General features: G+C 43.2%; 2 protein-coding genes across 2 annotated transcripts; both read left to right on the forward strand.

Annotated features, from left to right (window-relative positions):
• The first annotated feature begins 10,300 nt into the window (after positions 1-10,300).
• On the forward strand, positions 10,301-26,075 carry LOC133125765 (guanine nucleotide-binding protein subunit alpha-11-like). Its single transcript, XM_061237338.1, has 7 exons — positions 10,301-11,132; positions 12,626-12,810; positions 13,908-14,062; positions 15,565-15,693; positions 17,400-17,529; positions 18,209-18,362; positions 21,845-26,075. Exons 1-7 carry the CDS (start codon positions 10,997-10,999, stop codon positions 22,036-22,038), a joined length of 1,083 nt encoding a protein of 360 aa, XP_061093322.1. The 5' UTR covers positions 10,301-10,996; the 3' UTR covers positions 22,039-26,075.
• Positions 26,076-31,110: 5,035 nt separating this feature from the next.
• On the forward strand, positions 31,111-43,432 carry LOC133126165 (guanine nucleotide-binding protein G(q) subunit alpha-like). Its single transcript, XM_061238076.1, has 8 exons — positions 31,111-31,257; positions 32,913-33,032; positions 35,622-35,647; positions 37,121-37,249; positions 38,983-39,112; positions 40,110-40,263; positions 42,117-42,121; positions 43,247-43,432. Exons 1-8 carry the CDS (start codon positions 31,111-31,113, stop codon positions 43,430-43,432), a joined length of 897 nt encoding a protein of 298 aa, XP_061094060.1.
• Positions 43,433-72,089: the final 28,657 nt, after the last annotated feature.

A 72,089-nucleotide genomic window follows, 5' to 3' on the forward strand; every position in this document is an offset into this window, starting at 1 on the left:
AGTGGGGAAACACCATATGGTTCTAATGCAATTGACAACTTGTGATCCTCAATCAGGGAATATGAACAATTTTCTCTCATATTAACAAATAAAATATACATCTGACAGAGCATAAGCATATTCCGCTTCCGATTAAATTTTCTTGATTCCCATATGTATACCCATGTGGTTAGGACTGTGATGATTACATTATTACATGACATGTTATTTGGCTGACACTTTTATCCCAAGTGACTTACAGTTGATTAGACTAAGTAGGAGACAATCTCCCCTGGAGCAATGTGGGGATAGGCGTGTTGCTCAGGGGCCCAACGGCTGTGCGGATCGAGCCACCGACCTTGCAGATCTATACTGTACAGTGCCATGACAAATTATTTGCCCCCTTCCTGATTTCCTCTATTATTGCATCTTTGTCACACTGAATGGTTTCACAGATTTTAGACAAAATGTAATATTAGAAGAGAACACAACACGCATTTTTTAAAATTACCATTCCATTTATTTTATGAAAAAGGTTAACACTCATATCAACTCTGTGACAAAATAATTGCGCCCTTAATCTTAACTGGTTGCAGTACCTTCAGCAGCGATCGCTGCAATCAATTACTTTCTATAATTTTATATAAATGTTTCACATCGCTGTGGAGGAATTTTACCCCACTTTTGTTTTCATTCAGACAAATTCATAGGTTTGGTATGCCATGATCAAAGGAAATTCTAGAACAAGTTGTTGAAATATATCAGTCTGGAAAGGGTTACAAAGCCATTTCTAAAGCTCTGGCACGCCACCAAACCACAGTGGAAGCCATTATCTCCAAATGGGTAACACTTGGAATAGTGGTGAATCTTCCCAGGAGTGGCTGGCCTGCCAAAATTCCTCCAAGGGCGCAGTGATAACTCACAAATGATCACAGAAGAACATCCAAAGACCTGCAGGCCTCTCTGGGTTCAGCTAATATCATTGTTCATGACTATACAACAAGAGAGAGACTGGGCAAAGATTCCTGAGAGAAACCACTGCTAACCAAGAGAAACAAGAGAAATCAATGCTCATCTCACAGTTGCAAAATAAAAGCACCTGGATGATCCCCAAGCCTTTTGGGACGATGTTCTATGAAGAGAGTCAAAGGTGGATTTTAAAAAATGATACAGGTCCCATTATATCTGCTGTAAAGCAAATGCAGCTCATTGCCGTAAGAACATCATAACAAAAGTCAAACATGGTGATGGTGTGGGGGTGCCTGCCTGGACAATTGCTCTGTACCAGAAAATTAATAAGGAGAATATCTTGTTCTCTGTTCATGAGCTGAAGCTCAAGCATAATTGGGCTACGTACCAAGACAATGATTCAAAACACAAAGGCATGTCCACATCTAACTGACTGAAAATAATCAAAATTAGTGTTGGAGAGGTCTAGTCAAAGTGGCACGGATGGTGCAGTGGGTAGCACTGCCGCCTCACAGCAAGGAGGTCCTGGGTTCGAATCCCCATTGGCCGGGGCCTCTCTGTGTGGAATTTGTATGTTCTCCCCATGTCTGCGTGGGTTTCCTCCGGGTACTCCGGTTTCCTCCCACAGTCCAAAGACATGCAGGTTAGGCTGATTGGAGAGTCTAAATTGCCTGTAGGTATGAGTGTGTGAGTGAATGGTGTGTGTACCCTGCGATGGACTGGCGACCTGTCCAGGGTGTATTCCTGCGTTTTGCCTAATGTATGCTGGGATAGGCTCCAGCCCCCCTGCGACCCTGTTCAGGATAAGCGAGTTAGGATAATGAATGAATGAATGAGGTCTTGTCAAAGTCCTGACTTGAATCCAACCGAGATGCTGTGGCAGGACCTGAAAAGAGCAGTTCATGCTCCAAAACCTACCAACCTAGCAGTCACATGAAAAACTGATATGAAATTATAGAGAGTATAGTTGCAATTATTCCTGCTAAAGGTAGTGCAATCAGTTATTATGTTTAATGGGGCAACAGGGGAGACAATGGGTGTTTGATAACTTTTTATAAATAAATTAAACAATAATTTAAAAAAATGTGTTTTGTGTTTACCCAGGTTCCCCTTATCTAAAGATCTGAAACCATTCAGTGTGCAATTCAAATATGCAATAATAGAGGAAATCAGGAAGGGGGCAAATCTACTTTTCCAAGGCACTGTACATAGAAATTACATTATAGCAGCTCTGTTAATGGTCTCTTATAAATTCATATGAACCTATAGCCTGACTACATAATCCAGGATTGCCTGACTCCTGTGAAGAAGGTCTGCAGGTTTTTGTGAATTCATTCAATCAGCATCCAACTTAGACATAAAACCTTCAGGCAAAATAAAACTACATATTAATTCTACTGTTACTGTATAAGAAATCACATACTGTTACGCACAAGCCTGAAAATGGATTAAAAACTAATTCCTTATAAGGCTAGTATTCATGTACAAGATTATATTTTTGGCATTTTGGTTGTCTGTTCAAAGACCATCAAAGGCAATCTGACCAGCAATCATTCTTCTTATCAGTGCATTCGCACTTGGTGCCTTATTAAATCGCTGTTTATTTTTGCTATTTCAACCATTCTGAATATTTTAACTTCTGTATTTTAAGTGCAAGTTCTTTAATTGCTTCTTGTAATATGTTCACTTTAAGCTTACTAAATGCTCAGTCTCATAAAAAGGTCTCATAAAAACTGACAGTTTAGAAATGAATTATTTATAAAGAGCGCAATTATAAATAATTCATTTTTTGACTGTTATGAGACCATTTTTACCTTTAGATATTGAGGTGCAGACTGTGCTTACACCCCGAAAATGTTATTTTTATTTTATTTTTTAAAAAGTAGGAGCAGACAGTCCATCTTATGTATTATTTATTAAAGTGACTAAATCCATGAATGACTTCAAACTACATTGTATGGCATTATTATGGTATGCATTAAGCATTAGCAACAGCTGAGAAATCAATCGCATTGTAATATGGACTTACACTCACCGGGCACTTTAGGTAGACCTGCACATCAGCCAATCATGTGGCAGCAACTAAACACATTAAAAGCATGCAGACATGGTCGAGAGGTTCGGCTGTTTTTCAGACCAAATGTCAGAATGGGAAAGAAATAGTGATTTTGACCATGGAATGATTGTTGGTGCCAGACAGGATGGCTTGAATATTTAAGAAATTGCTGCATCTAGTGAGCAGCAGTTCTCCGGGCAGAAATGCCTTCTTAATGAGAGAGGTCAGTGGAGAAGGGGCAGACTGTTCAAAGCTGACAGGAAGGTGACAGTAACGCAAATAACCACACATTGCAACAGTGGATTGCAATTGAGCATCTCTGAACACACACCTCGCCAAACCTCTTAAGTTGATAGGCTTCAGCAGCAAAAGACCAATAAGTCTAAACAAAGTCTAACAAAGACCTAATAAAGTGCTCACTGAGTGTATATGAGTCTAAACATTGCCATCTATTCCTATGTGGGTACTAAATGGATTGGGTTCAATTCATTACCAGACTCTGATCTATAGGGTCAGGGTCCTTCATGATATCAAGAATTCCAATGTTTTTGTCTGATTGCGTATCTCCTCCCATAGTTTCTTCAGATTTGTAACGAGAGCTATGTGGTTGCACAGGGAATAACAACATTGCCTCACAATAAAAGGTTCTTTGGTTTGAATCCCGCCTGGGGCCTTTCTGTGGGGAGTCCGCGTGTTGATATTTTTCCAGTACAATTTACTCGTAGGCAGTACAGTTTGGGAGGAGTTGATTGAGAGGGCGGGTTGGCAAAGCAGTCCTGACCACACCCGTACAATCCTGACATTGTTTTCGATATAGGTTTTATGCCTGACTTGAAATGTGTGTTAGTTATTGCAGTTATTGTCATTACTTTGAATACAGTACATGTTTGGTGGAAGTGTAGTTGATACATCATTCTGTGATTGTTTATGGTTATTTAACATATTTCCGGCCCCTTTACAGTCACTTTAAGAGGGGGTTACTGGTAGAGTCACAGGACAGTGTCACGGCTGCCATTTTGGCTGAAAGGCAGCCATCAAACAGGCTACACCACCTGGGCTCCCTAAAAAGGTATTTTTCACAGCCCACAGGTGATTATTTCTGAAGTCTTTGAAGTAATTTCACTGATTTGACTAAATTGTCCTCTACTGTGGAAAGAAGACGGAGAAACTTCAGTTAAGAGAAGGCTTGCGATTACCTGCCAATAGAGTTGACTGAAGGAGCAGTGTGATTGGTGTACAAATATCTTTTGTCCCCCTTTCTCAAGACCACCCTACCCCCACCAAAAACCCCCCACAAAAAAAGGCTCATGATATCCCACTGTAGTCCATTCCAATGCCTATGTAAAGAAAACTGCCCCTGCTCAATATTATGGTGACATAGTATGGCTATTATGTCTGATTACACCATATATTTCAACGTTAAACTCCTCACATATGGTTCCAAGCAGTTAACAATTATTCATTATACTTCCCATAACACTACCCCTCAATTTTTATCCTAACCTGTAATTCTCATTCGGACCACTATGTTTGATATAAACATAAATAATGACGAGCTGTATGAATGTACAAAAACCCATTACCACATAACAGAATGCAATCTTAATTCTAGGCTGAATGCTAAGACATTGTCCTTTCACTAAATGTCCTACAAATTTAATTTTGGAGGTGAGGGTGAATAAATTGTCTACACTTTCATTATATATTTTCAAGAAATAGGTCATTTCTTTCATTAAAATATAAAGGCTTGCATTAGTACTCCCCAGACCTTATCTACGGCAGGGTAAATGACCATATCATTTAGGGTTTATTTTAAATTAATAACCACATTTTTCACATTATTTTACAGATGTCACTCAGGGCCCCTCATCCACCTAAAGAGACTGCCATTTTCAATCAATCACAAGAACAGCAACACTGTCCCCAAAGCCAGGCTAGAATTGCTTTCAATTTGAACACTTATTACACCCCTACGCTCTCCTGGGATCCCAGATTTGGACAGGCATGTTGTAATTACCAACTTAGTGACATCTAGTGGACATTTAGTGTACTTGCACGATACCTTTGACACTATTCAAGTGAGGCATTGAATAACGCCATCCTAATGTACGGTCACAAAGCACTTTATTAGGAACATTTTTACTTTATAACACCTATTTATTCTTGCGATTATCTAATCAGATAATTACGTGGTATCAATGCAATGCATACAATCATGTACAGTACTGTGCAAAAGTTGTAGGCAGGTGTGAAAAAATGCTGTAAAGTAAGAACGCTTTCAAAAATGGAAATGTTAATAGTTTATTTTTTATCATTTTGTAGGCATATACTCAGGTGTGTGATTAACCAATTATATCAAACAGGAGCCAATGATCATCAATTTAATATGTAGGTTTAATGTCAGAAGTCATACACCATGACAAGACTGAGCACAGCAACAAGACACAAGGCTCTGCCAGGCAGAAATTTCAAGGCAGAGAGGGGTTTCCAGATGTGCTTTCCAAGCTCTGTTGAATAAGCACAAAGAAACGGGCAACGTTGAGGACCATAGATGCAGTGGTTGGCCAAAGAAACTTAGCGCAGCAGATGAAAGACACATCATGCTTACTTCCCTTGCCAATCAGAAGATGTCTAGCAGTGCCATCAGCTCAGAATTGGCAGAAACCAATGGGACCCAGGTACACCCATCTACTGTGTGGAGAAGTCTGGTCAGAAGTGATCTTCATGGAAGAATTGCAGCCAAAAAGCCATACCTCCAACGTGGAAACAAGGCCAACGATTCAACTATGCATGAAAACACAGGAACTGGTGTGAAAATGGCAGCAGGTTCTCTGGACTGATGAGTCAAAATGTTAAATATTTGGCTGCAGCAGAAGGCAGTTTGTTCGCCGAAGGGCTGTAGAGTGGTACAAGAATGAGTGTCTGCAGGCAACAGTGAAGCATGGTGGAGGTTCCTTACAAGTTTGGGGCTCCATATCTGCAAATGGAGTTGGGGATTTGGTCAGAATTAATGGTCTCCTCAGTGCTGAGAAGTACAGGCAGATACTTATCCATCATGCAATACCATCAGGGAGGCAGAGATTGGCCCAAATTTATTCTGCAGCAGGACAACGACCCCAAACATACAGCTAATGTCATTAAGAACTTTTTTCAGCATGAATAAGAACAAGGAGTCCTGGAAGTGATGGTATGGCCCCCACAGAGCCCTCATCTCAACATCATCGAATCTGTCTGGGATTACATGAAGAGACAGAAGCATTTGAGGCTGCCTAAATCTGTGGCTAGTTTTCTAAGATGCTTGGAACAACCTACCTGCTGAGTTCCTTCAAAAACTGTGTGCAAGTATACCTAGAAGAATCAATGCTGTTTTGAAGGCAACGGGTGGTCACACCAAATATTGATTTGATTTATATTTCTTTTCTGTTCATTCACTTCTTCTGTTCATGCATTTTGTTAATTGATACAAATAAACTATTACCATTTCTATTTTTGAAAGCATTCTTATTTTACAGCATTTTTTCACAACTGCCTAAAACATTTGCACAGTACTGTAGATACGGGTCAGGAGCTTCAGTTAATGTTCACATCAACTATCAGAATGGGGAAAAGATTTGTCCCAAGTGACTTTGACCGTGGAATGATTGTTAGTGCCAGACAGGGTGGTTTGAGTACCTCAGAAACTGCTGAACCTGGGACACACACACACAAATCCAGTGAGCAGCAGTTTTGCAGACAGAAACGCCATGTTAATGAGAGACATCAGAGGAGAATGGCCAGGCTAGTCAAAGCTGACAGGAAGGTGACAGTAATGCAAATAACCACTAATTACAACAGTGGTATGGAGAAGAGCATCTGTGAACACACAACGCATCATAACTCTAAGTGGATAGGCTACAGAACTAGACGTCTAAAAAATAAGTCAAATAAATACCTAATAAAGTGCTCACTGAGTGTACATGAATTACAGTTACAGAAAAGGAATTGTGTTTAAAAGTTGACTGAATGGACCTTTCATTGTGACATGCTGCTACTTGTTTTATGCAGCTAGTCTCTGCAATCTCCACCAACAGAAAAATAAGCGTTGTGTAAACATTGGTGTCGTACCAGAGCTACACCCCCTACACTTGGTCAACTTAAAGTATTGTTCAATATACAATTTGATTAATTAATCATATTCCTTCTGTTGTTGCCTTTTGTGGACTAATTAATAAGCGGACTATGCATTTGTATGACACATTAAACTTACTGCATTGCATGCAGGTGGATAAACTGCCTGACAGGAGTTCCTAGCTGTTTATTTCTGTAAGCCATAGACAGTAGTTGTCTGGCTGGTCTTGCATACCAGCTTGTTGACTCCTCTTGAGATGTCATGTTTAACTTTGACCTCAATCTCAGACCCTTTGTCAATTTTGTGTCCCAGAAACTGAAAAGTCATGTAGAAAGGTATTGTGGCTAGCTGCTGTAGTTTTGTTTTGTTTGTCTATTCAAAGAACGAAAATGTAAGAAATATGAACACGCCTATGGGTGTTGGTTTGTAACCTCTGGCTGCTGCATAAAAATGCCTCCATCAAAGACAAAAGGTGTGATCAACTAATATGTCCCCAGGATGATTTGGCTCCTTCACTCTTCGCATGACAGAGAAAATTCTCCTTTTAAACATTTCTCTGAACTTGTACATTTCTGGTAAACATTTGGAACCGTGTTGATACTGCAGTTGTTGCAGCCATGTTTCACAAAGCAGGATTACTGAGTAAGTGGATGACCTGCACAGAGTAAAACCCACAGAGCAGGATTACTGAGTTAGTCGGATGACTGCACAGAGTAAAACCCGGAAAAGCTTGTAGCGAGGGAGCGCGGTTTGCGGGAAGGAAGCAGGGCAATCTGCGAACCGCCCCTACTGGTTGAATCAGCACACACCCGGGCTACTGGGCTGTGCTCCTTTCCGCAGTAGGTGGCCGAGACCGGGAAGAGCCAGATAGCTGAAAAGTCAGCCGGCTGAAAGAGCCGCACGCGAGTCGGGTTGTTTACTTTGACTTTATTATTTTAGTTGATTAATTTTGGTCCAGATCCTGTGAGGGTGAATGCGGAAAACCTTTTGTTTGTTTTCCCCCAGTCCATGTTCCAGCCTTGGTGGGTCCGGGTTTTACCTGGTGCAGTTGTGCGACACTGTGTGTGTGTGTGTGTGTGTGTGAATGAGCGACATTAATTGTAAAGTGCTTTGGATAAAAGCGCTATATTCAAAAGGATGCAAACATTCGGGCACCCCTGGTTTAAATGTCTGTTACAATGAATCTGAATGTGAGTTAAACATGAGACCTTTTGGCAAATTTTAAAGCAAGATTAATTTTTATTATAATTTATTCCTATTTTTTTATTTTTTTATTTAAAAGGGCCATGTGCAAAAGTTTGGGAATCTTTTTGGATTATTCTTTGTTACTTTTTTGAATGATGATTAGTAAGGCACAGACCCGAGTTAGGGTTTCACTGAGGTGAGTATAATTCCAGGGCTGAAGTTTTTATTCTAAAGTAAGTCCATGCCTTCTAAAGTATCCAACTGCAGTGGTTATTCTGTCTCATGCTAACAACCATAGGTTCCTCTAAGCAGTTGTCCAAGGATTTCAGAATGAAGGTGGTTAATTTCCACCAAGAAGAGTGTTTTGTGTTTCTTCATTATTGTAACTTAGATGAAGATAAGACCATATTTGTATGTATATTTTTTAATTTATACATAAATGCAGGTGATCCTAAAGGGATCATTTACATTGTCTTGCTACTATATAGCATCCTCAATAATGTTTGTAGGTTTAATTCCACATGGGACACTGGCATTTTAGCCTTGAGAGACAGTATTGAACTTGAACTGCCTTGGTAAATATTTGGCTGTGTAAATGGGTTCTCTGTAGAGAATAAGACCATCTGATGAAATTCAAAGGTTATCAGATTAGGCATCAGCAGATTTGCCATTACTTAGAATAGGAGAAGGGACTCCCCTCTTTTCTGAATGGTGCACTTTGAATGAGGCACTCTTTACAACTAGCTAGTTCACATAAGGGCAGCTCATAATCAGTCTTTTGAGGAAACCAGTTGTTGGTGTGGTATCTCTCTCTCTCTCCCTCCCTCTCTCTCTCTCTCTCTCTCTCTATCTTTCTCTCTCATATATATGGAGTGATGGAGAGAGAGAGAGAGAGAGAGAGAATCTCAACCTGTTGACAAATCCATGAAAGCCCTGCCTAACCTGTTCCACTTGTAGACAAAGAAGATATAGAGAGAGAAAGAGAGTGAGAGAGAATGAAAGATAGCATGCTGTACCTTCAAAATTATTCAATGAAAGAAAATCCACAAAGGTTGCAGTATAGAATAAACAATGTGGGTCATGAGACATATTATCTGCTCAAAAAAGGGTGTATATTATTATATTCATATAATCATAGAGGAATATAATCACATATTTTCCCAAAAATATAGGTCATAGATCTATTCTTACCTCAGAAAATGTTAGTGCGTTAACAAAACCCTAAATACTTCTTTATTATTCTTTAATTGGGACATTAAGTGAGGTAACACATGCAAAATCTTCCAGAAGAAAGCACACACATTTGTCAATCTTCACAGGCCAGGAGATGATTACAAATGAATAAATAAAAAGCTAAACACAACACTAATATGTCAATTTATTAAGTTGGAACAGTGGTAAGGGAGAAGGCTTGGGCTACCGTTGGTGTTAAACAAAAAGTGATTGATTCTTGGGGACAAAAAGCCATAGGTAATAGTGACAATGAAAACCCGTATTGGTAAATGTACAATTGGAAAAAAATAATTTCACAAAACCAAAGCATCCTTGGGTTGCTTGAAGAACCTTCTTAAATGAAGGTGTTATTTCTGGGATGACTCCATTTCTGGGATGTATTTAAGACATTGAATTAATTGTCATGGACAATTAGTCTCTTATTTGTTTTATGTTACATTTAGCAATGTTATTGTTGTTGTTGTTGTTGTTGTTGTTGTTGTTGTTGTTGTTGTTGTTGTTGTTGTTACCCTGAAAATGTGTTTCCAAAAGGTTCCTCAGAGAACCTGAAAAAAGGGTTCCTGGGGGGCACCTCTAGACACACTGGGCTGTTTGTGCCCCCCGTCCTTAGGAACTTTTTTAGGAGTGTCTGAATGTGACAGAAATGTAGGGATGAACCGCCAACCAGTTTAATATGCAAAATAATGCGGAACACTCACCTGCGGCGCATTCCATGTCTGACTCAGGAAACGGGGCGTTCTTTCACAATAAAATAACTTTTGTGTGGGCATTATTTTATTCGTACACTTGGTGATTACCTGTCACAAACAGAATCTCATAAGGACGCATATGAAACAAACTTTATCTGTATTTGGATATGCTTTTCAGGTCGTACCCTGTGGAAGTGGGTCGTTTTTCTCTTTTGAAAGGCGTTTGACACTCAAAATCACTATTCACAACAGGTGCGCAGGTCACACCATGTATATTTTTAAAGTTTCTGATAGGCATACGTATTTTATTTAGCTTATAGATACTTTGTTTTATATTTTTATGTTTGGATACAACCGTTGACAGTTCGTTATTTTGTGATCGGGAAAGTCCAGGTTTTTGAGTTAACTAAAACTTTCAAAAAACTCTCCTGAAGAATACCTTTTCGTACTGTCCCATGGACATACGCCTTGAAGTCACTTAACGATATCGAAGTTTGTTTAGATTCGAAATGACAAGGTGTTTAAACAATGTTTAACATCTGAAAGCTCACTGGATTGTGTTTTACATTTGTGAGCCAGCGAAATATTCCAGACAGCTCGGTTGGCGCAACTTCTCAGCCAAGTTGCACCGAAACCGACTTTTAAACTTTTAATGGATCACAATTGTAAAGGAACCCACGTCTGGGGAACATATGGATTATAACGATGTCCTGGGCGTAGTGTGTGGAGAGACTAGTTTTATGCAGCAAGTTTACTTTTAGAATTTGTTTTTCGGATATGGCGTGCTATCGGGCATGTGCGTGTTGCCTGACTGAGGAAGAGCAGAAGGCAATCTCTGTGGACAGGGAAATTAAAAAACTCATCCGAAAGCAGAAAGACAAGGAACGCAAAGAAATCAAAATCCTTCTACTTGGTGAGTTCTTCATCTTATCCACTTGGAAAGTAGGTTAACCCTTTTGGAGTTATGCAAAATATGCTTTGCCTATTTTCTGTACTGGTTCGAGTTCATTTCAATAATAAAAACACATCCGCATTAGGTCACAGGTCGAACACAGATTGAGCTTTTGCGCGTCGTGGTCACGCCATGACCAGAAACAAATCAACGTAGCCTAATGGGAAGAACAGAGTAAAAACGTTACATGAAATTTAATTACAACACATGGAAACGTGGCAATAGCACTACATGTGTCAGTGAACGCACTTGCTTACTGTACGCACGCGAACTGGTTAATAGGGCTCCGTGCCTGGGGTCGGATTCCAGGTCGCGATCAGCGCTCTGAGGAAGTGTTTGGAATGTCGTGTACAGGAGGTGTTTCTCTGCGTTTACATTTGAAACGAAGCAACGCGTAAATCACGCCGCGAATTCGCGTAATCACAACCGCGAGTGTGAAGTGATATAAACCAGGATCGTCTGAGGTTTAGTTTTCCTCCTCTGCTATAAGTGGTCAGCACACACCCTGGGACCTTGATGTGCACACATTAAAATAATGCGTGAATTTTATCCATTCGTCCTTATTATAAGTAAACTACTCGCCAACAAGGGGTAGCTACATCCGCGGTGACCCAATAAGCTTCTAGTGAAGTTTACCGACAAAGCGTCCACACTTATTAGAACGACAAAATACCACATGGCATTGCATGGTCATTAACAAAAACGTATTTGTTACATGATATTTGTACATTATACACATACCATAGGATTGACTTATAATTAGTTAACCATTAACACATATATTAACTGACGTATTCATTCCACTACGAATTGGCAATAACCAATGTAGTTGTTAACAAGAATTAATGATGTGCGAATACATTAACAGAGCCGTACAGATTAACGTCTCAGTAGCAGTTGGTTAACAATTACATTCGTTTATGACAATTCATGGAACATTATTGTAAAGTGTTACCGTTTATCTTTCTGAATTGGATACAATGAGGCGTTGATGCTAGCGGGATGGCTATGTTATGTTTGCAGTTTAGTGAACAGTAGTCGCGGTGTGTGTGCACCCAGAGCAGAGAGGAGGGAGACGCCAGACAGGAGCTCCCTGCTGGTTTCAGAACACCTCAGGTGGCACCAGATTCGGGGGGATACAAGGTTATACCATCCCTCCTGGTGTTTTTTTTTTTGGGAGTGTGATGAAGACCCATCCTTTTTGTGAAACATCCCCTTTGAGTTAATGGGTTAAGATGGTGCTCTGTAATATGACAGTGCCCACCAGCACCCTTGATTTATTTATTTATTTATTTATTTATTCTTTTTTTTTTTTTTTTACAAATCAACCACTGTAAAAAGCTACTTGTTGTGCTCATACCAGACAGACAAACCTTAGCTCGGAATAAGATCATAGGGTGCAAGATACCTCTCTCTCTCTCTCTAACTTTCATCTCCTCTGCCTTGATGTTCAGGCACTGGGGAGAGTGGGAAGACCACGTTCATCAAACAGATGAGGATCATTCACGGAGAGGGATACAACGATGAGCAGCGCCTGGCCTTCGCCAAGCTGGTGTACCAGAACATCTTCACTGCGGTCAAATCCATGACCACGGCCATGACAACCCTCAAGATCCCTTATGCCATCAAAGAGAACCAGGTGACAGCATTGTGGCCATTTTGTTCAGTGTGGTCAAATGGTACAAAACGCCATTTTGGATCAGATAGTTTCAAGCACACACGTAGAGCACTTTATTAGGTATTTATTAGACTTATGTTTTAGACTTCTACTGCTGTAGCCTAACCACTTAGAGTTATGATGCGTTGTGTGTTCAGAGATGGGCTTCTGCTTACCACTGTTGTAATGTGTGGTTATTTGCGATACTGTCGGGTCATTCTCCTCTGACATCTCTCATTAACAAGGCATTTCTGTCTGCAGAACATTTGCTCACTCTTTTTTGTGGGGTTTTTTTGTTTGCACCATTCTTTGCCAACTCTAGAGACTAGTTTGCGTGAAAATCCCAGGAGATCAGCAGTTTCTGAGATACTCAAACCACCCTGTCTGCCACCAACAATCATTCCACGGTCAAAGTCACTTAGATTAAATTTTTTCCCCATTCTGATGGTTGATGTGAACATTAACTGACACTCCTGACCTGTAACTACATGATTGTATGCATTGCATTGCTGCCACGCAATTGGCTGATAAGATAATCACATGAATAAGTACGTGTAATAAAGTTAAAATGTTCCTAATAAAGTGTATCTGCCCTTTTATGTAGCATTAATTTAATTTTATTCACTTTTGTTTGTGTGGTACTTGTTTATAGAGACAGTGTGGGAAAGTTCACATTCTGGAATGTTTCAAGTATTAGTTCAGGTTTAATGTATGTTTTTGCATGTATGTGTCCGTAAGTATTTGGACAGTAGTCCAAATTCTCCTCTTTTGGCTCTGTACTGCAGCGCAGTTGATTATAAATGAAACTATGAATATGAGGTTAACATGCAGACTGTCTCCTTTAATTTGAGGGTATTTACATCCACATTGGGTGATTCCCTCTAGGGGATCTCGTCCTTATCTTTGTTGTACAGGTAGCAGTTGAAATTGTACTTCCCTCTAGGGTCTTTCAGCGCACTTATCCCTGGTTATGAGTATGCACTTTGTTGTACGTCGCTCTGGATAAGAGCGTCTGCCAAATGCCAATAATGTAATGTAATGTAATGAATCAGCCTAGATGTCCACGTTCTCTCCCGCAGACGTACGCACAGTTCGTGCAGCAGGTGGACGCGTGGCATGTCACCCAGCTGGACCGGGGCTCGGTGGACGCAATCAAGCGCCTCTGGGCCGACCCCGGACTCAAGGCCTGCTACACCCGCCGTCGGGAGTACCAGCTGCTGGACTCCACGCAGTAGTGAGTATGGGTGGGGCTTGTCACGCAACCTGAATCTGTGTGCTTTCATGTTCTGACTCTTACTCTGTAACTCTGTAACTCTGTAACTCTGTAACTCTGTAACTCTGTAACATCAGGAGTGGTCAGAGGTGGGTGTCTCGGTGGCGCAGCCTGTAGAGCACTGACCGCATGCTCATTGCGAGCCGGGACGTCGGCGGTTCGAATCCGACCGTCCGACATTTGTTGCATGTCTTCCCCTCTCTCTCGCTCCCATTCTTCCTGTCTCTCTATACTATATACTGTCCAATGAAGCTGAAAAAGGCCTAAAGTTCATTTTGGGGCCTGTCTTTTGAATGTTCTGCAGTATTTAGCTTGGCCAGTAGAGGGGACTAGATCCTCAAAAATGTTTGTCCTCAGACAAGCGAAGTGAAGGCAGGTGGAATGTTCTAGTTTCGCTTCGATAGTTCCTTTGCAGTGCCCGCGCTAGGCACTACCTAACGTGACAAACTAATTTTATCACAACTTTTGTGATAAAAAAACTTTTTTTTTTTTCATCTGTTCATGCATTTTTCTTTTGCCTTTAGTTTTCTCACGTGACTGACGTAATCGATCTTTAATGACTTGTCAGTTCTTTTCCCAGGCTACATTAATCTGTTACAGAAGCGGACTTGCAGTTGCGTGTCTGATAAGGGTGTTTTAATTCCTGAGATGTGTTTGCTTTGTAATTAATGTGTATTTTGTAGGCAGGATGTAGTAAGTTAATACACTGAATGGGCACTTTATTGGACTTATTTTTTAGACTTATTGGTCTTCTGTGGCTGTTGCCAATCCACTTAGAGGTTTGATAAGTTGTGTGTTCAGAGATGCTCTTCTGCATACCATAGTTGTTGTTGTCGTTGTTGTGGTAATTTCGTTACTGTCACCTTCCTGTCAGCTTCGATCAGTCTGGCCCTTCTCCTCTGACCACTCTCATTAACAATGCGTTTTTGCCTGCAGAACTTCTGCTCACTGGATGTTTTTGGTTTTTCGCACAATTCTCTGCAAACTCTAGAGACTGTTGTGTGGGATAATCACAGGAGATGAACAGTTTCTGAGATACTCAAAACACCCTCTCTGGCATCAACAATCTTTCCACGGTCAAAGTCACTTAGATTACATTTCTTCCCCATTCTGACATTTGGTCTTATACAACAGCTGAACCTCTTTGCAACCTCTGCATGCTTTTATGCATTTAGTTGCTGCCACATGATTAACAACTATATTAGTTCATGCCAATTCATGGAACCTTATTGTAAAGCGTCACCATTTTTACCTGTCTTTTTGGAGAGTATACTGTAGCCATATTTAGCTTTTATAATGGTCTCTCTGCCTGCTCTTCTATTTAAAAAAATGTGTTACCATAGTTTCCAAATGTAATTTGCACAACCGCACAAATAAGTGTTGAGATGAGACTTCAGATAATGTCATGGGATAAGAATAAATGTGTTCTATTGCCTGTTGCTAACACTGTTGTCTCTCCCCAGCTATATGGATAACTTGGACCGCATAGCTGCACCCAACTACATCCCCAGTGCCCAGGACGTGCTGAGGGTTCGAATGCCGACCACGGGCATCAACGACTACTCTTTCAAAATGGAGAAGATTTTTCTCAGGTAGACTCCACAGGAGCACTCACCTCAGACTGTATGTCGTGCACATCCCAGCTCTTCCCAGCTCAAGCTTGAGCTGGTGGCAGGCTGACCAGTTCAGACAAGCCCCTAGCTTTACATGGTTTGACCAGCTCAAGCTATGTTTTGAAACAGCTGGTAGCTACCAGCTCAGATGAGCTACCAATACCAGCTCATACCTATCTAGACCAGCTTATGACCAGCCTGACCATGCTGGTTGACCAGCTCATACCCAGCTAGACCAGCTTATGACCAGCTTGGAAAGGAAGCCAGGAAAGGATGTGAGGACAGAGGAATCAAGGAAACACATACAAGGCAAATGGAACGGCCTAGCTCTTTCAAGTATCAGTTTGAAGCCACGTCAGTTACAGATGTGGATTGGTGGACCCCCATGATGCGTCACACGGTTCGAAAGAATACTTCCGCAAAAGGATGCTCTCGTGTTTCTTTGCTCAAGAATCCTTCAGGGGCGTCCTAGCTCCTGTCTCCTAGCTCCTCCAAGGAGAGGACAGAAGAAACAAGGATGGATAAAATACGTGAATGCAGGTGTCAGGTGTGAGAATAACAAGCATCTATCAAGACTCTCCCAACTTTGAAGCTGTACCTGCTATCAATGAATCAGATGGTGAAACTGCCTTTCCACTGGCCACTGCTGCCAGCATGCATGCGCATGGCCTAGAAAGCGCGTTGTTTTATGCATGCAAATATGTAACGCCCCTGGAATGATTAATGAACCCCTGTCAGTTCGGGTCATTTCTAGAATTAGGGGCAAGTGGAAAAGGTTATGGGATGAGCTGCCTGCTCTGGCTCAGCAAAATGGGATCATAAGGAGAATTGGTGTCGTTGGGAACATTTGGGAATGTTTTGTCTTTGACTTTCTTAAAGGTCTCATTTACATGAGCTTGTCCAACTTGTTACACAAGATTTTGCAAATAAGATTGTTTGAATGTGAGAAACAAAAACCATGGCTACAAAAGGTGTGTTAGTATGTGACCCCACCCCCCAGAATACAGTACATACTGCATATTCAATTCAATTCAATTCAATTTTATTTGTACAGAACCCGGCTATAGGGCCGATAAGTATATCCACTTAGCTGAACTTGGAAAACTGCACTGTGTTGCAGTTCCGTCCATTGTGAAAAGTATGCAGCCTTTCCTTGCATTCCTAATTTCATTTCACGTCAACCAAAGTTCCCCTGGATAGAGGATAGCTGTTAATGGAACGATGTGTTCTTAACGCGAAGGTCCAGACTGCTTAGCTAGCGTTTGTATAGTTCTGTACAGGGGCGGGCACAAATTCACAAAAGTATTTTTGTAGTAATATACCACATAAAACTTATATATCCTACAATGAAAAAAGTGTAGTGCAAGTGGCGAAGAGGAGGTGAGCTACTTGTGCTACATATGAGAAGCGTGCGTTTGAAATACTGCTAGTTGTACAGAATGGGCTATATTCATATTCATATTCAAGACTTTGAGAACACGCAAAACCAAATGCATAACTAATGACTGGCCATTGTATTTACTTTGCACCAATCTTTGGTTGTGTCATAAGTTTTGCATGTGCCAAAAAACATGCAAAAGTTCTTCGTAAATCGGGCCCTGTTTGCTTTTGAAAGGGATTTACTAGTAGCAGCCATCAGAGGGCGATGTCGCTGTGTTTCAGACCCCTTCTTTTACATTGCGCAGGATAGTGGACGTTGGGGGCCAGAAATCAGAGAGGCGCAAGTGGATCCACTGCTTTGAGAATGTGATGTCGCTCATCTTCCTGGCGTCCCTCAGCGAGTACGACCAGGTGCTGGAGGAGCAGGAGACCGAGGTGAGGATGAGCCTCTTCCACCCGATGGCCGCCATTACGTTACATTACAACACAGGCACTTAGAACACTACATCATCTTACATTACAACACAGGCATTTAACAAAGTGACTGGTCTACTGACCTCGGACAGAAGAGTACACCAACCAGAAGTAAAATACTCTGGAAAGTACAAACCCCTCCAAAACTTATCTGTAAGCATAACAGAGTACATACCTGTATAAATCTGTTACTACCCAGAAAAAATTTACTTTTACCATTAAGTAACAATTCAGCTTGCATGTATATTTTATAATAATAATAAGAAGAAGAAGGAGAAGAAGAAGAAGAAGAATGATTTGTTGCATTCATTGACCAGAGTAATAGGAAGGAACAAGGAAGATAAATTATTTTTCTCATTTGACTTCTTAGTGTGCCAGACAATGGGTTAATGTAATAATTTTAGCCGTGTTTATATTTCGCTTCAGTTTCCATGGCTTCCGTGTTTACCTCTGTCGATGCTGCCCCAGCGTTGTGTCCCCTCCCGCCTCTCTCCTCTCTCCTGAGGGTATCGAGCTCTGTCTTTCTCCCTCTCATTATCAGGGCCCGCAAAGCCGTTTATCTCTCTCCGTCGTTCGTCTTTCCCTCCTCCTCAGCTCATTAACCTCTGCCGTTCCCACCTCTCTCCGTCCCGTACCCCAGAACCGCCTGGAGGAGAGCCTGGCCCTCTTCTCCACCACCATCCACTCCCAGTGGTTTGAAGACACATCCGTCATCCTCTTCCTCAACAAGACGGACATCCTGAGCGACAAGATCAAGACCTCGGACCTGCAGACCTACTTTCCCGATTTCAGAGGTACCAGAGCACCTTATGTTTTAATCATTTGGCAGACACTTTTAATCCAAAGCGACTTACAAGTGCACAGGTTTTTCAACAAGTTAAAAGTATCAGATCCATGAATAGCAAAACACACATGAAGAGCCGTTCTAACCACAAAACAATAGGCATCATAAGTGCAAGGTCATTTATTTATTTATTTAAATTAAATATAGGGTGTACACGCTACATTTGGGAATTTAGTAGATTTGCTCTTATCAAGAACAACTTTGGGCTGATTAATTAAATATATATATATATTTGGACCTACAACCCCCCAGCTCAACTGAACCCACAGCCTTTGTGTAGCGAGTGCAGTTCCCTAACACGAGGTACACGAGGCAAAACTACGCCCGAGTCACCATCTGCCCCAAACGCCTGGGTGTCCTTCTGCAGGCTGGCCTGACTGCTCTGCTGCGTGAGGGGGTCTAAAACTCCCATGAGCCTCTCTTCCACGCCAGCTGCGCTCGGTCTGTCAACCCCCTGTTACCCATGGCAACCATATATGCCCAGCCATTGGCAGACGGCCTCTCTGGGGGAAAGATAAGTTGCTTTCACCATCTTGGCGGCGCTGTCGGAGGCCAGAATTCGCAGCCCACTTCCACAGCACACCTGTTGCAGTCTGAATGAACGCAGCGCCATAAATAGTCTGGTGATTCAATAGAGCCCTCCCATTGTGCACTCGTGCTGTGTACATTCCCATGGATAAGTACTCGTGCTCTGTTTCAAGTAATGGCGTGCTGCAGTACACCAAAGTGAGGCTGTGGTATCTGTGTAATGCTTATTCATCGTATTTGCCTGAGGGAGTCATGGGCAAGTCACACGGGGACTATGGTAATGAGGTGGCTAATACTCTTTCAGTTTTCTTCATCGCTTCTGTTGCTTTTTCTCTCCTGCATTCCTCCCTCCCTACCTTCACCTCTGTAAGTAGTCTTCTGGGTTCCCTGCTTTCTTTCTTTTGATTTTTGCTCTCCACATTTTGGAACCAGCAAATTAATTTGAGGGACTGTCATAAGTGCCAGCGATTCACCCATTGGAGGGATCTCACTGTGGGTGAACGGACTAGCACTGAACATTTAAGCTACATAATTCCACACAACCTCCGATATCACTACATTGCCCATGCCAGTTCCCCTAGCTTAGGACAGAATGCCTGAAAAAGCTATCAGCCAATGAGAGCGGAGGAACGGTGGTCGAGCGAGGACACACGCGAGGAGGGAGAGGGTAAAAACAAGAAACATCGCGAGCGTGAAGGCAGTTGTGTGAATCGGTTGATTCCGATATTTTTACACGTTTACCACTCGGTCGTATTAGTTGCGCCATAAAGTGCCGGTTAGTGCGGTCTGATCCTGCCTGAAGAAAGGAGGAAGATTTGAGACCACTTTCCGAAGAGGACGGGACAACATTACGGTGGAGGCTGCTACCGTGAGCGAATTGTCTTGCTGTGCTGAAGCTAACCAGCTAGCACAGCGAAGCCGTGAAGACGAGTCGGATGTATATTAAGTAATGCTTAGTTTAAAGTAGAGCAAAAGTGTCTATTTTAGTATAGGCCGTGCTTCCTGACGTCGCTATATGGGTTTTGTCCGTTTTTTTTATTTTGCTGCCTGCTACGTTACATCCCGCGGTAGCCTGCTATCCTGAAGAGAAGATTCCCGCTCTCTCCAGTCTCAGCTAAGTAGGCTAGCTGCTAACCCTCTGCTCTGCTGCAGCGCAAGTTGTGTGTATGGCACTTATAGCTGGCATTCTCCTACTGGCTGGATAGAGATAAGCTATTTACCTGCCAATCGAGTCTCTCCACTGACAAGGGAGTGCAACGGTCAATGTGAATGTTGCGAACTGCTTACTGCACTCTTGACGTCAGCTCACGAGCTCAGTGACTAGCATTGCTACTTGGCGGGCAAACACTGACACCACACATCGCGGGTGCAACGGACAATGTGAACTTTGCGGGCTATTTACTGCACTCCTAACACACACACACACACACACACACACACACACACACACACACACACACACACACACACACACACTACACCACATACACCCCTCTGAATGGTGCTCCAGTCAATGTGAACATTCTGAACTGCTCTCAGCGCCTATTTCTACACATTCACCACACTAAACACTCACCTGTGGATGGCCATAGTAATTAGGACATTCTGATCATTATAACATGTTCCTGCATAATGTTGTGTATTTCATGTTCATACTGTGACGTTGACCTGTATTAATCTGTCACCTGTGATCAATACCTTCAAATTGCGTTTAAGTTTTATTGATGAGCTATTTAAAGCTAATAGGTTAATGAATATCTGTTATTTGACAGTCAGTTTATTTTAGGGTAACAGTGGTCCAATGTTGGTTCTACATCTGATTAGCAGAATGTAATGGCTTGAAGGTATTGAATTTATTGATTATTGTTTTTGAAGTGTGCCAATGTGTGAGTTCTAAGTGTAAGTACATAAGTGTTATACATGTACTGGTTTGGGTTTTGCCAGAAAGTGTGCAGCTATACAGTGGTAAGCTGGTTTAAATATCTCACCAGTGGGACTAGGTTTAATGAGAGTAGAAGATTAGCCTATATGTTAAACCTGAGTACTCAACTGTAATTTTGTTACTTTTAAACATTTTCTATTACAATCTACAGCTTAAAAATGTTATTAATATAATACATTTTAACCAATTGGTTCTTACAATTTAAAGGTTGGTCAATTAATGAATACTCTCCAGAGTAGGGGCAGCTTTTCCTTAATACTGCTATGAAGGAGATATAGGGAAATAGCCGGGTGTTAGCGTATACCAGCACACACACTAGGCCATAACCCCTTCAGGTAAACCGTGAAGCCCTCACTGCCTCCCTCACAGGGCCAAGTTGAATTGTGTAGTGGGGTCAGGACGTGATCCTGTATTTCCCTGCCGTCTTGAGATAATAGCATTCAGTAGTCTTCCCCTACCACACCGGTGCCGTACCACCCATTACATCACAACAGTTTAGGGAGCCGGGCATATGAGGAGAAGTTTGTTGGGTCGATTCCTGAGTGAACGAGTCGACGGTGTCTGCAGTCAATAATTTGATTAGCTGTGTATTTTGTTCACCTTTTGACGGCACAATGTTTTGACACAATGTTCAAACCTAGGTGACAGACAGTTCATTGGAGCACCACCCAGCATGCCCCCCCCCCTCTCCTGATGGTCTCTCTTTCTCTCCCTCTCTCCCTCTCTCTCCCTCTCACGCTCTCTCCCTTTCTCTCGCTCTCTTTCTCTCGCTTTCTTTTTCTCTCTTTCTCTCTCTCTCTCCCTTTCTCTCACTCTCTCTTTCTCTCTCTCCCTCTCTCCCTCTCTCTTTCTCTCTCTCCCTCTCTCTTTCTCTCTCTCCCTCTCTTTCTCTCTCTCGCTCTCTCTCTTTTCTCTCTTTTTCCCTCTCCCTCTCACTCTTTCTTTCTCTCTTTCTCTCTCAGGGAAGAAGCGTGACGCTGAGGAGGCCCAGCAGTTCATCAAACAGAAGTATCTAGACAAGGCCAAGGACAAGCCCAAAAGCCCACTGTACTGCCACTACACCTGTGCCACGGACACGCAAAACATCCGCAAGGTCTTCAAGGACGTGAAGGACACTGTGCTCAAAAAGATACTTGATGACTTCATCCCGTCATAGACAGGGAATGCTGCTTAAAGCACGAATGCAATGTTGGGTAACTCTACCCCTGCAGTACGGTGTCTTTCCGTTCTCCTCTTACAAGTACTTACTCTTTTATTTGTGTTCCACACTCATGTTTAATTTAGTCAATTATCACACTCTTTCCCTCTCAGTGCTCAAATGGATGCAGAGTGGGCCAGGAGCTGAGATTCCCTACATCTCCAGTCTCTCTTTATCTTCAACTAATTCAATTCAATTCAGTTCCGTTTTATTTGTTTAGCGGTTTCCACAGCAGACTGTCCCAAAGACGCTTTACAGAGTAACAGAAGGGAATAGAAAAAATGGAAATACCAGCCCTGAGCCCTCAAATAGCAAATGAGGTAAACCACTCAGTGGGACAAAACCCTTCAAACAGTGGCGAGAAAAAACTCCCCGATGGGAAAAAATCTCAAGAGGAACCAGGCTATAGGGGGATGCCAATCCTCCTCTGGCCTATAGGTTGAAATGGTAACAGTTTATGTATTAAACTAGCATGTGATCCAGAAAGTCCACATGGATGGCTGTGGTCTGGAGTTCAGAAGGGAGGGGGATGAATCAAGGAACAAAGAAGGATGTTAGGCGCAACATCTTTAACTAGAGGCTATGAAGGCCTTTAGCGTAGAATGAGCCCCTGGAGTTCCATGTACCCAGTCCGCACCTCTCAGGAGTCGGTGACTCGCACCTCTCCTCAGTCGGGATACACCTCCTCAGGAGGCCTCTACCGTCCTGCGACGCTCTTCTCAAAAACCCTCTTTGGCCACTTGATCTTCTCCGCACCCAGTAGATCAATTCTTTACAGCCGCATTTTTATGCTGCTGTGCGAGTTAGCGTGATGGGATACAAATTGTCTCTTTGAACCAGACAACACAATAGGACAGCAGCTGTTCTACCTTTAGAAGCTCCACAGTACTGCGTTGCTGTTCTCAAAAACACTGTTTTGGCCACTGGATACCAACCCTGGGTGACCTTCTCTACACCCAGTAGATCAATTCTTTGCAGACGCATTTTTACGCTGCTGTCCGAGTTAGTGCGATGGGAAAACTAATCGCCTCTTTCAACTAGACAAACACAAAAGACAGCAGATATTCTATCTTTAGAAGCTCCACAGTACTGCATTGCTGTTCTTGAAAACACCGTCTTGGCCACTGGATACCCAGTCCCAGGTGACCTTCTCGACACCCAGTAGATCAATTCTTTCCAGTTTTGTTTTTCCAGTACTGTTAATGTCAGCATGGTGGAAAATGATTAGCCTCTTTGAAACAAACAAACTAAAAAAGGACAGCAGCTATTTCTGCACTCCCCTCTCGGTCTCCAGTGTCTGTGCTGGAGGGAGGCACCAAAACCATTTTGATCTCTGGTGACACAGACTTTTTCTGAGCAGGATAAGAATCGATTAAGTTCTCACCATAGCCTGGCTGTGCTCAGGACTCCTGTGGTCTCCTGGGTGGGACCTCTGAGTGATGGCTTGGCCATTTAATGTATAATCTCATGACCCAAGCAAATGCTCCAATCACAAGGCCTCTTTTGACCTTGTAATTTTGGTTGGCAGACGGGTGATTGAGGAGATCTGTAGCATTGGGCAGATCAGGCAGCCTGTAGCCTAGTGGTTAAGGTACATGACTGGGACCCGCAAGGTTGTGTGGTTCAGTCGTCGGTGTGGTTCAAGCCAAGATTAGCTGTTGGATTATTATGTGGCATCATTGCAATGCATACGATCATGTACAGCACTGTGCAAAAGTTGTAGGCAGGTGTGAAAAAATGCTGTAAAGTAAGAATTCTGAGCACAGCAACAAGACACAAGGCTCTGCCAGGCAGAAATTCTAAGGCAGAGAGGGGTTTCCAGATGTGCTGTCCAAGCTCTGTTGAAGAAGCACAAAGAAACGGGCAACGTTGAGGAACGTGATCTTCATGGAAGAATTGCAGCCAAAAAGCCATACCTCCAACGTGGAAACGATTCAACTATGCATGAAAACACAGGAACTAGGGTGCAGAAAATTGGCAGCAGGTTCTCTGGACTGATGAGTCAAAATGTGAAATATTTGGCTGGAGCAGAAGGCAGTTTGTTCGCCGAAGGGCTGTAGAGTGGTACAAGAATGAATGTCTGCAGGCAACAGTGAAGCATGGTGGAGGTTCCTTACAAGTTTGGGGCTCCATATCTGCAAATGGAGTTGGGGATTTGGTCAGAATTAATGGTGTCCTCAATGCTGAGAAGTATAGGCAGATACTTATCCATCATACAATACCATCAGGGAGGCAGGGATTGGCCCCAAATTTATTCTGCAGCAGGACAACGACCCCAAACATACAGCTAATGTCATTAAGAACTTTCTTCAGCATTAATAAGAACAAGGAGTCCTGGAAGTGATGGTATGGCCCCCACAGAGCCCTCATATCAACATCATCGAGTCTGTCTGGGATTACATGAAGAGACAGAAGCATTTGAGGCTGCCTAAATCCACAGAAGAACTGTGGCTAGTTTTCTACGATGCTTGGAACAACCTACCTGCTGAGTTCCTTCAAAAACTGTGCAAGTATACCTAGAAGAATCAATGCTGTTTTGAAGGCAACGGGTGGTCACACCAAATATTGATTTGATTTATATTTTTCTTCTGTTCATTCACTTCTTCTGTTCATGCATTTTGTTAATTGATACAAATAAACTATTACCATTTCTATTTTTGAAAGCATTCTTATTTTACAGCATTTTTTCACAACTGCCTAAAACATTTGCACAGTACTGTAGATACGGGTCAGGAGCTTCAGTTAATGTTCACATCAACTACCAGAATGGGGAAAAGATTTGTCCCAAGTGACTTTGACCGTGGAATGATTGTTGGTGCCAGACAGGGTGGTTTGAGTACCTCAGAAACTGCTGAACCTGGGACACACACTTGTGCGTTTGCAAAGAATGCTGCAAAAATCCAGTGAGCAGCAGTTTTGCAGACAGAAACTTCTGTTAATGAGAGACATCAGAGGAGAATGGCCAGGCTAGTCAAAGCCGACAGAAAGGTGACAGTAATGCAAATAACCACGCATTACAACAGTGGTATGGAGAAGAGCGTCTGTGAACACACAACGCATCATAACTCTAAGTGGATAGGCTACAGAACTAGACGTCTAAAAAAATAGGTCTAATAAATACCTAATAAAGTGCTCACTGAGTGTACATGTTTTACAGTTACAGAAAAGGAATTGTGTTTAAAAGTTGACTGAATGGACCTTGCATTGTGACATGCTGCTACTTGTTTTATGCAGCTAGTCTCTGCAATCTCCACCGACAGAAAAATAAGCGTTGTGTAAACATTGGTGTCGTACTAGAGCTACACCCCCTACACTTGGTCAAGTATTGTTCAATATACAATTTGATTAATAAATCATATTCCTTCTGTTGTTGCCTTTTGTGGACTAATTAGTAAGCGGACTATGCATTTGTATGACACATTAAATTTACTGCATTGCATGCAGGTGGATAAACTGCCTGACAGGAGTTCCTAGCTGTTTATTTCTGTAAGCCATAGACAGCAGTTGTCTGGCTGGTCTTGCATACCAGCTTGTTGACTCCTCTTGAGATGTCATGTTTAACTTTGACCTCAATCTCAGACCCTTTGTCAATTTTGTGTCCCAGAAACAGAAAAGTCATGTAGAAAGGTATTGTGGCTAGCTGCTGTAGTTATGTTAGATAGTCTATTCAAAGAACGAAAATGTAAGAAATATGAACACGCCTATGGGTGTTGGTTTGTAACCTCTGGTTTGGTTTGTAAACTGGTTTGTAAACTGCTGCATAAACATGCCTCCATTGTGTGATCAACTAATATGTCCCCAGGATGATTTGGCTCCTTCACTCTTCGCATGACAGAGAGAATTCTCCTTTTAAACATTTCTCTGAACTTGTACATTTCTGGTAAACATTTGGAACCGTGTTGATACTGCAGCTGTTCATTATGGGCCGTGTTTCACAAAGCAGGATTACTGAGTTAGTCGGATGACTGCACAGAGTAAAACCCGGAAAAGCTTGTAGCGAGGGGGGCGTGGTTTGCGGGAAGGAAGCAGGGCAATCTGCGAACTGCCCCTACTGGTTGAATCACCACACACCCAGACTACGTTGTGGATGAGTCTGGGCTGTGCTCCTTTCCGCAGTAGTTGGCCGAGACCAGGAAGAGCCGAGACGAGATGGATAGCTGAAAAGTCACCCGGCTGAAAGAGCGACTGCCTTTATTATTTTAGTTGATTATTTTTAGTCCAGATCCTGTGAGGGTGAATGCTGAAAACTTTTTGTTTATTTTTCCCGTTTGTTGGCGAGCTCAGCAGTGAATACACAAAGACCGGCAACATACAGTATTTCTGTATCTCCCTGGGTCCAGCTCTTCTGTCCACACCGGGGTTTGTCACAACATGTGACACAGCTCTTTTTACTTAAGTCCATGTTCCAGCCTTGGTGGGTCCGGGTTTTACTTGGTGCAGTTGTGTGTGTGTGTGTGTGTGTATGAGCGACATTAATTGTAAAGTGCTTTGGATAAAAGCGCTATATTCAAAAGGTTTAAATGTCTGTTACAATGAATCTGAATGTGAGTTAAACAAGAGACCTTTTGGCAAATTTTAAAGCAAGATTTATTTTTATGATTTATCCATCCATCCATCCATTATCTGAACCCGCTTATCCTGAACAGGGTCGCAGGGAGGCTGAAGCCTATCCCAGCATACAGGCAGGAATACACCCTGGACAGGTCACCAGTCCATCACAGGGCACACACACCATTCACTCACACACTCATACCTACGGGCAATTTAGACTCTCCAATCAGCCTAACCTGCATGTCTTTGGACTGTGGGAGGAAACCAGAGTACCTGGAGGAAACCCACGCGAACATGGGGAGAACATGCAAACTCCGCACAGAGAGGCCCTGGCCGAAGGGATTCGAACCCAGGACCTCCTTGCTGTGAGGCGGATTTCAGAATGAAGATGGTTAATTTCCACCAAGAAGAGTGTATTGCGTTTCTTCATTATTGTAACTTAGATGAAGATAAGACCATATTTTAAGACAAATTTATACATAAATGCAGGTAATCCTAAAGGGATCACTTACATTTTCTTGCTACTATATAGCATCCTCCAAAATGTTTGTAGGTTTAATTCCACATGGGACAGGAATTCTCAGGCAAGGAATTCATGGATTTGTCAACAAATTTGTTTTGCATGTTGACAAATTTTAGAGTCCCCCCCTCCCCCCTCCCCCCTCCCCCCCTCCCCCCTCTCCCCCCTCTCCCCTCTCCCCCCTCTCCCCTCTCCCCCCTCTCCCCTCTCCCCTCTCCCCTCTCCCCCCTCTCCCCTCTCCCCTCTCCCCTCTCCCCTCTCCTCCTCTCTCTCTCCCTCATATACAGAGGGAGCAATAATTATTTGATCCCTTGCTGATTTTGTAGGTTTGCCCACTTACAAAGAATGGAACTGTGTAGAATTTTTATCATAGGTACATTTTAACATTGAGAGACGGAATATCACAAAATAATCCACAATAACATCATATACATTTTATAAATTTAATATCATATTTTCACATTAAATAAGTATTTGGTCCATAGAACAATAGGACTTAATACTTGGTGGAGAAACCTTTGTTAGTAAGCACAGAGGTCAGACGTTTGTTGTAGTTTTTTACCAGGTTTGCACAGATCTTGGGAAGGATTTTGGTCCACTCCTCTTTGCAGATCCTCTCCAAATCCTTAAGGTTCTGAGGCTGTCGCTTGGCAACTCGAAGCTTCAGCTCCCTCCACAGATTTTCGATGGGATTTAGATCTGGAGACTGGCTAGGCCACTCCAGGACCTTAATATGCTTCTTTTTGAGTCACTCCTTTGTTGCCTTGGCCGTATGTTCTGGGTCATTGTCAGACCCATCCACGACCCATTTTCAGTGTTCTCACTGAGGGAAGGAGGTTGTCGCCCAAAATTTCCTGGTACATGGCCCCATTCATCCTCCCCTTGATACGGTGAAGTCGTCCTGTCCCCTTAGCTGAGAAACACCCCCAAAGCATAAGGTTTCCACCTCCATGCTTCACAGTGGGGATGGTGTTCTTGGGGTTGTACTCAGCATTTATCTTCCTACAAACACGGCGAGTCGAGTTGATGCCAAATAGCTCTATTTTGGTCTCCTCTGACCACATCACCTTCTCCCAAGCCTCCTCTGGATCATCCAGGTGTTCTTTGGCAAACTTCAGATGGGCCTGTACATGTGCCTTCTTCAGCAGAGGAACCTTGTGCGCGCAGCAGGATTTTAATCCTTCACAGTGTAGTGTGTTACTGATGGTTCTCTTCGTGACTGTGGTCCCAACTGCCTTCAGGTCAATAACAAGCTCCTCCTGTGTAGTACTGGGCTGATCGCTGACCTTTCTCATGATCATTGATATCCCACGAGGCGAGATCTTGCGTGGAGCCCCAGACCGAGGGAGATTGGCGGTGACTTTGTGTTTCTTCCATTTTCTAATAATTCCTCCGACAGATGTTAACTTCTCACCAAGCTGCTTGCTTATTTTCTTGTAGCCCATCCCAGCCTTGTGCAGGTCTACTATTTTGTCCCTGATGTCCTTAGACAGCTCCTTTGTCTTGGCCATGGTGCAAACGTTGGAATCTGATTGATTGTGTGGACACGTGTCTTTTATACAGCTACATAACGATGTAACAAGTTGACACAGGTGTTTTGGGTAATGAGTTGAGATTAGGAGTGCTTCTTAATGGAAAACTAACTGGTCTGTGGGAGCCAGAATTATTGTTCACTGGTAGGGGATCAAATACTTATTTCATGCAAAAATACGATAATAAATTTATAAAATTAATATGATGTTGTTATTGTGGATTATTTTGTGATATTCTGTCTCTCAATGTTAAAAATGTACCTATGATTAAAATTCTACACAGTTCCATTCTTTGTAAGAGGGCAAACCTACAAAATCAGCAAGGAATCAAATAATTATTGCTCCCACTGTATATGGAACTTGAGAGTGAGGGAGACAAATCCATGAAAGCCCTGCCTAACCTGTTCCACTTGTAGACAAAGAAGATATAGAGAGAGAAAGAGAGTGAGAGAGAATGAAAGATAACATCCTGTACCTTCAAAATTATTCAATGAAAGAAAATCCACAAAGGTTGCAGTATAGAATAAACAATGTGGGTCATGAGACATATCTGCTCAAAAAAGGGTGTATATTATTATATTCATATAATCATAGAGGAACATAATCACATATTATAATCACATAATATAGGTCACATATCTATTCTTACCTTAGAAAATGTTCGTGCGTTAACGAAACCCTAAATACTTCTTTATTATTCTTTAATTGGGACATTAAGTGAGGTAACACATGCAAAATCTTCCAGAAGAAAGCACACACATTTGTCAATCTTCACAGGCCAGGATATGATTACAAATGAATACATAAAAAGCTAAACACAACACTAATATGTCAATTTATTAAGTTTAAACCACTGGAACAGTGGGAAGGGAGAAGGCTTGGGCTACCGTTGGTGTTAAACAAAAAGTGATTGATTCTTGGGGTAATAGTGACAATGAAAACCCATATAGGTAAATGTACAATTGGAAAAAAATAATTTCACAAAACCAAAGCATCCTTGGGTTGCTTGAAGAACCTTCTTAAATGAAGGTGTTATTTCTGGGATGACTCCATTTCTGGGATGTATTTAAAACATTGAATTAATTGTCATGGACTATAAATTAATTTATATGTTCTCATATTTGTTTTATGTTACATTTAGCAATGTTATTATTATTATTATTATTATTATTATTATTATTATTATTATTATTATTATTGTTGTTGTTAGACATAACAGATTCCTCTAGGCACAATTCAACCCCTGAAAATGTGTTTCCAAAAGGTTCCTCAGAGAACCTGAAAAAAGGGTTCCTGGGGGGCACCTCTAGACACACTGGGCTGTTTGTGCCCCCCGTCCTTAGGAACTTTTTTAGGAGTGTCTGAATGTGACAGAAATGTAGGGATGAACCGCCAACCAGTTTAATATGCAAAATAATGCGGAACACTCACCTGCGGCGCATTCCATGTCTGACTCAGGAAACGGGGCGTTCTTTCACAATAAAATAACTTCTGTGTGGGCATTATTTTATTCGTACACAAACAGAATCTCATAAGGACGCATATGAAACAAACTTTGCGATATATGTCTGTATTTGGATATGCTTTTCAGGTCGTACCCTGTGGAAGTGGGTCGTTTTTCTCTTTTGAAACGTTTGACACTCAAAATCACTATTCACAACAGGTGCGCAGGTCACACCATGCATATTTTTAAACGCCAAAGTTTCTGATAGGTATACGTATTGTATTTCGTTTATAGATACTTTGTTTTATATTTTTATGTTTGGATACAACCGTTGACAGTTCGTTATTTTGTGGTCGGGAAAGTCCAGGTTTTTGAGTTAACTAAAACTTTATGTTGTTTTGGTCGTCTGAGGTTTAGTTTTCCTTCTCTGCTTTAAGTGGTTAGCACGCACCCTGGGACCTTGATGTGCACACGTTGAAATAATGCGTGAATTTTATCCATTCGTCCTTATTATAAGTAAAAAGCGTCCACACTAATTAGAACGGTAAAATACCACATGGCATTGCATGGTCATTAACAAAAACGTATTTGTTACATGATATTTGTACATTACACACGTACCATAGTATTACAAGGTTATACCATCCCTCCTGTTAAAATTGTTTTTGTTTTTTTTGGGAGTGTGATAAAGACCCATCCTTTTTGTGCAACTGCCACCGCCCCTTTACACCCCCTTTGAGTTAATGGGTTAAGATGGTGCTCTGCAATATGACAGTGCTCACCAGCACCCTTGATTTATTTCTTTTTCTTCTTCTTTTTTACAAATTGACCACTGTAAAAATCTACTTGCTGTGTTCATACCAGACAAACAAACCTTAGCTTGGAATAAGATCATAGGGTGCAAGACACCTCTCTCTCTTTCATCTCCTCTGCCTTGATGCTCAGGCACTGGGGAGAGTGGGAAGACCACGTTCATCAAACAGATGAGGATCATTCACGGAGAGGGATACAACGATGAGCAGCGCCTGGCCTTCGCCAAGCTGGTGTACCAGAACATCTTTACTGCGGTCAAATCCATGACCACGGCCATGACAACCCTCAAGATCCCTTATGCCATCAAAGAGAACCAGGTGACAGCATTGTGGCCATTTTGTTCAGTGTGGTCAAATGGCACAGGACGCCATTTTGGATCAGATAGTTTCAAGCACACACGTAGAGCTCTTTATTAGGTATTTATTAGACTTATGTTTTAGACTTCTACTGCTGTAGCCTATTCACTTAGAGTTATGATGCGTTGTGTGTTCAGAGATGGTCTTCTGCTTACCACTGTTGTAATGTGTGGTTATTTGCGATACTGTCTGGTCATTCTCCTCTGACATCTCTCATTAACAAGGCATTTCTGTCTGCAGAACATTTGCTCACTCTTTTTTGTGGGGTTTTTTTGTTTGCACCATTCTTTGCCAACTCTAGAGACTAGTTTGCGTGAAAATCCCAGGAGATCAGCAGTTTCTGAGATACTCAAACCGCCAACAATCATTCCACGGTCAAAGTCACTTAGATTACATTTTTTACCCATGCTGATGGTTGATGTGAACATTAACTGACACTCCTGACCCGTAACTACATGATTGTATGCATTGCATTGCTGTCACGCAATTGGCTGATAAGATTATTACACCTTCGTATTAATGTGATCAAGTTAAAATGTTCCTAATAAAGTGTATCTGCCCTTTTACGTGGCGTTAATTTGTATGTATGTGTCCGTAAGTATTTCGACAGTAGTCCAAATTCTGCTCTTTTGGCTCTGTACTGCAGCGCAATTGATTATAAATGAAACGATGAATATGTGGTTAACGTGCAGACGGTCTCCTTTAATTTGAGGGTATTTACATCTACAGTGGCTGATTCCAATATGGTCAACGAAAGTATAAAGAAGCTTTTAGTATCTAAACTTGATTCTATGCTTTTTATTGCCTTTGGAGTCTTTTATTGGCATTTGTCAATTTGTGGACCACAGCTGTGCCAATGGAAGAAAAGAGACCTACGCCTGTAGGGTCCTCCCACGGGCCGCCAAATGATGTAGGGATTTTACTCTCTACGAAACCGGGGCGCCAATTAATGTTATGTAGCAGCATAACTGCAAAAAGTAATCAGTCTCATAAAATTACGGTTATCAGAAATATCTAACCATGAATGTAGTATTTTAATTAATAATTCAAATAACCAATATTAATGATTAAACATACCGATAACGTGAAGGTTGGAAGTTCTTCGAAAGACTTTAACTCGGCTCTCATGTCTATGTGACGCCAAAACAGACACCGGGTTTAATAAAATATATTTATTAAACAAACATACAAACACAGAACAGATAAACTAACGGGAAGTTAGTAGGGTGTGTGTGTGTGTGTGTGTCCTTTGAACAAAGGAAAGGTAAAAGTGTTCGTGTTAGCTGGGTAAAGAGCTACTTGCGTAGTTTTACTCCAATTACATACGCGAAAGACGGCGAATCAATTCACGAGAACATGTCTTGCTCTCGGGAAAGTTTATTTCTCCCGCCATTATGGGACTGGCTGAACCGAGCTAGACGTCATGCGGGGTGGACGTCGCGGAAATGACTTGTGGAATTGTGGGAATTGTGGTTCCTACGCACCAAACCGTTGGCTTACCAAAACAAACAAACTGTGTGGAACATCATTAAGAAGAAAGCTACTCAATCAATTGAGTAATCCCATATCATGGCATAAAAAGGAATCAGCCTAGATATCCACGTTCTCTCCCGCAGACGTACGCACAGTTCGTGCAGCAGGTGGACGCGTGGCAGGTCACCCAGCTGGACCGGGGCTCGGTGGACGCAATCAAGCGCCTCTGGGCCGACCCCGCTCTCTATAACAGCAGAGGTGTGGTGGTGTCTGAAAAGGCGGAGGTCAGGGAGGTGGCCAGGGAGTTCTATGAGGGCCTTTATAGCGAGAGGCCCTCAGACGGGGCTCTCATGGACACCTTCCTGGGCTGCCTGGACAGACGCCTGGGAGATGAGCAGATGGAGGCGGAGTTGAGCACTGAGGAGCTCACCAGGGCCGTGCACTCCCTGAATACACATAAAGCTCCGGGCCCTGACGGAATCCCAGCTGAGTTTTACCAGGCTCACTGGGATCTCCTGAAGGGGGACGTGGCGGAAGTGTTCAGGGCTGCGTACAGGGAGGGGCGGTTAGGCGCCTCACTGAGACAGAGCTCAGTAGCTCTTGTCCCAAAGAAGGGGGACCTGAAGGACCTCCGCAACTGGCGGCCGATCAACCTCCTCTCAGTCGATTATAAGATCATGGCGAAGGCGCTGATGGGGAGGTTCCAAGGCCTGATAACATCGGTGATCGGACCGGACCAGACCTGCAGTGTGCAGGGGAGGTCCATAAATGACAACCTGCTCCTCGTGAGGGATCTAATCATCCACTCCGGGGAGCGGAGGTCCCCCTTGTGCCTTCTCAGTCTCGATCAAGAGAAGGCATTTGACCGGGTGAGTCACGTGTGCTTGGAGAGAGTGCTGGAGAAAATGAACATTCCTGGCCCCCTCCTGCGCTGGACAAAGATCTGTCTGACAGACATAACGGGCAGAGTGGTTGTCAATCGACAGCCCTCTGCCCCGTTCGATGTCAGGTCTGGCGTCAGGCAGGGGTGCCCTCTAGCATCTCTCCTGTACGTCATCTACCTGGAACCGTTCCTCCAGGCCATCAGGGCCAATCCAGGAGTGGTGGGCTATCCACTCCCTGGAGCGGGGGGGGAACGGCTAAAGGTGATGGCGTACATGGACGACATTGCCATCGTCGCCACAGACAGTCGTTCTATCGCTTGTGCCACCAAGGTGTTGGACGACTTCTGTGTGGCCACTGGCGCCCTGGTCAACAGGGACAAGAGTGAACTGTTTCTGTCTCCACATTGGAGTGAGGAGCTGACCGTTTCCTTCCCTGTGCGTAGGAAGACCATCAAGCTCCTGGGGGTGACCTTCCAGGCTGACGGAGGAGGGAGAACCAGCTGGGAGGGAGCCCTCCGCCACGTCCAAAATAAAATCAGGAGCTGGAGTGCACGGCCCTTGACCATGGCGGGTAAGATCCTTGTCCTGAAGGCAATTGTCCTACCCATTCTGCTCTATGTGGGGAGGGTGTTTCCCCCAGACAAAGCCACCGGGAAGCTAATCACCCGGATGGCTTTCCGCTTTGTCTGGGGGAGCACCATGGAAAAACTTAAACGCGTCACCCTCCTCAAAGAGGAGCGGAATGGGGGGCGGGGGGTCCCAGACATTGTGAACATCATTATGGTGCAGGGTCTGGCCACCCTTGTCCAGAATGCAGGGAAGGTGGGTAAGGCCTCTGGTACCTTTGCCAGGTACTATGCCACCCCCTTCCTCAGAGCAATGGGCTTGGGTGTGCTGGACCTCACCATACCCTACAGCTGGGACCCCCCCTATGTCTACCGAGCCCTGAAGGACTTTGCCTACAGGACGGGTCTGCCCAGGGCTGGCCTAACCTCGTGGAGCTATAAAATGATCATGGCTCATTTAAGATCTGGCCAAATAGTAACGCTCCCGAGGGGGGGGCCAGACCTGGACCCGCAAGTCATCTGGGCAAATGTGACACATAAGTGTCTCACAAACAAACAAAAAGACATTGCCTGGATGACAGCCCATAGGTGTCTCCCCACTAGAACATTTATGTATCGCCGGCACTTAGCCCTGACTGAACGCTGCCCCCACGGATGCACTGACTCGGAACACATCCACCACCTGTTCTGGGAGTGCTCCGTGGCCAGGCGGGTCTGGGGCCTTGTTTGTTCCTCTGTCTCCCTAAGCAGGTTCCTGCCGAGGTCCTCCCTGATGGCTGAGGGCATCCTCTACGGTCCGCCGGGGGGATGCAAGACCACCGTGCTCCAGCGTCAGTGGAGGATCATCAACACAGTGAAGCAGGTCCTGTGGGAGACGAGGAACATCAAGGTCTACCAGAAAACATCTGTAGACCTGATCACTCTCCGGAGGAGGATCCAAAACCTCCTCCAGGACGGCATTCTGGTGGACATCCGCACTAATAAGAACCTGGCGAGAGAGAAGTGGGGGGTGGACCACTGGAAAGAATTCATCATATAGTCCACCCCCCCCTAAGGGACACAGAAGCCTCTCGGGACAGCAAACCTGAGCGAAATGGACTTTCTTTTTTTCCTCATTGCTTTGTCTTTTAACTCACTTTTGTTTTCTTTGAATTACATGAATTACATTGGATATTCTGTGTTTTTGTGAACATTTTTTGAATCACTCTTTAGAAAATTTGTTATTCATTTATTTTTATGTCTCTGTTCCTTATGGTTTAAGTGTGTGTTTAAAAAATTTTTTGTTTGTGTTATTGAGTGTGTTTTAAAAAAAGGAAAAATTTAAAATTGTTAAGAAATTTAAAAAAACCAATAAAACAACCTTCTGGGCCGACCCCGGACTCAAGGCCTGCCACACCCGTAGTACCAGCTGCTGGACTCCACGCAGTAGTGAGTATGGATGGGGATTGTCACGCAACCTGAATCTGTGTGCTTTCATGCTCTGTAACTCTGTAACTCTGTAACATCAGGAGTGGTCAGAGGTCAGTTCCCAATGGTCACTCCTCCAGCCTTGCTTCAATTCCGTTGTTTTGATCTTAACCTCTAGTTCATTTTGGGGGCTGTCTTTTGAATTTTGAATGTTCTGCAGTATTTAGCTTGGCCAGTAGAGGGGACTAGATCCTCAAAAATGTTTGTCCTCAGACAAGCGAACTGAAGGCAGGTGGAATGTTCTAGTTTCGCTTCGATAGTTCCTTTGCAGTGCCTGCACTAGGCACTACCTAACGTGACAAAGTAATTTTATCACAACTTTATCTGCATTTCATCTGTTCATGCATTTTTCTTTTGCCTTTAGTTTTCTCACACTGAGGTAATCGATCTTTAATGACTTGTCAGTTCTTTTCCCAGGCTACATTAATCTGTTACACAACTGCAAGTCCGCTTTTGTGTCTGATAAGGGTGTTTTAATTCTTGTGATGTGTTTGCTTTGTAATGGATGTGTACTTTTGTAAGTAGGATGTAGTAAGTTAATACACTCAATGGGGACTTTATTGGACTTATTTTTTAGACTTATTGGTCTTCTGTGGATGCCGCCAATCCACTTAGAGGTTTGATGGGTTGTGTGTTCAGAGATGCTCTTCTGCATACCTTTGTTGTTGTTGTGGTTGTTGTGGTTATTTGCGTTACTGTCACTTTCCTGTCAGCTTCGATCAGTCTGGCCCTTCTCCTCTGACCTCTCTCATTAACAATGTGTTTTTGCCCGCAGAACTTCTGCTCACTGGATGGTTTTGGTTTTTCGCACAATTCTCTGCAAACTCTAGAGAAGTTTGTGTTTTGTGGGATAATCACAGGAGATGAACAGTTTCTGAGATACTCAAAACACCCTCTCTGGCATCAACAATCTTTCCACGGTCAAAGTACCTCTTGGCAACTTCTGCATGCTTTTATGCATTTAGTTGCTGCCACAGGGTTGGCTGATTAAATATTTGCATTAACAAGATGGTGTACAGGTCTACCTAATAACGTAGTCACTGAATGTATGTTGTGTGGATTGCATGAATTGCTAATAACTAATGTTGTCTTTAACATGAATTAATGATGTACAAATACATTAACAGAGCTGTACAGATTATCTCCTCAGTAGTAGTTAGTTAACAACTACATTAGTTCATGCCAATTCATGGAACCTTATTGCAAAGTGTCACCATTTTTACCTGTGTTTTTGGAGAGTATACTGTAGCCATATTTAGCTTTTATAATGGTCTCTCTGCCTGCTCTTCTATTTTAAAAAATGTGTTACCATAGTTTTCAAATGTCATTTGCACAACCGCACGAATAAGTGTTGAGATGAGACTTCAGATAATGTCATGGGATAAGAATAAATGTGTTCTATTGCCTGTTGCCAACACTGTTGTCTCTCCCCAGCTATATGGATAACTTGGACCGCATAGCTGCACCCAACTACATCCCCAGTGCCCAGGACGTGCTGAGGGTTCGAATGCCGACCACGGGCATCAACGACTACTCTTTCAAAATGCAGAGGACTTCTCTCAGGTAGACTCCACAGGAGCACTCAACTCAGACCGGAGGTTGTGCACATCCCAGCTCTTCCCAGCTCAAAGCTGGTGGCAGGCTGACCAGTTCAGACAAGCCCCTAGCTTTACCTGGTTTGACCAGCTCAAGCTATGTTTTGAAACAGCTGGTAGCTACCAGCACAGATTAACTATCAATACTAGCTGGTTGACCAGCTCATACCTATCTAGACCAGCTTTATAACCAGCCTGACCATGCTGGTTGACTAGCTCATACCCAGCTAGACCAGCTTGGAAAGGAAGCCAGGAAAGGATGTGAGGACAGAGGAATCAAGGAAACACATACAAGGCAAATGGAACGGCCTAGCTCTTTCAAGTATCAGTTTGAAGCCACCTCAGTTACAGATGTGGATTGGTGGACCCCCATGATGCGTCACACGTTTAGAAAAAATACTAGGATACAAAAGGATGCTCTCGTGTTTCCTTCAGGGGCGGCCTAGCTCCTGTCTCCTAGCTCCTCCAAGGAGAGGACAGAAGAGACACGGATGGATAAAATACATGAATGCAATGAGACCAAAGTGTTTGGGGCAGGGACGCTGATGATTCAGCTAAAGAGGCGAGTGTCCTGCAGCTCCCCCTGGTGTCAGGTATGAGAATAACAAGCGTCTATCAAGACTCTCCCAACTTTGAAGCTGTACCTGCTATCAATGAATCAGATGGTGAAACTGCCTTTCCACTGGCCACTGCTGCCAGCATGCATGCGCATGGCCTAGAAAGTGCGTTGTTTTATGCATGCAAATATGTAACGCCTCTGGAATGATTAATGAACCCCTGTCAGTTCGGGTCATTTCTAGAATTAGGGGAAAAGGTTATGGGATGAGCTGCCTGCTCTGGCCCAGCAAAATGGGATCATAAGGAGAATTGGTGTCGTTGGGAACATTAGGGAATGTTGTGTCTTTGACTTTCTTAAAGGTCTCATTTACATGAGCTTGTGCAACTTGTTACACAAGATTTTGCAAATAAGATTGTTTGAATGTGAGAAACAAGAACCATGGCTACAAAAGGTGTGTTAGTATGTGACCCCACCCCCCAGAATACAGTACATACTGCATATTCAATTCAATTCAATTCAATTTTATTTGTACAGAACCCGGCTATACGGCCTATAAGTATATCCACTTAGCTGAACTTGGAAAACTGCACTGTGTTGCAGTTCCGTCCATTGTGAAAAGTATGCAGCCTTGCCTTGTATTCTTAATTTAATTTCACGTCAATCAAAGTTCCCCTGCATAGACTGCTGTTAATGGAATGATGTCTTCTTAACGCAAAGGCCCAGACTGCTTAGCTAGCGTTTGTATAGTTCTGTACAGGGGCGGGCACAAATTCACGAAAATATTTTTGTAGTAAAATACCACATAAAACTTGTATATCCGGCAATGAAAAAGGTGTAGTGCAAGTGGCAAAGAGGAGGTGAGCTACTTGTGCTACATATGAGAAGCGTGCGTTTTAAATACTGCTAGTTGTACAGAATGGGCTATATATATATATATAAGACTTTGAGAACACGCAAAACCAAATGCATAACTAATGACTGGCCATTGCATTTACTTTGCACCAATCTTTGGTTGTGTCATAAGTTTTTCATGTGCCAAAAAACATAATTGGGCCCTGTTTGCTTTTGAAAGGGATTTACTAGTAGCAGCCACCAGAGGGCGATGTTGCTGTGTTTCAGACCCCTTCTTTTACGTTGAGCAGGATAGTGGACGTCGGGGGCCAGAAATCGGAGAGGCGCAAGTGGATCCACTGCTTTGAGAACATGACGGCGCTCATCTTCCTGGCGTCCCTCAGCGAGTACGAACAGGTGCTGGAGGAGCAGGAGACCGAGGTGAGGATCAGCCCCCATTACACTACATCATCTTACATTACAGCACAGGCATTTAGCACACTACATCATCTTACATTACAGCACAGGTATTTAGCACACTACATCATCTTACATTACAGCACAGGCATTTAGCACACTACTTCATCTTGCATTACAGCACAGGCATTTAGCACACTACATCTTACATTACAGCACAGGCATTTAGCACACTACATCATCTTACATTACAGCACAGGCATTTAGCACACTACATCTTACATTACAGCACAGGCATTTAGCACACTACATCATCTTACATTACAGCACAGGCATTTAGCACACTACATCATCTTACATTACAGCACAGGCTTTTAGCACACTACATCATCTTACATTACAGCACAGGCATTTAGCACACTACATCATCTTACACTACAGCACAGGCATTTAACAAAGTGACTGGTCTGCTGACCTCGGACAGAAGAGTACACCAACCAGAAGTAAAATAATCTGGAAAGTACAAGCCCCTCCAAAACTTATCTGTAGCATAACAGAGTACATACCTGTATAAATCTGTTACTACCCAGAAAAAATTTACTTTTACCATTAAGTAACAATTCAGCTTGCATGTATATTTTATAATAATAATAAGAAGAAGAAGAAGAAAAATAACGATTTGTTGCATTCATTGACCAGAGTAATAGGAAGGAACAAGGAAGATACATTATTTTTCTCATTTGACTTCTTAGTGTGCCAGACAATGGGTTAATGTAATAATTTTAGCCGTGTTTATATTTCGCTTCGGTTTCCATGGCTTCCATGTTTACCTCTGTCGATGCTGCCCCAGCGTTGTGTCCCCTCCCGCCTCTCTCCTCTCTCCTGAGGGTATCGAGCTCTGTCTTTCTCCCTCTCCTTATCAGGGCCCGCTAAGCCGTTTATCTCTCTCCGTCGTTCGTCTTTCCCTCCTTCCTCCTCATTAACCTCTGCCGTTCCCACCTCTCTCCGTCCCGCACCCCAGAACCGCCTGGCGGAGAGCCTGGCCCTCTTCTCCACCACCATCCACTCCCAGTGGTTCGAAAACACGGCCATCGTCCTCTTCCTCAACAAGACGGACATCCTGAGCGACAAGACCAAGACCTCGGACCTGCAGACCTACTTTCCCGAATTCAAAGGTACCAGAGCACCTTACGCTTTAATCATTTGGCAGATGCTTTTAATCCGAAGCGATTTACAAGTGCACAGGTTTTTCAACAAGTTAAAAGCATCAGATCCATAAATGGCAAAACACACATGAAGAGCTGTTCTAACCAAAAAACAATAGGCATCAATTAAATATAGGGTGTAAAAGCAGGATTTTCGGGGAGGGGGGGGGGGGGGGGGGGCAGAACTCTCACGCTACATTTGGGGATTTAGCAGATTTGCTCTTATAAAGAACAACTTTGGGCTGATTAATTTTATATATATATATATATATATATATATATATATATATATATATATGTATGTATATATATATATATATATATATATATATTTGTATATTTGGACCTACAACCCCCCAGCTCAACCGAACCCACAGCCTTTGTGTAGCGAGTGCAGTTCCCTAACACGAGGTACACGAGGCAAAACTACGCCCGAGTCACCATCTGCCCCAAACGCCTGGGTGTCCTTCTGCAGGCTGGCCTGACTGCTCTGCTGCGTGTGGGGGTCTAAAACTCCCATGAGCCTCTCCTTCACGCCAGCTGCGCTCGGTCTGTCAACCCCCTGTTACCCATGGCAACCATATATGCCCAGCCATTGGCAGACGGCCTCTCTGGGGGAAAGATAAGTTGCTTTCACCATCTTGGCGGCGCTGTCGGAGGCCAGAATTCGCAGCCCACTTCCACAGCACACCTGTTGCAGTCTGAATGAACGCAGCGCCATAAATAGTCTGGTGATTCAATAGAGCGCTCCCATTGTGCACTCGTGCTGTGTACATTCCCATGGATAAGTACTCGTGCTCTGTTTCAAGTAATGGCGTGCTGCAGTACACCAAAGTGAGGCTGTGGTATCTGTGTAATGCTTATTCATCGTATTTGCCTGAGGGAGTCATGGGCAAGTCACACGGGGACTATGGTAATGAGGTGGCTAATACACAGTTTTCTTCATCGCTTCTGTTGCTTTTTCTCTCCTGCATTCCTCCCTCCCTACCTTCACCTCTGTAAGTAGTCTTCTGGGCTCCCTGCTTTCTTTCTTTTGATAATTTCTGCTCTCCACATTTTGGAACCAACAAATTAAATTGAGGGACTGCCGTAGTGCCAACGATTCACCCACTGGAGGGATCTCACAACAGTTTAGGGACATATAAGGAGAAGTTTGTTGGGTTGATTCCTGAGTGAACCAGTCGATGGTGTCTGCAGTCAGTAATTTGATTAGCTGTGAGTTTTTGTTCTGCTTTTGACGGCACAATGTTTTGACACAAGTTCTAACCTGGGTGACGGACAGCTCATTGTAGCACCACCCAGCATGCCCCCCCCCCTCTCCTGATGGTCTCTCTTTCTCTCTTTCTCTCGCTCTCTCCCTCTCTCTTTCTCTCGCTCTTTCTCTCTCCCTCTCTCTCCCTTTCCCGCTCTTTTTTTCTCTCCTCTCTCTTTCCCCGTCTCTCCCCCTCTTTCTCTCTCTCTCTTTCTCTCTCAGGGAATAATAATAATAATAATAAACTTTATTTATAAAGCACATTTAAAACAACCATGGTTGACCAAAGTGCTGTACAAAACCAGGCAATAAAATTAAAGATAAAATGAAATAAAATGAAATAAAATGAAATAAAATGAAATAAAATGAAATGAAATGAAATGAAATGAAATGAAATGAAATGAAATAAAATGAAATACAAGTACATCATCTGGATTCCCCATTTATGTCTGACATAAAGGCCTCACTAAAAAGGTGGGTTTTTAACAGGGATTTAAAAATATCTATGTTTTGGGCAGATTTAATATGTGGCGGTAGGCTGTTCCACAACTTGGGGCCAGCTACCTCAAAGGCCCGGTCACCCCTCCTAGCTCTCCTCGACATAGGGACATCCAAAAGTTGCTGATTGCATGATCTAAGTGATCTAGCTGGGGTATATATATTGAGGAGTTCAGACAAGTATGTAGGTGCTAGACCATTCATTGCCTTAAAAACAAATAATAAAATTTTAAAATTTATCCTGTAACGGACAGGAAGCCAATGTAGGGATGACAGTGCTGGTGTAATATGCTCCCGTTTTTTTTTGCCAGTCAGAAGGCGGGCAGCAGCGTTCTGCACTAGCTGCAGACGGCAGAGAGAGGACTGGTCTAAGCCTATATATAGGCTTCCAATACTTTCCAATACTTTAGACAAAAAAGGTAACTTGGAGATAGGCCTAAAGTTAGAGAGAACCGAGGGGTCAAGATTTTTCTTTTTGAGCAGTGGTTGCACTACAGCATGTTTGAATGCAGCTGGGACACATCCTGAACTGAGACAGGTATTGATTAGCAATAATACGCTAGCACCAACTGAATCAAAAACTTCTTTGAGAAGACGAGAGGGGATGCTGTCTGAGGGGCAATATGTAGGCCGCAGATGCTTAATTATATCTGAGAGCGAAGGGAGGGATATAGGCTCAAACTGGTCAAAAATGGCAGAGCACAGAGATGGAGCAGGGTCAATGGTAACACTCAATGTGTTAACACTCGTGTGGGCTAGCCTAAGAGTAGAGACCTTCTCAATGAAAAATTTAAGAAAATTTTCACAGAGTGTGGGTGAAGATATGATGGGGGATACATCACGGGGGTTAATAAGGGAATTAAAAACATTAAAAAGAACCCGAGGCTTGTGGGTGTTTTTGGAGACTAAGGTAGATATATACTCTGTTTTGGCAGTTTTAACAGCTCTCTGGTAGTCTGATAGGCAACTACGCAGGATTTCTAGAGAGACATGGAGTTTATCCTTTTTCCACTTTCTCTCAGCGCGCCTGCAAGCGCGCCTGAGAGAACGAGTGGAATCATTAAGCCACGGCTCTGAAAGTGCTTTGGTGCGTCTAAGCCTAAAAGGAGCAACAGAATCCAGTATTTCAGAACATGTAAAATCAAACATGGAGATAAGCTCCTCAGCACTGAGAGCACAGTTCGCATCCAGCGCACAAAGAAGAAGTGTGACGCTGAGGAGGCCCAGCAGTTCATCAAACAGAAGTATCTAGACAAGGCCAAGGAGCTCAGACGCCCACTGTTCTGCCACTACACCTGTGCCACGGACACGGAAAACATCCGCCAGGTCTTCAGGCACGTGAGGGCAACTGCCCTCCAAAAACCACTGGAGCCCTGTTCCTGCTTGTAGGTGCCAGGTATAGTTTGTTATTTGTGTTATTGTCCGTTATTTATTGTTGGTCACATACGGGGATTTGGGTCACGTGGGTTTGGTGGTTACGTCAGCAGTAGTAGGGGATTTCAGCTATTCACCTGGCGGGATTTGTAAAAGCATGAATGCATGGAGAGGGGGTGAGCCAGGGGGAAGTCTTACTTTTTGCTGACCGCTTTTAACACAGCTGTACTCGAGTCGCTGTTCTGTGATGCCGTTTTCAATGTTTGTTTTAAGTCCAATAAATCAACAAAATGCAGTACGTCGCAGCAGTGAGTCATTGACAGCCAGCGCGTCCGGCAGGTGTACGTTTCCCCACCTTAGCCTCTCGGCGACTAAGTTTTGTTCGCCTATACTGCTGTTCCTAATGTTCTAATGGATGCAGAGTGGGCCAGGTGCTGAGATTCCCTACATCTCCAGTCTCTCTTTATCTTCAACTAATTCAATACAATTCAGTTCCGTTTTATTTGTTTAGCGGTTTCCACAGCAGACTGTCCCAAAGACGCTTTACAGAGTAACAGAAGGGAAGAGAAAAAATGGAAATACCAGCCCTGAGCCCTCAAATAGCAAATGAGGTAAACCACTCAGTGGGACGAAACCCTTCAAACAGTGGCGAGAAAAAACTCCCCGATGGGAAGAAATCTCGAGAGGAACCAGGCTATAGGGGGATGCCAATCCTCCTCTGGCCTATAGATTGAAATGGTAACAGTTTATGTATTAAACTAGCATGTGATCTAGAAAGTCCACATGGATGGCTATAGTCTGGAGTTCAGAAGGGAGGGGGATGAATCTGTAGCTCCAGAATGTGTCGAGGTTTGGGCATGAACCAGGAGAAGCCACAACCTCAGAGCGGGGGTCCGGTTGGAGTGGTCCATGAGCTCAGGAAGGGGGGGGGGGGGGGGGTGGGCAGGTGGCCCAGGAAAAAGGAACAAAGAAGGATGTTAGGCGCAACATCTTCAACTAGAGGCTATGAAGGCCTTTAGCGTAGAATGAGCCCCTGGAGTCCCATGTACCCAGTCCGCACCTCTCAGGAGTCGGTGACTCACACCTCTCCTCAGTCGGGATACACCTCCTCAGGAGGCCTCTACCGTCCTGCGACGCTCTTCTCAAAAACCCTCTTTGGCCACTTGACCTTCTCCGCACCCAGTAGATCAATTCTTTACAGTCGCGTTTTTACGCTGCTGTCCGAGTTGGGATGCGCGATGGGAAGCGAATCGTCTCTTTGAACCAGACAAACACAATAGGACAGCAGCTGTTCTACCTTTAGAAGCTCCACAGTACTGCATTGCTGTTCTCAAAAACACCGTTTTGGCCACCGGATACCAGCCCTGGGTGACCTTCTCTACACCCAGTAGATCAATTCTTTTCAGACACATTTTTACGCTGCTGTCCGAGTTAGTGCGATGGAAAAACTCATCGCCTCTTTGAACCAGACAAACACAAAAGGACAGCAGATATTCTATCTTTAGAAGCTCCACAGTACTGTGTTGCTGTTCTCAAAAACACCGTCTTGGCCACTGGATACCCAGTCTCAGGTGACCTTCTCGACACCCAGTAGATCAATTTTTTCCAGTTTTGTTTCCCAGTACTGTTAATGTCAGCATGGTGGAAAATGATTAGCCTCTTTAAAACAAAACAAACTAAAAAAGAACAGCAGCTATTGAGATGGAGATCTGTAGCATTGGGCAGATCAGGCAGCATGTAGCCTAGTGGTTAAGGTACATGACTGGGACCCGCAAGGTTGTGTGGTTCAGTCGCCGGTGTGGTTCAAGCCAAGATCCACACAGCTGTTGGCCCCAGGCCAGTCTATGCCTCTCTGTTGGAGGATGGAGGGGTTCTGATAAGTTCAGTCTTATCACACATGCGTTAGAGTGAATGTACAGTACAGTGCTGTCTGTATTCACAGCCCAGGGACGAGCATCAGTGGATCAAGAAATCAAAATCCCCCATCATCAGGATGTTTAAACGAGGGTGGTATTTACATCTTCCAAGCCAAGCTGCTAATTAAGCCCTCTGCCAATCTCCAGCGGAGTTGTTGATGGCGGAAAACTATTAAAAGATCTAATTAAATTCCTGCAATCCAGTTAAGGACGCGATTTAAGTGACTGAGGAGGGCTGAGCTGAAATGAACGGCATAGCGCCATGTTGCCATGGGCGACCGAAGACGAGGACGGAGAACTGAAGCCCCGGAAGCTGAAATGACGGCATGTCGTGGACTACCGTGACTGAAACAACCATCACATTCAGAACGACCGCGTAGATCTCTCCCGTACCTGCACTGACGAGCTGGTACCTAGTGGTGGCACCGTCGTCAGTACCGTAGTAAACTTGTAAACTTACTGTGTGGGCCAGCCTGTAGCCTAGTAGCTAAGGTACATGACTGGGAGCCAGAAGACTGGTGATTCAAACCCCGGTACTGTGCAAAAGTCCTGTATAACATTCTGTACGGATAAGATTCTTTCAAAAATAATTCAAGGAAAGGTCCTATACATAACGTACTATACATTTTACATTACATTTTATTAATTTGGCGGAATAGTTAAAAACTGAATCAAATCAATATTTTGTGACCACCCTTTGGTGTTAAAACTGCATCACTTCTCTGAGATATAGAACTGCAGGACAGCGTTGACTAGGACAATCAGCAGGGAGGTTGTTCCAAGCATGTTGGAGAACTTGCCACAGTTCTTCTGCAGACTTTTGGCGGCTCCTGGCTTCTGATCTCAGACAGCCTTGATCAAGTTTTTACGTAAAAATAATAAATTGCTTCCAGTAATATGTTACTTTTTTAAATTAAAAACATCAAAAATGTCTCTGTAAAATTAAATCTTTTGGAAAATTAATATTTGGAAATCTCAAATGTGTTCTTTTATACTAACACACACAAAAAAATAAACAAATATATAATAAAGTCTAGTGTGCCTAAGACTTCTGCACAGTACTGTAAGATCCACACAGCTGTTGGGCTCTTGAGCAAGGCCCTTAACCCTGTATTGCTCCAAGGAGGATTGTCCACTGCTTAATCGAATCAACTGCAAATCACTTTGGATAAAAGCACCAGCTAAATATCAAATTGTTACTTGCCCTGACTGTAACTTCACCCACTGTTCCAGGTCTGGGTGGGTTGATGGTATTGCCCAGCGGGTCTTTCCCACAGCTGTGGGTCACTGGGCAACTGTTGACAGGAACAAACTTGGCGGCAATGGTGTTTGAGTTCTGCCCCCCCCTGCACTGCATGCCAAACACAGCGCGCAGCCAAATTCAAAAGCGAACGCTGAACTCCGCTTGATTCCAAACAACTGCTATGTGCACTACGGAGTCATTCACAGATCTCCACACACCCCCCCCCCCCCCCCCCCCCCCAAACCAAACTTCTTTGATCTTTAGAGTCTGTTCTCTGACCTTCAGTGGACACCGACCACACCAGACCAATAAAGAGAGGGGAGAAAAAACACGCCTCCCACTTTTTTCCCTTAATGAATGCAAATGGGATTAATAAGAACTGCATTAGTGAAGCCTGCCTGGTTTGTCAAAAGAGTGGACATTTGCCAGAGTGAACTTTAGAGTAAGATAGATAAGGGATGGATTTTTTGGAGAAAACCATTCATTAGGTCTGCATATGTTTTACCCTTGTCACTAAGAGCTACAGTTAAAGTTTTATAGTAAACATATTTAGTCAATACTTCATTGGGACTATATGCATTCACTTTTTGCTGAAGAGGAAACTAGGGTTATATAAAGGTTTAAGACATTAATTAGCTCCATTAGCTCCATTCTTAGAGGTTCCATTGTAACCACACAATCTGAATGTGAAGAAATGCAAATCAGAGTTCAAAGATTGCATGTTTGTTTAAAGGACAGATTGTATTATGTCATGTGGCTTGATGTATTTAAGAGAAATACTTGGATAAATGTTTCCTTTAATATTCTTTTTTGTACAAACAAACATTGGATTTCAAGCCTGACTTTGCATTTACCCACATGAGGAGGTGTTTTACATTCAGGAAGTGGATAGGAGAGTTATGTAAATGATGATGTTTTGATATTGATATCGGAAAATTGTATTCTAATTGTGTTCTAAGGTTATATTTTAAAAAGGTGACATGTTTCATGATTTGTGTGTCTTGTATACTTTTTAGATTTACAAGCAGTGCATTCTGTATGAATGTGAGCCAACTACCCATTTCCATCTTACCTCAGACGTGATGGAACAACAGATTTGTGCCGAATTGGGGAAAATTATCGTTTGCATCTTAATTGGTTTTGTACATTGCCGTTTGTAGCTTGAATGGAGCAGCAGAATTTGACAGGAGGGTTCTGGGTAAATTCTTGCAGTACAAACTGGCTCCATTACGTGTGGACACTCATGCCTGTTACTGGGCACTTTTTTTTGCAGCATTGGCATATGGCTTTGTACTGAATGTAAATGGCAGTAATGGATGCAAGCTAGAGCGAGATGGTGTATGTGTATGTGTGAGTGAGTGAGTGTTTATGTGCGAGTGTTTATGTGTTTATGTGTGTGTGTGTGAGAGAGGGAGAGTGATTGGGTGTGTGTATGTGTGAGTGAGAGTGTGTGTGTGAGTGTTTGTGAGAGAGTTTGTCTGTGTGTGTGTGTGTGTGTGTGTGTGTGTGTGTTTATGTGTGGGTGTGTGTGTTTGTGTGTGTGAGTGAGACTGTGTGTGTGTGTGTGTGTGGATGTGTGTTTATGTGTGGGTGTGTGTATGAGAGTGAGACAGAGAGAGAGTGTGTGTTTGTGTGTGTGTGTGTGTGTGTGTGCGCGTGTGCCTGGCTCAGTGTGACTCCTCATCAGGGGACAGACAGCCTTACGGCAGTGGCTCCACCACCGTGTCAAACGGAGAAAAACTAATTAGCAGCATCCGCCATTCCACTCCCCTAACTATCCTGTCCACCTTTCTGTATCGTTGATTAAAGAAAAGCGAAACTCCTGTAGTGCTTTTGCACCGATGCAGCGTGGCCATCCACAATCATACGTTTAATAATGGATGGATGGTTGCCTCGAGGTGATGGGGTAAGTGCCTGATGCCCGTCTGGCAGAATGAGGTATTAGAGTGCAAGGATTACTCGCATGACTTACTTGATCTCAAGGAAGGATATGTGATGAGTTCATGTGCCTTCTCTCTAAATTGGTACAATTAAAATGTATGCTGGTTAATGGACATTTTTAATAGCACATGCTGCCACAAAGGTAATGCCTTCCCTTTGCTTCCTGTCTGACTGCACTCACACAGGATGTGAGTTTACTCTTCCTATTACATTCTCAATGTAATATACCCTTGGGGTGCAAAGTCTTCATTTAAAAAGTGACTGTTCTACTAAGGACCACTCCAAAGCAGTTATCAGTGTGGTACATAGTTTCATGTACTTAAGTGTAGCAATAGCCTTCTTGATATTCCTTTTACATTTCCCGAAGCTGTGTCTAAAGGGGCACGACCAGGGATGTTGGGCCCCACCACACCAGAAAATTCTGGGGGGGGGGGGGTTTGAAGGGTACTTTTCTCCGGTGGTGTACCCGTGACTATGAAGCAGAGATCAGCGTATCATGGCTTTCCCCATGCAATGGCAAAACACCGTCTGCGGCTCGAAGAAGGGCGCCGTGAAGGTCACTGCATCGCGAACTTCAGTCAAAATATTGATCCGCTTGTTTGAAAACGTAGTTAACATTCACGTGCCTACCTTGCTGGAGGGTGTAGCCGCTATTCGCCGCAGGAGACAGCCCGGGCTGGCCTTTGAAGCTGCTATAAACTATAAATTCAAACCGATACACAGGTGTAAATATAGGAACGTGGCCATCTTGCTTATTGATTCAACCCAGAATATCTCCCTTTCTTTGTATCCGTCTTATAAACCCACATAAAGCAGCACTTCGAGGCATCATGGTTTTTTTTTTTTTTGTACTCTGCGTGAATTCCATTTCTACATTGTCATGGCGGCCTGATGCTGTTTGACATTTAACGTGATTGATTCGCCGGCGCGTCCACGGGTGAGCGCGACGGGGATTGATTAATTCGAGGGATTTTCAGGTGGGGGATGCACAGCGCAGCCAAAAACTCATAAAGGAGATTGTTGTCTCTTGAGCCGCCACACGTTGACACATTCATGTCGTGTAGGCTACATTAATTTAAAGTCTAAATCTCAAGAATCCAGCGAGCTCCCGTCCGTGGCAGTGTTCAATTTACGACCGAACGCTGCCCGGAACATCAACTCCTCACAGAATCAAGCCATAGGAAAAACATAATTTCAATAAAACTGTGAAGGCAATATCACAACACTGAAAAAAATCTATTCAACGTTGACTGAATGCGGTCATCTTCGTATGCGTTCTTCATCTACACAGCACTGTCTGACGATGTGCGATTACAAAAAGAATGCCCCAGCTAACGGCGAGGGGCTGGCGCGAAGCTGCCAGTCTGCCGCTGTGCTGGGGACTGCGCCGACTGATAACGCGGAACCAAAGCCAGCCTCCCCGTTCCCATTACGGCCTTCAAGAGCGGAGACGCTGGCGACAACCGCTTTGAGATACAAACACACGTCTGAATGTGCGTCACATTCCCTTTAAGTTTATTTTCAGTCACTGCTCTCAATTGCTCTTACACTGAAGGGGGCACAATGAGCTCTGTGGATTTATGAACATAATATCTGGATGTAATGGATGTGTTACAATACAAACCCTTTAATTGTTGCGATTATGAACCCATATCATCCTCAAACCTTCTCTTCGTTTGTGTCAACGCAAGCAATCAGGAATATTGAACACCCTGCTGATATGTCAACTTGACCAGCTCGAAAATTCAGCCGGTCATGAGCTGGTAATAAGATGGTCAACCAGCTACCAGCTGTTTCAAAACATTGCTTAAGCTGATCCAACCATGTGAAAATCTGAGCTGGTCTTAACTGGTCAACCAGCAAAACCATGTCTAGCTGGAGCTGGGCTGAACTGATCAACCAGCTACCAGCTGTTTCAAAACCTAGCTTGAGCTGTTTTTTTTTTTGTTTTGTTTTTTTCCAGCATAAATGCCTACTACTCTTACTAGTTATGAAGGCATTTCAGATTTGATTTTGAAAAACATATATTCTGCAGTTAAAATAAGCATTTTACTGCAGTTAGAAATGACATAACGACTTCACACGTGGCACATTGGGATTACGTGAGTTTGTGTTCAATCAAAGCCGGGCCACGGTGAATCAGATTGATCAGGTTGACGGCAGGGTTGTCAGCCTTTTGTGTTTTCCCAACACAGCGGTTGAATTTGCGCTGACAGCTGAGTCTTTATACATGGATAGCCGAACAATAAGAGAGAAACCTTCCTGCGGAGCGTTGCGGAAAACTATCAGCACCCCGCCGAATACCGCACATCTGCTATTCCGCTAATAGCCAGAACCGAGCGGCAGTAGAGGCTGATGAACAGTGTTGCCAGATGCCCAAATTATTTCCCCCAAACTCCTCAAAACTCTCATCTTCATTTGGGTCGTAAACACCCGCGAGTCGTGAGACAATCTACAATTTTCTCAATGTATCCCTCATGCCTTCTTTTTAAAATGTCCCTGTTATCTGTCACCGACTCCCGTAAATGTTTACTGTAAAAAGTATTTTATGAGTTTTTATAGATCCCTATGTTTAGAGTTATTTCCCCCACTCTGGCAACCCTGCTGCTGAATCTCCCAGAGCAAACGTCCACTGCAGTAACAGCCAGAAAACGTAGTACAGGCCTCATACCCCTGACCTTTTAAAAGTTTTATAACTTCCAAATAAGCTACATTCACAAAATCGGTTTTAAAAATATATATATTCTAGCCTTCCTGTGATTCAGTTTTTGTTGTGGTGTTTTGTGCCCTTGCGTGCCACGTGGGTCAGAGTACATTAATTAGATTTTTGCAGAGGTGCTCTGAGCTCAGGGGGGGTTATTAATGTGAGAAACACCGCACACAAAATGTTCCCAATTAAAATGAAGAGGAACCGCAATCCTGAGCCCCCCACTGCTTCACTCTGACGGGCGTTCGTGTGGAAATTATCGCCACGCGGTCAGGCCATTAAGCACAAAGTCCTGTCCTTGTCCTGACAGAATGTTCCCTTTAGTACATGTATGGGGAGGGAAGGGGCGAGGGTGGTCGAGCCTTATTTTTCCCTTGTTTTAAATCCGGCTACTACCAGTGGGAAAAAAAGCCTATTGCACCAACATCTTTTCTAAAACTATGCACTACAGGGTAATACTTTATTCTAGGATGGTAAACAATGTCGAGGCTTAATTAATTTTTCTCGGGATGGCTAAGACAGTGGCAGATCCAGAGGGGGAGTTGAGTCTGCTGGGTTTGCAACGTGCTTGAAAAACTGTTTCAGCGAACATTTACAAGCAAAAGTAGGCCAAAATTTAGTAGCGTAAAGTGACCGAAAAAAGTAAACCACCCCGACAATCAGAAGAAGGAAAACGTGTGAGAAAGTCGCGTGGAACTTTGGGAATCGAAGTTTAGAATAAACCTGTTATAACCGCCAGTCAGGATGGATGGCCGCTAAATCCGAGGAAACCGAGGAAATCGCAGAACATTCCGGTCCGTTAAATGCTCCTAGGACGATCGAGCACGGAGGAAGCTCCCGGGAATTTTTCGGTGAGGATAAACGAGTGCAGCCTTTACCTGAGGTGTTTTTCCAAAACACGTATGACGTTTAACCGCTCCACCAATTAGTTGGCCCTGAACTCATTCAATGGCGATGATCCAATACCGGCCCCTCAGGCACAGAGATTCAGCCTCCTCAGTAGGGAGAATATAAGCAGGCAGTCTGCGTTGTTTCTTTCTTTGCAGTGATGGCGGTTATGACTGTTCACCCTGGGGTAAATGGACAGGGTAGAGAGTGATAAAATCATGGCACCAGGACATATACAGACATAAATCCAAAACAGGTCATCTTAATGGCAGTCTGGTTTTTTAATTCGGTATTCTGGGGTTTCTTCTGCCCCGGGGGGACATCCTGCTTGGGTTTCTGCTTTAGTTTAAAATGCATACAAACTCAGGCAGTGTGAGTGTGTGTGTGTGCGTGCCTGTGTGTGTATGTGTGTGTGTGTGTGTGTGTGTGTGTGTGAGAGAGAGAGAGTGTGTGTGTGAGAGAGAGAATAAGTAAGTGTGTGTGCGAGAGAGAGAGTGAGTGTGTGTGTGTGAAAGTAAGTGAGTGAGTGTGTGTGAGAGAGTAAGTGAGTGAGTGTGTGTGTGTGTGTTAGAGAGAGTGAGTGAGTGTGTATGTGTGTGTGAGAGAGAGAGAGAGGACAAGAGCAACAAAGAGAAAATGACAGAGATGAGTGTCTCTTCATATCTGAGATGGTGTTGTCTGTGGCTGATTATATTTCGAAATGACATGAGTACATTCACCAGAGCACACAGATAAGGAGCACGGTTCATGCAAATATGATTCAACGATATTACAATATCTGAAAGCGGTTTGCAGAACGTTTGCTGAAAGAACGTAATACTATTCAAGTCAACGATTTGGACATCAACAATGATGCATGTCCACCCCCGAACCCGCCCCCCATCAACTTCAATCTCTCCTTGATCAGATTAGCAGTAACGCTGGCAGCACGGGTCTGCACTGTGTTATCTCACCGTAACATTGTCAGTTTTCAGTACAGGAGCTGATGTTTTTCTGTCCCCAATAACCTGACGGGGATTTTTCATAAGAACCTTGATCACATTCCTCTTTCTTGTGGCAGGCTTTGGTGCCGCAAATCTGTCCGGAGACACAATTGTACAGTAGAATCAAACTTTAGTTCAGTTAGGCAAAAACCACAAACATTCTGCCCTGCAGCACCTTCTCAACACCGCTGCTGGTCTTCCCAAGACAGTTTTGGCGCACCTTCTCTTTTCCCAGCTTTTTCAAGAATGTGAAATGACACTGAGACTTCAACACTCTCAGTGTTAAATTAACTCCATATTAAATGTCGTCCATTAGAGTTAAATAGTCTATCGGGGTTGGTTTTGCACTGCCTTTGCTGTGAAGTGGATATAAATAAGACTTTTTTGTTGAAAACGCAAGTTTTAAACCGAAATGAGCTATTACAGAAATATAATAAATATGAACTCTCACCAGACTAATGTAAAGACTAAATTACCTGGAAATAATATTGTTATTTCACATCATTTCCACAAAGTCATTAGGTGTTCAGGGCGGGGTGTTCATCTTTTTTGTTCCATATTATTATAACTAGAGTGCAGACCTCCACCAAGGCCCAACAATCTAATTTCCCCTTCATATGAGTCTGCACAGCAAACCAGTCTTGGTATCCAGTCAATACTTTTTCAGAATAATGAACAATAGGCATGGAGAATACATACATCTTAGGAAAATGACGACGTAGACAGAACAGCCTTTGTTTGACTCCACAGTGTTGTGTGCAACAGAAGGATGGATTAGTCGCCTTGTCCGGCTTATAAGGACACTTTCTCCAATCTGCTGCCTTTTCTACATGTTTCAAAGCAGGTGTTTGATACATAAACAGCATTAAATAAACAAATCAATAAATACAGAAAATCAACTTCCCTTGTGGAGAGAGGCCGCTATAACGTGCATGCGATTACAATACCATGTAATACAAGCACAAAGCTGTCAACTTCCATTCCAAAACTGTCTTTCTGGCGTTTGTCATGTCATTTCAAGCCACCCATTGGATGAGAACTTTCCCCGCTAAACAATAACACGTTATCTGGCAGGTGCAGACCGAAAGCGGTGCCGTCCAAACCCTTCCCTCATTTCTGCGAGAGGCGGACTGCACAAACATAACTTCATGCATGTATTCCAACATGCTGGTAACCATGGCAGCGACTCTGTTTTCATCACACTGTTTTTGTGCGTTGCCACAGTTTGTGGGCGGGAGCTTATCGGGGCTTGGCATTCCCCGCAGAATCTCCCAATCTCCAGTGGCTACCGGAGGCAATGCAGTTTATTTAGCCTCTGGTGGCAAAAATGAAATTCCCCATCTGAAGTCCATGGGAAAAAGAAATGTGTTTACCCTGGTGAAATTATAGTGTTTTGGACAGTACTTTTAAATTCCTTCACATTTAACTAATTCAGCTACTCTCCAGGGACCAATTTCTTGTCTGACCTGCGCAGAAGAAGATATAATTCCCCCCCCCCCCCCCCCACTCCAATTCATCCCTTCACATTTAGTTACCCAGTGCTGATGTTTTGGTGACAAAGAAGCACCATGCTCCCGTGACAAAAAGCCCCATAGTCAAACATGGCAGCCTCCATGAACTGGCTTCATGCACCATTGAGCAGCTCCCATAGGAATCCATGGAAACCTGTAGGTGGAAGCCTCTGCTCCCTGCTCTCATTGGCTGGAGCTAAGCAGGCGTGGGATTGGTCAGCACTTAAGTCGACCTGCGGAAACCAAGGCCCTTACTCATCACCATTAGAGGACCCACGGCGTGCCTCTCACTGCACAGAGCCCAGGGGCGTTCGTTCTCCCCAGCGAGTAAAATTGTCAGCTTGGCTCCCTCAACCCACCGCCTAATCATCCCCCGGTTTAATTGGCTCGATAATTCCCCCGCAGCCCTTCGTCACATGACGTGCGGTAAGTGCTCCCCCACCACCTCTGGTACCGTGCGATGAAAAGAGCCCTATGAATTCAATCCGTTACGTGTTGTGGTTGCATTCAGAACAAAATCCCCCGTGTAATTTTACTCTACAGTACGCTTTATTGATGTATGCCCTGGGTGTCGGCTTCAAGTACCAGCTTGAGCTGGTCAGACCATGTTGAGTGCGGAGCTGGTCTAATTGGTCAACCCGTTTTGTTTCAAAAACCTAGCTTGAGCTGTTGTTTTTTTCAGCAGGGTGGTTCTGCTGCCGAATCCAAGTGCTGCTTTTGTCACCGTACAGTGTGAGCGATCAGATCCGTTATTAATGCCATTGTTTTAAATCCAATGTGCTGGAGTGCAGAGCCAAAAGAACAGAAATTGTACCACTGTCCAAATACTTATCGACTGCACTGTATATCTGTGATGAATATGCACGCACACACAACCACACAAGCATATACTATACACATATGCATGCACACACATACATGTGCGCGCACACACAGACACACACGTAAATACACACACACGCATGCACACACAGTATTCATAATCGTCGTTTTAAGCCCAGAATTCAATGAGTCTGGTCTGAAATGTTTTCTCGATAATGAGTTGTTGTGGACATGCATTATCAGTTCCAAGAACCTCTCCTTGGTCATTTTATGCTGATAATCTCTTAAATCACTGCAAACTCTGTCACACTACACTGAACCCAATATGTCCCAAAAGAGAATTTTCACCTCCACAGAGAAGGAAAGAGATTATTCGAGAAGCAGGCAGAGAAGTATGTTGGGTAAAACCGTGTAGTTTTCAAAGCCACAAAGCTCTCTGATGTGAATACATTATTTTAAAATGGATTCTCGAGATCAGCTTGCAGGACTATTGAGGGCATAGTCTTCTGGGGAAAGTAGTTTGACATTTGCCCTTAGACGCAACACGGCGCTAATAACCTGAGTATTAGAAGGTCTTATGAACTCAATAAAAAAGGTCAACGTTGTCTTAAGAGCTGGGGGGCCACCGGAGACATTTTTTATGAGGAGAATGGCCTTTGGGGGGCTGATAGCAAAGTAAGAAGCAGCTCATTACTGTAGCCGTGACAGTCAGACGGTTTACATAACCACTGAGAAACACCTTCCAAATCTTCCTCTCCATTTACCCGAAAATGCTCTTTGATTAGAACTCTAGAGGGTTGCTGTCCCATTCAATTTTAATAAACGGTATATTTTCATGCTGTCTTGGCTTTTAATCCTCTTATTTAGAGAATTTTGGGGTGTTTACAAAGTCTGCTTCCGACTAGCTTCAGCACAGACTAGGGCTAAACAAAAAGCACAAACGAATGCAGAATATCTTGCCGCCCATTAATTCTGACATCATTTCACAGAGCAAATGGAGAGAAACCCAACTCCTTTTGACCATTTTTGATCTTACAGTGATCCAAAGTGAATGCCACGTCTCTGCTCTCCCCAGTCCAAAGGACGTGATATCAGTGTCCACTTCTTATGACGTCACAGTTCGCAAGTCAGGCTCACACAGACGTGAGGCAGAGGAGGACACTTTGGGGGTTGTGACATCATGGCTGCTTTAAACACTCCCTTCTCTGGACAATGCTAGCACCTGTATGTAGCCCTGTATAGCTACAGACAGCACTGGCCCAGTCCAGATTCACAGCAGCCTGCTCAATTCCACTACTCATTTTGGCAAATTATGTGCACTCTACAAGGAAATGAAATTCTAAATTGGTTGGTTTTGCATGTTTTTTAATTTGCATTTTCTTTAGAGTTTTGGGGAAAACCTATCTGCTCTCCACAAATAAAGACTGGGCTCAGAACACAATAAGTGGTGCTTAAGAGTGGTAGTGCTGAGCTAATTAAAATTTTGCTTAACAATGGGCTAACACATCTGAGAGCTTTGATTGCACTAAATACATACTATAACGCATACTGCACACACACCAAGATTATGCCTTTGAATTTGGAGTGGGTGTTTTTGGAACGCTTTGTCAAAATGAGAAGTCAGTGTTCTAGAACTCCATTGCTTTTGATTGCCCATAGTGATTGTGACATCAGCATGAGAATGTCCAAATAAGAACATTCTAATCACATGTGACCTACCAGGGTTTAAATGATAAATTGGCTACAGCATAATGGTGGGAAGAACACCGTGCATCAATGACTTAAAATCATGTTGTCTTTACATGAACTGGGTCCAGAAATATTGTTTGTGCTCAATATATCCATTACTCAATGAGCCAAACATGACACATGTTCAATAAATGACAATTTAGAAAAAAAAATCTCTGTCAATATTCTTTTTGCGTTTGCTTAATCTGGATGGATTACCTACATCTGGACATTTTAAGCTTTCAATACAATGTACCAATGTACCAGTTTTGATCAAGATGAATCATAAGGCAGGCAATCAGGTGCAGACACTCACATGCACCAGCACACATGCACACACATGCACATACACACGCACACACTCTTGATTCTGGAAAAAAGTGGTACTTTAGAGCCTCTCTACTAAAGGCACCTGACTCAGTCGCACCATTCACTGGGAGAGCCAAAATGGATTCCACTCTGTCTGTTAGAAAGCACGAGACAATTTGCCCATTCTTTTTAGTGCCATTAGGCTGTCTGGTAACTGTGGATAGATTGGGAAATGAGATTTCCCCTTGTCCTTTATCCTGAGAAGTGCAGGTATAATTCATTAAAAAGGCAATTGTGCAAAGGCCGCGGACAGCTGGAATTCGGGCCAATTATCGGAACAATTGCCATGCAAGAGCCAGCCCCCCCCCCCAGCCCCCCCAAACCCCCAAACCCCCCGGAAAGTGACTCAGAGGAGTTCAGGTGTCAGACACCCAGCTCACATGAGTCATGGTATAACGGAAGTGGGAAAGGACCTTTCTAGCACTCTTTTCTCTACCGTGGCTGAAGAAAAGAAACCAGAAAGTTTGTCTGCATAGGAAACAGGTCCATGCAATTATAATTATATATATATGAAATATATTCCTAACTCCCCTACCCACCGCAAAAGAAAATATTTATGAATGGTAAATGGTAAATGGTTGACATTTATATCGCACCTTTATCCAAAGCACTGTACAATTGATGCTTCTCATTTACCCATTCATACACGCACTCACACACCAACGGCGATTAGGCACCAACCAGCTCCTCAAATGCTTATGAAGTTCTTATGAAGGTTTTATGTACTGCTTATGAAGGGGTCATACAGCTCTCGTAAAGTGCTGTTCATAGAAGGTGTTGCACATATTTCACTGCATATACAAAACCGCCGCCTCCCCACCACCAATCTTCCTCTTGTTTCTTCATCTTTATCTTCTCGTAAAATCTCCTTTCCCCCTCATCCTCGAAGACCCTTCCCCTTTGCTCTGCCTCCTTCCATCACTCCCTCTCCTCTGTTGATCCATCACTCTCTCCCTCTCCTCCTGTGCTCTACCATTCTCTCCCTCTCTCCCTCTCCTCCTGTGCTCCACCTCTCTCTCCCTCTCTCTGTGGAATCTCTTGATTGGTGTTGGCTTTTCGGACACGGAGTCAGTGAAGCAAGAACAGCTGTCTGCCTCACTGACACTCTTCAGGGGAAAGGTTAGGAGCACAATGTCGGCATTTCACCAACTTTGGGATGCAGAAAAATATTAATCTAAATTTCAGCATAGACCACCACATCATTTGGGCATATTTAAGGACAGTATGAGTAACGACTTGTAATACAATCACAACCATATCATACTGATTTTAACTATACTGTGTCAATGTATGTGGAGCTAGTTCCAAACTACATGATTATCAATCTGATTCATACAAATGATGATCAGAAAATAAATTAGAGTAGTTGTCTATTAACCTGTAAAACCACATGCAATGTGCTATCAATATGTGTAAATATATTGTAGGGAACAGAACAGGCTGCATTTCACACCTACTGTATATCACATGACTGAACGTGCCACCGCTTTACTGAAAGACCAATATAGCATACGTTGGTTCTTAGCCAGGCCGCCACCGGTGTGTACAGATAAATCACCCTCAGTTACAACTGCGCATCACAGCAGATCGTGTTTCTTGTGTAAGAGCAGTGCTGTATTTTGTTTTTCCTGATAACAGACTAACAGGCCATGTTCTGGCCACACTGACAACACGTAGCGGCCCAATTAATGCTCATCTTATGTTTGGGGTGAACGTGACCTGATTCAGTGTGACAATTTATATTTAGAAAAATTTTACTCAACCTATTTAATCTGGCTACTGTCTCAATTCTTAATTTGGTGGGATTAAAATAAATATGCAATAAAACATAATGCTATGTATGCAAATATCAACTTTGTAGAAAAAGGAGTTATGCAGGGACCATTGTGACCCCAGACTCTGAAGCTCTATTAAACATAAGAAAATCTACCTTTGGATTTTAATCTGATTTTTTGTGTGTGATTTTAGTGGCACTTTCCAACACAGGTTCCAACTTTCACTCACCTCAGGCATAAAATGAAATGTTTATCACAGATTTTTAATATTTAGGGATAAAAGACTAGCCATTTGGGAGACACAGAAAGTGTAAACATTTTTCTATTCCCCTAATTTTGTGTCGGTTTAAATTATAAGGCATCATCAAATCTCAAGGGCTAAGCAATCCCTGTCACTTCCTGTAGTTATAGCTGTGGCAGGTCTGTCAATCACACTGCACATCTTATCCCTTGAGATGGGGGGGGGTCACTGACAGAGGAACCTTTCCTTCCTGTTTCCAGAATGTTCTTCTCCTCACACAAGGAAATTCACGGCTGAGTGAGTACGTGTGGGTGGCAAGTCTGGAGTCCAGAAGTGTAGATGTTGGAAGTCAACGGTCTTCGCAGAAACTCCAGGGGCAATAAACATTTAATGTGTGCAGTGATCATACAGGTGGAAAATCCAAGAAAGAAAGTAAAGGTTCTCCCCAGTATTTTGTTCCAAATAACCTGGATTTGTGCATTGGAGGTAGAAATGAATGAAATCAAGCTGTCAGTTGTTGGTTTTACTTTTACTTTCAGTCCCTACTTTCCACTACTGCTACTATGTCCCATCAGGGGCGAATGTTCACATATCAGAATCAACAGGTAGTGCATGCAGCCCAGCTGAGAAGGGTCTCCTTCCTGTCCCTGCAGCCAGGCTAAGTCAGAGCTATGGAATGCCTGACATCAACTCATTAATATAAAATAAAAATAATTATTTGGCATCCCAACCCCACTCAATTTGGAGTGACCAATTTTCAATAAACACTCACTGAGCACTTTATTAGGAACCTGTACACCTGCTTATTCATGCGATTATCTAATCAGCCAATCACGTGGCAGCAGTGCAGTGCATACAATCATGCAGGTACGGGTCAGGAGCTTCAGTTAATGTTCACATCAACTATCAGAGTGGGGGGAAAATTTTCTCTTTGACCGTGGAATAATTGTTGGTGCCAGACAGGGTGGTTTGAGTATCTCAGAAACTGCTAATCTCCTGGGATTTTCACGCACAACAGTCTCTAGAGTTTCCAGAGAAAACTAAAAAACATCCAGTGAGTAGCAGGTCTGCAGGCAGAAACGCCTTGTTGATGAGAGAGGTCCCTGGAGAATGGCCAGACTGGTCAAAGCTGACAGGAAGGTGACACTAACGCTAATATAGAGGACTGAGTTTTTTTATTTGTATAAAAAAAGGTATTTTTAAAACAATATTTCTGTGATCATTTAAAAGTTACTAAGTATTCTCCGAGTTAAAAGCGAACATGTCATACTAGTTAGTTCCTGTAGTTCCTGTCTAAACCATAGAGTGGTCTAAACCAACAGATGAGTGGTGAGAGTCAAAAAAGCGATTAAAGAAAGCACCAGAATATTCCACACACAATCTGCGTCCGTTTTCCTATCATTACTAGGTATGTAAAAATACATGGAACTCTTTGAATATGTAACTAAATGCATTAGGGTAACTTATAAAAGTGTATATTGAATACTGAAACTGTTCCATGAAAGTAAAATAATGTAATTGTTATTTTAAGATCTTTTTCTGTTGCTAAACGGCAAACGGCTAGCGAAGAAGCTTAATCCATAACTAGCTTAATCCATAACTAGCTCTAGGAAAACGGAACCAAATGGCTCCGTTTTTATGGCTTAGTTACATAAATTATTTCCCAGTCATGCAAATTGTATAATGGATATTTTTAGCAAGTGTATTGGATGTTATGTGTTGTTTTACTCTTGAATTTAAACCTATGATGAGGGCAAATGAATTGATACCCTTAGCTACACTAAAATGGCAGCCACCATGTTTAAAACGTGGTACGCGTTTAGTTATTTTAAAATGGCGACTCGCATGCTAAAAATGTGCTGTGTATTCAGTTATGGAGAATGGTAGCAATAAAAGCTAGCTAACATTGAACTGCAATGGTGTTATGCTATCAGTTGCATTAAAATTTTGACTTTCATATAAAAAAACATTTGTTCATTTATGGAGGATGATAGCTGCAATGGCTAACCAGTATTAAACCGCAATTTTGTACGGGTTCAATTTGTTAATGCTAGTAATTGTTGCAGCTGTTGTATTTTGTTAAACGGTGCAATGTAATTTATGTATTAAATGTATTTGTTTAAGTTTACAGTTACATTCATTGGAAACATTTGCAGTGGGATTTGTATTTGCATCGGAATGTGTATCTGTGAAAAGAAAATATTAGTTGTATAGCTTAGGGAAATACTTATTGTGTACCTGTGAAAAGAAGGGTTCGATTTGATTTGTTCCACGGTGGTTCGTCCATGCGCTCATACTTTTACAGAGTGAGCTACTCAACATCAACTCATCAAAACCAAGTCTAAAAAAAAAAAAAGCACTATTATAGCCTTCTTTTGAGCACTGTTTATTTTCCCCTACTTTTATTTGTGCTTTTTAATCTTTCATACAGTCCATGGTACACTGTATGAAGTAGCCCCTATCAGTGCTGACACAGTCGGGATTGGGGAAAAAAAAAAACAGCATGTCACAGATTTAGTCAGACCGCCCACTACTGAACCCCCAAGGCCATCCGTTTAATCAAATACGACTTTATCGAAATGTACAAAATTGAACATGTTGGAAAAATACCTTCCGGTTTATCAGAAGTAAAGAGAACAGATTAAGTGATATCTTCCGTTTCCACTTCAAGTCCAGTCAAGGGGGAAATATGAGGATCATCCGGATGTTGGGATTATCGCTTCGGATTGTTGGAAAACCAGACACTCAAACAGAAAATATCCAGAGGCGGGGGGGGAAACAATGATGAAAAAAGCAATACCTCGCCGCAATACAACATGGACGAAACCTGATGGCACAGATAACGGTTCACTTCAACCCCGGCAGATGCCTACAGCACAGACGCTTTCTAAAAATATAACTTGACTGTAATTACACATGAATACTTTACCCGGCCTTGGCTGCACGTGACCCTCTCTCTACAGGGTTAGCATATAGATTACCCTCAACTAATCCCTCCATGAAATCAGGCCTCATTAAGGACGGAGAATAGGACCAGGACCCCTGCGAGCCTCCGCCCGGCTCTTCATTACCGACGACGGATCGTTACGCCGAACCGCGGTGACCCCCCCCACCGCATTTGCATGGTCGAGAGCCCGGCACGTGTGCGGTAGCTAATCTAAACACGGTATGGCGGAAGAGCTCTATCAAAGCTCTGTTGAAATGGAAACGCAGCTGATGTTGCTTATGATGTGTTTTATAGCGGGGAAATAAACACAAAATGGCGGGCGTGGGTAGAAGGACGAGGAGGGGTATGGTGTGAAGGTGAAACTGAAAGATAAGGAAGTGAGGGAGCCGAATGAACAGAGGGAACTCGGATGGAAAAGGTTCAGAGAGTTTAAAACGGATGGGGAAGGCGGGTCTCCTGTCCTGCTACCGCTTTCAGGCAGACACCGTTCTGGCTCTGGTTCCGTTCTGGAGTTCTCAGAGCCACGGTGCTTTCCGGCGAACCAGCCCGCGTCCATACCAGTCTAAGCAGAACCAAAGTTCCACCGCCCTCCATCATCAACGGAGGGCGTTGCTCAATGCACAAGGCGGGCCTAGAATATGACACGCCCACTGATGACGTCACGGTTCGCAAGGAAAAACCGAAGGAGAAACCGGCCGAGAACCAACTTTTCAGGTTCCGAACCAATTTGTTTTTGGTCTGAACGTGCTGGCCGGTTCAAAATGAGGTTGTGGAACCGGAACCAGCACAGAGCCTAGCCGGTGTGAAAGGCCTATGCGTGGCCCAGCTGGACAGCCCAACAGCAGCCTACACAAGCCCACAAGCCCAGGGCCTCGCTTTCTGGAGCTTATTACGTTCCTCTGAGCTTATTATATTCTCTTTCCCTGATGCGTCTAACTCTGACTATCTGTATGCTTGACATCCCTCTGCACTGATACACATTTCTGCGTATCAGTCTATTTCTTTTTCGTAATCGTTGTTAAATTGCTCTGCGTTCATTGTTGCGTCCAGTCTGGCCATTTTGTTTTTATGCCGCACTTGCATTTCAGTAATACAAAACGAACGTTTTCCGAGAACAGTTGCCATTCACAATTTCCCAGTATTCACCCACCCCCCCCCCCACCCCCCCCAGTGTGGGAGGGTTACGTGCTCCACTTAGACAGACCAATTTGCCTAATTTTGCAGTTCTGAAAGCGCTACGGGTTTTTTATAGAGCTGAAAACTGCCGGTTAAATACAACAGGGCTTTTTACCTCTGTCACCCAGTGTCCGTCAGCTGGGGGTTTAAGGCCTGGAGGCTGGGTTGTGAGTATTATCATCCCATACACCCATGACAGTCCTTGGGGACCCCGAGCCACTCAACCTGCCCCACAGTCCGGGGGAATTTGGCTCCGTCTGACTCAGCTCAGCTGACAGTGATGGAGTCATCTCTGCCGAAAGGCATCTCCCTCCGCCTTAACGCCGACGGCACATCGGTTTATCAAAGGGAGCTTCAAACCAAAACCAACACCCACTTACCGACTGGCTTTAAGCTAAAAAAAAAATCTAATGATGACAATTATAATGCTGAACAGGAGGCTAAAATATTCACTTCAGTATTCACCGGACTGTAATATGTTGGTTAATTCATGTGCTCCCATTAGAAGCCAGGCTTATAAAACTCCTCGTGATTTTGAAAGCATGACAAATAGAAAGCGATTGTGCCCTTAATGAGAGAGGATTGGGGGAGACAGAGCAAATAATACACGTAAGGAAATCTCCGTTATGAATTGATAAAAGCCGGCCGGATGTCTCGCAGGTTCCGGTTATTTCGTGAATTGTCAGGCGGAGAGGGGAATTAAAGAGGAAAGCAGGAGGACATGTGCGAAGGAGCAACAGGCTGTTTTTTATTTTTCACGACCGAGGCTGAGAGGGAAATTCCATCAGGCCTGCCGATCGGAACCAGATGCTACTGTGTGAAGAAAAAAATAAAGTTAATCCCCTCATATCCTTTCACAGCCTGCAAATCAGAAACAAGCGATCTGAAAGTTAGATTAGAGGGAAAGGGGGGGATGGAGGGAGGGAAAAAGGGATGGATGCAAAGCCAGAGATAATAAAGAGTATGGAGGGGAAAGACCAGAGAGAGAGAAAGAGAGAGAGAGAGACTCGACTGAAGAGTGGATGGAAATAAATGAGCCAGAAGATGAGGAGACTTCGAGGAGGAATGGAGAGAGGGATGTGTGGGATAGAGGGAGAGAGGTCGAAAGAGTGAAAGTGGGAGATGAACAGAGAGTGTGTATGTGTGTGTTTGTGTGTGAGGGAGAGATAAATTAGAGAGAAAGAGAAAATAAGGAGAAAGGATGTACTAAATTAAAAGAGACGGAGAGAAAAGACAGACTTGAGCGGGTGCCACTGCTTTGTGCATTGAATGAGGTTTGGGCGTATAAATCAGTCTCTGCTGTATAGCTAGATCAGGCCATATCCCAGAGTCTTTCAGAAAAATAATGGTCTCTCTAAATCTCTCCTCATTCTTATTACTATACTTCCTTGAAAAGGTATTTTTTTCTGGCTTGCCTTGAAACCTTTAACTGCAGAGGTTATTTTAGTTAAAAAAAAACAACCTAAACCCCACAGTAATACAACCACATAAACAACAGCATATTGTCTACAGAGGTTTTTCTAATAACTGTTATTAGCAACAAAGAAATTAAATTCTTCCAGCTGTGCTAAGTATGCATATTGCATCGCCGTCATTGTTTGCACCAGAGCAGAGCGGTATTCATTTAGAGTCTTTGTTCCTCTCTTAGAAACAGGCTGCTACGATATATGGCCGCAGTCAGAGTTCTCTTGGCATCTCATTTCTAATTCCAGTCACAGCACAAAATTCAGAAAAAAATAAGGCAATTTAATTCAGGTACTGTGGGTGTGCGTACTTGGTGGTTGATACGTGCCCTGAATGTCGTCCTGCATGTTTACGTGTAAGCAAATTCCTTGACATTTGAGTGCATCCTCATGCTAATGAGGCTAGCTGTGCACAGAGATACTGTATATGCACAGGGCGATTTGGATGTTGGTTTGCAGGCATGCAGAAATGCAGACAATACATTCGGGAAATAAAACAAACACTCGACTAGTCATCCCCAGACAGCGTCTTATTTCTCTTCGAGCGCTATCAAATTAAAATACTTCGGATTAAACACTAAAGGCCTGGATCAGAGCATCTGTGCACGTATCAACAGGAAGCCCTGAAAGTGAAAACAACAAAAGAAAACAAGTTTATTAAACAAGTGAGTGATGAGTGTTTTTTTTTTTTTGGACAATTGGGTGGGAGCTGATACACAGATTCCCAGGCTAAAATACCATCAGATCCTGCTGTATTTGCTTAAACCTTTTGAAGAGGAGTCATTTCTTCTTCATTTTGGATTCTAAGTCAGTGTTCTATAACTCCTTTGCTTTCAATCACCAGCAGTGATTGTGACATCATCATTAGAATGTTCAGTTAAGAACATTCTAATCACATATTTGTGATATCACACCTTAAAGGGTTAAATCACTGGCAGAACATCACGACTGCACTGCCGTAGGCCTGTAATAACCATTGGCTTACTTCATTCCCCATCTTAATAGATTTCTGTTTTGTTGTTCGCTGAAACTACCAGCTGGATAGGGAGCCTCTGTAGGCTCAAGGATGGCTTGGCTTTCTGTGCCCCCCCCCCCCCTTCCCTTCCCCTCCAATCTCCCCCCAAGCAGGTGATAAATCTCCACAGCCCAGCATCCCTGGAACCCAGCTGCTTATTGGTTGTCAAGCCTGCCTGGAAATGATATGAAACATCTGGGTATTCCTGCCAGGCCGAGGGGAGAAGCCAGGGCAAATAAAGCCAGCAAACAAACCCAGGCTGGGACTGAAAAAAGGCGCGAGCGAGAGACAACTGTGAAATGGGAAATAGAGAGAGACACTCCTGACTTCCATCATTCCCTGAAAGCTATTTGGTTATGCTTTACGTTAACTGTTTCGACTTAAAGGCTGACATAACACATATTTTTCACATAGAGAGTGGTCACTGTATGGATTACCTTGCCAGGACACAGTGTGGGGGGGGGTTCAAGACCTGGCTTGATACAGTGCTAGATACTATTCAGCTTTTGGGCAAACTAAGCAGTAGGTACATGTTAGTGGTTGGAAACGGTGAGCATTGCTGGGCTGAATGGCCTGTTCTCACCATTATGTTACGTTATATCACTGTCATACATGTGACATTACAACCATCGCAAGATGGCATAGCATATCATCTCTGATGATGTCACAGATGTTGCTGTCATAACATTTACTGATAAGTGTGACCGTTTTATGTCATTTGACAAACTGATCATCATCTGCTATGCCATCTTGTGACAACTGTCACCCATGTAGTTTTCCTTTGGGTGAACTGGTTTCCTTCCACAAGTCCAAAGACAGGTTAGGCTTACTGGGGAGTCCAAATTACCCGTAGGTATGAGAGAGGATGGTATGTGTGTACTGCGATAGATTTGCGACCTGTCCAGGGTGTATTCCTGCCTCTCACCCAGTGCATGTGGGGATATGCTCTAGACCACCCCTGGACCCTGACCAGGAATAAGCAGGTTAGACAATGAATGGATGGATGGACTACAGTAACCCTACCCCTTTGACCTTTGTTCTTTCTTCTGTGACATCGCCTCCCAGCATCATCCTCACCCCACCTGCCCCACAACTGTAATTCAATAATAATAGATTGCTTAAGTCATTGTTCTAGCAGTCCTTCGCTTTCAATTACCGGCAGTGATTGCTACATCAGCGTTAGAATGTTCAAATAAGTGATGTCACAGGTTAAAGGGTTAAAACGGAATCTCGGCTCACTCCTGCTGGACCCATAATTTATCAGGACCTTTCTGGCCCCACCGATGCTAAATTGAAAGATTTTGGGTCGGCTCAGATTTTCTAGCTATGCGAAAGTCGCGCTTGAACTTAAATTGCTACTATGCACCGTGTGACATCATTGGTTCTCATTACTGTGTGAAACCGGAATGGATTCTTGGAAACATGTTTTGGGTTCGTGAGGTGCAGTATAACACCATTCACTCTTTCTTTGGCATCAATCCATTTGTCTTGCAAAGTCCCGGAATGACGCAAAACCCACCTGCGTCAACATCCGTTTTGCCATGCTTTTTATGTGAACGTGTTCTCAATTCACTTATCATATTTATCCGTAATATTTCTGCTCTGACCGTGTTCATGGCCGAACGGACGGTGTAATGTATTCAATTTGCCATGCGGTTTCACAGCGGAGGGTGCCGCATGCCGTAGAACGTGACTGATCTGCAACAAAAAAGTCCTAATTAACCGTGACTCCAATTACAATCTCACGCCGCTGACTCAACCCAGGCATAATTCCCCATGACTCCAGTTCAGTTCTCCACAGGAGGCTCATCTTAATGCAGAACTCTACCACTGACCTTCAGGGGCACTAAAACAGCACCGAACCACCAATTTATGTTCTTGTAACTGTAGTTAAAACCGTAGTTAAAAATAAAATTTCCAAAATGCTACAGTGGTGATTTCGTGATTGAAGAGATGGACAGAAAGACTGATTTCTCAATATGTAATGTAATAATAGTATAATAATATAATAGTGGGGGGTGGGGTAATTATAAAATTATTATATGATACTGTTATAATTTTCATGTGATATTGGTATTCACCAGGTTATCTCATGGTCATGCTTATACTAGCCTTTCCTAACAAAAAAAGGAAACTGTTCTTTCTCAAACCTGTCCAGGTATTCTTTTGACTGTGTATCTTGGTAACCAAACTGAGTTTAAGGACACGGACCAAACTGCGAAATGTTATGACGAATGTTCTCGTAACTCTTGACTCATATTAGCCCATTTCAAAAGAGAAGCACTAAAAGGCGGGCAATTGCAAATGCTAAACACTTAAATGTGCTCAAGTAGTTTTGAAAATCCGATTTGAAAATCTGAGACGTGTAATCAGGGGACCTCAGATATTCCAAGCCTGTGAGACCATTAAATGAGCGAACACAATTCCACTCTTAGGAAAGTAGCCTAATATTTCTGCAAACATTTTGAACGTAAGCCAAACCGATTGTGTGTTCATCAAATCCCCCCTTGGCCCTTGCTGTGGATAAGCAAATAGGCCAGGAGGCTGAGACTTTCAGCTTCAACTCACTAAAGGTTTTGTTTCGATCTGGCTGGCCAGACTGTAGAATAGGAACGAATACACCTGCCACTTAAAGGTACAATAGGTAATTTCGGACTTCTAACGGTCAAGAGAGGAATAGCAGCAACAAACACCTTCAAACCACAACATTGTTTATCCTTCCCCCTTCTCTGTAAACAGCTGACGTTGAAATGCCATTGGCTGCGGCAATTAGAACCAATTTTCAACCAATGAGCGTAGTACTGCACAGTTATACTATGTTTTGGTACAGAGTGACGGGCCGTCAACTGTATATTTTGAAACCCGAATTTAAGGACCGTAAACACAGGCAGAGGGTGAGCCAACATGTCAGTGAGCCTTTTTCACTTATGGTCTTGTAACAATGTTTTAACACAAAAATCTTACCTGTTGTGGCTTTAAGTTCAGTACATTTAGGGGCGGATGGGCTCTAGTAAACAGCCCGAAATTCAATTTCAGTTTAATATTCTGATTACAGGGTTGCAACAGGCAGCAACTGCCCATACAAATATTCATATTTTTTACAGAATTGTTCAGTTGTACAATATTACTGCAACCATAATACTGTTTGTGTGGATATGTCATATCATAGACTTAAATCTGTTGACATCTAGCTCTTCTCTTCATCTTTTATTGGACATGAATAGTTTGTGTCCTTAAAATAAATGAATACAAATGAATCTAAAAAATATAAGCAAAACATTTAACTTGAGTAATTTTAATGTTCATGTTTAATGTTTAATGTTAACATGGTAAGAATGACTAATTAGCGCTAAAACTGAATATCTGGCATGCCCAAATTAATCATTAGTCGTTTACAGCAGCGTTCCTTCCTCTGATTCGGGGGAGCATAGACTTCCCCAGCTCTCCCGTCAAAACATGCGTGGCTTCGCCAGGAACGACGGCGTTTCGACTGGAGTCAGATTCATTATGCTGCTTTGCGGAAGTTGGCGTGCGCCAAGGCGTGCGAGTGAGCGCTTCTGCCAGGTGTAATTACGGATGAAACGACCGTCCGCACGGCTCCACGCGTTCAGCAAATTAAGCGAATTAACCGCGCGCGTACCTGACGGGGAGAAGAGTTCGGCAGCCACGTTACCGAAAGCCTTCTGCTATAAAAAAAAACGAAGGGAACCAGCCAACTTTTTAAGCACCTTGGCAGGATAGGGAGAAACCTAAAATATTGGCTTCGTGGGGGAAACCGTTATGAAAATGATATCTTGATAACTTTTTTTATTTTTTTTAACCTGAGGAATATATTTTGAATGGCGCACAGGCAGGAGGAAGGTGAGTGGGGAGTGCCCGTCCAATTAACATTTCCAAATTACAAGACTGTCAGCGCGCCACTGAATGGCACTGCGTGGTCTTATTCAAATTCAGCCATCAGTGGTTACTTCCCACATGGTGCCATAAGGTTTATAGCTTTCAAAATAGGGCTGCAATGAAACGGGGCAGCAATCAATACACCCCTCCTGTTTCCTGGCTTCCTCCCCCGTATAATGGCTTCGGCTGAGACTCAAATCACCGGCATTAGCCGAACAAAAGATCATATTAATGGGCTATACTGGGGATATAGTGCACACAGAAACTGGCATGCAAATGAGCCCACTTTTAATGCCCTAGCCCCCATCTGCTCACCTTTCTCCAAAGATTTCTCTGTTGAACAAACCAGTTTTAACATTGAAGTAGAAAATAGTACAGTGCTGTTCATTCTTCATTCTGTGCTGTTGATTAAACACTCAGTTGAGAGTTGAGTATTTTTTTTTTTTGTAAACCATGACGTTAAATAGGCGGCACGGATGGTGCAGTGGGTAGCACTGTCGCCTCACAGCAAGGAGGTCCTGGATTTGAATCCCTGTCGGCCGGGGCCCCTCTGTGTGGAGTTTGCATGTTCTCCCCGTGTTTGCGTGGGTTTCCTCCAGGTACTCTGGTTTCCTCCCACAGTCCAAAGACATGCAGGTTAGGCTGATTGGAGTGTCTAAATTGCCCATAGGTATGAGTGTGTGAGTGAATGGTGTGTGTGCCCTGCGATGGACTGGTGACCTGTCCAGGGTGTATTCCTGCCTTTTGCCCAATGTATGCTGGGATAGGCTCCAGCCCCCCTGCGACCTTGTTCAGGTTAAGCGGGTTAGGATAATGAATGAATGATTGACATTAAATAATTACAGAGGTCTCAGCTAAATTTCTGAAATCATAAATGTAATAAGTCTTATAATAAAACTCACTTTTGACAGGTGAATGACTTCATTTTATTAAAAGGTAGCATACATTATTTGATCTATGAAGCTTTAATTTCACCACATATAAATTGTAAATAGCCGGTTGCAGTGTACACCCCTACTCAAATACACAATTGGGAAAGTGATGGTGATGAAGACCAGGGGCCTGTGTCACAAAGGAGGAGTACTGAGTTAGCTGGATAACTGCGCAGAGTAAAACCCGGAACAGTTCTTCTGCTTCTTGACTTAAGTCCATGTTCCAGATTTGAGGGTGGGTGGGGTCCAGGTTTCACTTGGTGCAGTTATCCAGCTAACTCAGTAATACTGCTTTGTGAAACAGGACCCTGTAGCAGATTCAGCATATATGTGACGTAAATATAAGATAAGACATAAGAGAAAATTATCCCACCTAGGAAAATAACGCATATCAAAAGCATATCACAGATCTGAGCACATGGCTCAACAAAGTCAAAGAAAACTGGCAACTTCAGAGAATAGAGGGGAGAGGTTCTTTCCCAAATTTGAATGAAAAGCTATCCTACAGCTATCCTTAATCTCCCTGTGAATCACCCGCTCTGCCAGAGGGATTTGTGAGCGTCGTCTCTGCTTTTGTCTAAGCATTCCGGCTTTTCACTGGATTTCTAAGACACGGCACAGTCATTTTTTTTCTACATTGTTATTTGTGTCTTCGGTTCTTAGAGAACTTGTGTTGACAGGCTTTGGCATTTCTTTCCTTTCACTTGAATGAAAAGCTACGATTAGTTGTAAGGCTCGTTAGTGTCATCAAATGGATGTACTCTAGGCTTACATAATGCAGTTCACGGCTCAATCGTGCTCATCACAATAACATATTCTTGTTCTGAACAACAACAGTACTAACAATACTATTATGAAATAATGACAATAATGCATCCATGTTATTTATGTTCCTGGGATTTATTCCTATGGACCTCAGACAACATCTCAGAAAAACGACTACAACTCTCGGTTGAAGGAAAATATCCTTTGATCTATGGAAAATGTTTCTCTGTCTATGGGAAACGTCCCTCAATCTCAGATGTACATTGATAGCTGTAGCATGCTCCTCCCTCCTGATAACCCCCCCCCCCCCCCCATATCCCTCTTGTCTAACTTTTGAAAAAACTGGCATGTTT

This window comes from Conger conger, chromosome 4 (genome assembly GCF_963514075.1).
Source record: "Conger conger chromosome 4, fConCon1.1, whole genome shotgun sequence".
In the NCBI taxonomy this organism is placed as follows: Eukaryota; Metazoa; Chordata; class Actinopteri; order Anguilliformes; family Congridae; genus Conger; species Conger conger.

Excerpts from the sequence above, each read along its gene's own strand:
- LOC133126165 (XM_061238076.1), top strand. The coding sequence starts at position 31,111 with ATGAGGATCATTCACGGAGAGGGATACAACGATGAGCAGCGCCTGGCC. Across the intron at positions 33,033-35,621 it reads TCTATAACAGCAGAGGTGTG|TACCAGCTGCTGGACTCCAC; the intron begins GTGGTGTCTGAA and ends CCACACCCGTAG. Across the intron at positions 39,113-40,109 it reads TGGAGGAGCAGGAGACCGAG|AACCGCCTGGCGGAGAGCCT; the intron begins GTGAGGATCAGC and ends CCCGCACCCCAG.
- LOC133125765 (XM_061237338.1), top strand. The coding sequence starts at position 10,997 with ATGGCGTGCTATCGGGCATGTGCGTGTTGCCTGACTGAGGAAGAGCAG. Across the intron at positions 11,133-12,625 it reads AATCAAAATCCTTCTACTTG|GCACTGGGGAGAGTGGGAAG; the intron begins GTGAGTTCTTCA and ends CTTGATGTTCAG. Across the intron at positions 17,530-18,208 it reads TGGAGGAGCAGGAGACCGAG|AACCGCCTGGAGGAGAGCCT; the intron begins GTGAGGATGAGC and ends CCCGTACCCCAG.